At 46.1% G+C, this 70,099-nt stretch overlaps 4 protein-coding genes across 11 annotated transcripts; 1 reads left to right on the forward strand and 3 right to left on the reverse strand.

Annotated features, from left to right (window-relative positions):
• Nucleotides 1-200: 200 nt before the first annotated feature.
• On the reverse strand, nucleotides 201-17,239 carry srrm1 (serine/arginine repetitive matrix 1). 4 transcript variants are annotated; one of them, XM_041847500.2, is made up of 16 exons: nucleotides 17,130-17,239; nucleotides 15,965-16,054; nucleotides 15,652-15,774; nucleotides 13,442-13,612; nucleotides 11,429-11,520; nucleotides 11,081-11,320; nucleotides 10,649-10,957; nucleotides 10,274-10,518; nucleotides 9,764-9,844; nucleotides 9,570-9,638; nucleotides 9,239-9,380; nucleotides 9,048-9,125; nucleotides 8,435-8,923; nucleotides 8,119-8,311; nucleotides 7,680-7,865; nucleotides 201-1,151 (listed from the first exon to the last, which is right to left on the reverse strand). In XM_041847500.2, exons 1-16 carry the CDS (start codon nucleotides 17,148-17,150, stop codon nucleotides 1,041-1,043), a joined length of 2,640 nt encoding a protein of 879 aa, XP_041703434.2. In that variant the 5' UTR covers nucleotides 17,151-17,239; the 3' UTR covers nucleotides 201-1,040. The 4 variants fall into 4 exon arrangements, with proteins under 4 accessions (XP_041703434.2, XP_041703437.2, XP_041703436.2 ...); XM_041847501.2 differs by having other exon boundaries at nucleotides 1,070-1,144; XM_041847503.2 differs by lacking the exons at nucleotides 15,652-15,774; nucleotides 15,965-16,054; nucleotides 17,130-17,239 and adding an exon at nucleotides 15,270-15,637.
• A 2,247-nt stretch (nucleotides 17,240-19,486) lies between these two features.
• On the reverse strand, nucleotides 19,487-24,830 carry LOC121539186 (L-threonine 3-dehydrogenase, mitochondrial). 2 transcript variants are annotated; one of them, XM_041847498.2, is made up of 9 exons: nucleotides 24,211-24,830; nucleotides 23,686-23,893; nucleotides 22,867-22,909; nucleotides 22,601-22,671; nucleotides 22,046-22,195; nucleotides 21,763-21,935; nucleotides 21,352-21,442; nucleotides 20,977-21,246; nucleotides 19,487-20,689 (listed from the first exon to the last, which is right to left on the reverse strand). In XM_041847498.2, exons 2-9 carry the CDS (start codon nucleotides 23,876-23,878, stop codon nucleotides 20,544-20,546), a joined length of 1,137 nt encoding a protein of 378 aa, XP_041703432.1. In that variant the 5' UTR covers nucleotides 23,879-23,893; nucleotides 24,211-24,830; the 3' UTR covers nucleotides 19,487-20,543. The 2 variants fall into 2 exon arrangements, with proteins under 2 accessions (XP_041703432.1, XP_041703433.1); XM_041847499.2 differs by having other exon boundaries at nucleotides 23,686-24,830.
• Nucleotides 24,831-24,971: 141 nt separating this feature from the next.
• Nucleotides 24,972-44,770, reverse strand: zgc:154055 (uncharacterized protein LOC556036 homolog). Of its 4 annotated transcripts, none has more exons than XM_041847495.2 (11): nucleotides 44,158-44,770; nucleotides 43,788-43,844; nucleotides 43,170-43,278; nucleotides 41,232-41,357; nucleotides 29,937-30,107; nucleotides 29,565-29,782; nucleotides 29,181-29,342; nucleotides 26,351-26,492; nucleotides 25,906-26,126; nucleotides 25,571-25,722; nucleotides 24,972-25,354 (listed from the first exon to the last, which is right to left on the reverse strand). In XM_041847495.2, the coding sequence occupies exons 1-11, from the start codon at nucleotides 44,340-44,342 to the stop codon at nucleotides 25,260-25,262; spliced, it is 1,638 nt and encodes a 545-aa protein (XP_041703429.1). In that variant the 5' UTR covers nucleotides 44,343-44,770; the 3' UTR covers nucleotides 24,972-25,259. The 4 variants fall into 4 exon arrangements, with proteins under 4 accessions (XP_041703429.1, XP_041703427.1, XP_041703431.1 ...); XM_041847493.2 differs by having other exon boundaries at nucleotides 29,937-30,110; XM_041847497.2 differs by lacking the exon at nucleotides 43,788-43,844.
• Nucleotides 44,771-46,443: 1,673 nt separating this feature from the next.
• fam167b (family with sequence similarity 167 member B) lies at nucleotides 46,444-49,417 on the forward strand. Its single transcript, XM_041846945.2, has 2 exons — nucleotides 46,444-46,901; nucleotides 47,536-49,417. The coding sequence occupies exons 1-2, from the start codon at nucleotides 46,581-46,583 to the stop codon at nucleotides 47,797-47,799; spliced, it is 585 nt and encodes a 194-aa protein (XP_041702879.1). The 5' UTR covers nucleotides 46,444-46,580; the 3' UTR covers nucleotides 47,800-49,417.
• Nucleotides 49,418-70,099: the final 20,682 nt, after the last annotated feature.

Below are 70,099 nucleotides of genomic sequence, written 5' to 3' on the forward strand. Positions count from 1 at the left end.
AATAAGGCTGTAACGTAACAAAATGTGGAAAAAGTGAAGGAGTCTGAATACTTTCCAAATGCACTGTACATACTATTGTCTTAGTGTGGTGCAGGACTATTTTCAAAGAACACCCTTTTACAAGTTTCATGCTGCACAATTATAAACCGGTTTCATAATGCCCAATTAACTTTCATGTGAACAATTCACAAAATAATGAATTAGTTTTTATATAAAACATTTTAATTTTGAAAGGATGACAAGAGCAGGAGTTTTTCAATACAAGTCAAATAGCACTCCCACAGAAATGAATGGCTTAATGCAAAAGAGTGGACCACCGTGAACTCAAAGTATGACTGCATATCAACCCATGTGGGAAATCAAACCCGTGCTCTCTGGTGAGGTCAGAGACCACTAGAATCCTCATGAAAAGTCTAGTTCTTTTTAAAATGTGACTTTTTCAAAGCCAGAATTTACTGCAAGGTCAAACACCTTTATTACATAACAAAAGGGAAAAACAAACATTTTACAGAGCAAACACCATTACAGCACCAATCAATGCCCGCTGACAGAAGAGAAAAGTGACAGCTTTAATCTGTGTATTTGCTTTTGTTTACAGTCCGATTCATGCACATCAGAGGAGAGACTCCCTGGCTGTACATGAAATCCTAAATTCCAAAAGTTGAATATTTTGTATGTTGTAGAATGAGAGACTTAGAAGCTTGTACAATGCAAGCTTCATAATTAAACGATTTCCCTCTGATCCTATCTTGAAAATTGAGGGGTCAAACAAAGATAATTCTACAGTTTGGATATAAGCAATAACACATTTTGGGTCAAAGACAGGGGAAAAAATTATATTAATTGGGAGATCGGGTGTGACAATTAAAGCGCTTGATAAAAAACATCCTTCAATTGATGACCAAACCTGTAAAAACAAAACAAAAACTAAAGAATAAACAATTTGTACATTCTAAAGCTGAACCAGGTTAACGACAAATCAAAATCAAAAAGAGAATGGAAGATTTGGAGAGGAAGGAGGAGGGGTGTGACCGGGCTTCTCAGGACAGTGGCGGGGACAGCTTTCCAGCTTTCCTCATGGAACGCAGTGCCTTCTCTCTCAGGTGCTTCTCTAGGTCGTCGAGACGCTCTTCTACTTCACTGTCTGATTCCTTAAAGAAAGGTAGCATTAATTATATCATATTTCAGTTACGTTGCAAGGTAGGTGGTATCATGCTGCAGCATGCTTCATCATAGTATTTGAATAAATAAATACATCAGCTGACGACATGCAATAAATGACAGCGGTGCACCATTTAACTTCTACAACCATGTCTAATTTGTTTATTTTGAATGAAATAGATGTGATGCTTACATGCTGGGCGGTAAACCTTATTTTAGTATATACACTGGTATTGATGGACTGACCGGTTTGGATTTTTACTTTACCTTTCTATAAAATTGTATATTAATGTTTGGTTTGTTAAAAGTAATAACCAAAGATTAAACTGGTGAAAACAATAAAAATTATGGCAATCGTCAATTTTTACTGCCAGTAAGAGACTAACAGCTGAGAACGACCAACTTGCTAGCAAGAGCTTCGAGTGCAGTCAGACTTTTTTTCCGTGAATGCTTGCTCCGCGAACCGCTTCTTCTCATGCATTTTTAGTCTAGTCTCCCTCACTCCTCTGTATGTGCACATTCCCACTAACTCACACACCCCCTCCCTACTGCCACTCACAACAGAGCCCACCTCTGACAAGCAGTTCCAAATCAATCTTTTGGTGTGGTCCAACAGAATCAGTTATATGGACATAAAAAAAAAAAATACATTGTATTACTGTAATAAATACATTAATCTTTCTAATGATACCCTGTTTATGTATCAACTCCCCAAACTATGCACAGGGAAGACACTACTAATAACGGGAGTATTACATTTACATTTTAGTCATTTAGCAGACGCTCTTATCCAGCGCGACTTACAGTTAGTGAATACATTTTTTTTATTTTTATACTGGCCCCCCGTGGGAATCGAACCCACAACCCTGGCGTTGCAAACGCCATGCTCGATCAACTGAGCTACATCCCTGCCGGCCATTCCCTCCCCTACCCTGGACGACGCTGGGCCAATTGTGCGCCACCCATGAGTCTCCCGGTCGCGGCCGGCTGCGACAGAGCCTGGATTCGAACCACTGCGCCACTCAGGAGTACGATGAACATTGATACTGGAAGATTGTTCAGTTTGTCAGCGCGTGGCATGAAGGTACCGCTAGCAGCATTTTAGCCACAGTGTTATGTGCTAGCTGTTTAGTCCATTTGAAATCAGCATAAAAAGCATTTATGTAAGGATTTGGCAACTCGTTCTCATTCTGTGAAATAAGCATATTCTTATCCAGCTAGGACACTTGATTTCAACATCTGAACAACGTGAGCAGGTTAGCATGCTGTTCAAACAGGTGGAGATGGACAGGAAAGTGTTTAACAGTTCAACTGTTCTACCTTGTTAGCTAGCTAATAGATCCAAGTTGGCTAGAATTTAAATACACTGCTCAAAAAAATAAAGGGAACACTTAAACAACACATCCTAGATCTGAATGAATAAAATAATCTTATTAAATACTTTTTTCTTTACATAGTTGAATGTGCTGACAACAAAATCACAACATTTATCAATGGAAATCAAATTTATCAACGCATGGAGGTCTGGATTTGGAGTCACCCTCACAATTAAAGTGGAAAACCACACTACAGGCTGATCCAACTTTGATGTAATGTCCTTAAAACAAATCAAAAATTAGGCTCAGTAGTGTGTGTGGCCTCCACATGCCTGTATGACCTCCCTACAACGCCTGGGCATGCTCCTGATGAGGTGGCGGATGGTCTCCTGAGGGATCTCCTCCCAGACCTGGACTAAAGCATCCGCCAACTCCTGGACAGTCTGTGGTGCAACGTGGCGTTGGTGGATGGAGCAAGACATGATGTCCCAGATGTGCTCAATTGGATTCAGGTCTGGGGAACGGGCGGGCCAGTCCATAACATCAATGCCTTCCTCTTGCAGGAACTGCTGACACTCCAGCCACATGAGGTCTAGCATTGTCTTGCATTAGGAGGAACCCAGGGCCAACCGTACCAGCATATGGTCTCACAAGGGGTCTGAGGATCTCATCTCGGTACCTAATGGCAGTCAGGCTACCTCTGGCGAGCACATGGAGGGCTGTGCGGCCCCCCAAAGAAATGCCACCCCACACCATGACTGACCCACCGCCAAACCGGTCATGCTGGAGGATCTTGCAGGCAGCAGAACGTTCTCCACGGCGTCTCCAGACTCTGTCACGTGCTCAGTGTGAACCTGCTTTCATCTGTGAAGAGCACAGGGCGCCAGTGGCGAATTTGCCAATCTTGGTGTTCTCTGGCAAATGCCAAACGTCCTGCACGGTGTTGGGCTGTAAGCACAACCCCCACCTGTGGACGTTGGGCCCTCATACCACCCTCATGGAGTCTGTTTCTGACCGTTTGAGCAGACACATGCACATTTGTGGCCTGCTGGAGGTCATTTTGCAGGGCTCTGGCAGTGCTCCTCCTGCTCCTCCTTGCACAAAGGCGGAGGTAGCGGTCTTGCTGCTGGGTTGTTGCCCTCCTACGGCCTCCTCCACATCTCCTGATGTACTGGCCTGTCTCCTGGTAGCGCCTCCATGCTCTGGACACTACACTGACAGACACAGCAAACCTTCTTGCCACAGCTCGCATTGATGTGCCATCCTGGATGAGCTGCACTACCTGAGCCACTTGTGTGGGTTGTAGACTCCGTCTCATGCTACCACTAGAGTGAAAGCACCCCCAGCATTCAAAAGTGACCAAAACATCAGCCAGGAAGCATAGGAACTGAGAAGTGGTCTGTGGTCACCACCTGCAGAACCACTTCTTTATTGGGGGTGTCTTGCTAATTGCCTATAATTTCCACCTGTTGTCTATTCCATTTGCACAACAGCATGTGAAATGTATTGTCAATCAGTGTTGCTTCCTAAGTGGACAGTTTGATTTCACAGAAGTGTGATTGACTTGGAGTTACATTGTGTTGTTTAAGTGTTCCCTTTATTTTTTTGAGCAGTGTATAAAGATTAGCTGGCTTCTCACCAACACATGGGCTTGTGCTTGAGAGATCGTTTGAGACCTGTGTTAATTTTCTGTAATGCACTCACCTGCTACAAGAGCTTGGTCATTATTAGTGGATGTGAAATGTGCATTGTTCTGGCTAAATAAGTAACACAAGGGGCAGAAAGAAAGACTTGACAGCCAGATCAGTGAATACTGCAAAATGGCAGGTTCAACTATTTTGATAAAATCATTTATTAGTGGGTCCTATGGTTGTGGAAGGCTGATATTTAGCCCAGGTATAAATTTCACAAACCCTGATTATCGCTGACTGTTTGAAATGTAGTGTATTGACCTTTAAATTGCACAACAAAGCTTATTTTCAGAAAACATCTAGATATAAGTTAGAAAAAGAATGTAGATTTTATTTTTAGGCCTTATCGCGCCACCCTAATTGAAGTTTGAACAGTATCAAATCAAACTTTATTTGTCAAATGAGCCGAATGCCATGAAATGCTTACTTACAAGCCCTTAACCAGCAATGCAGTTCAAAAAATGTAAAGAAAGAGTTAAGAAAATATTTACCAAATAAACTAAAAAGTTAAAAATAATTAAAAACAATAACGAGGCTATATAAAGAGGGTACCGGTACCGAGTCAATGTGCAGGGGTACAGGTTAGTCGAGGTAATTTGTAGGGGTAAAGTGACTGCATAGATAGACAGCGGGTAGCAGTGGCGTAAAAAACAAATGGAGGGGGGGGGGGGAGCATTTGATTAATTGTTCAACAGTCTTATGGCTTGGGGGGGGGTAGAAGCTGTTAAGGAGCCTTTTGGTCCTAGACTTGACGCTCCGGTACCGCTTACCGTGCGGTAGCAGAGAGAACAGTCTATGACTTGGGTGACTGGAGTCTGACACATTTTTGGGCTTTCCTCTGACACCGCCTAGTATATAGGTCCTGGATGGCAGGAAGCTCTTTTCAGTCTCCTTAGGGGGAAAAGGTGTTGTCTTGCCATCTTTTCGACTGTCTTGGTGATGTGGAGTTTGTTAGTGATGTGGACACCAAGGAACTTGAAACTCTCGACCCGCTCCACTACACCCCTGTCAAGGTTAATGGGGGCCTGTTCGGCCAGCCTTTTCCTGTGGTCCACGACCAGCTCCTTTATCTTGCTCACATTGGAGGAAGAGGTTGTGGTCCTGAAACCACACTGCCAGGTCTCTGACGACCTCCCTATAGGCTGTCTCCTCGTTGTCTGTGATCAGGCCTACCACTCGTGTCGTCAGCAAACTTGATGGTGTTGGCCATGCAGTCGTGGGTGAACAGGGAGTACAGGAGGGGACTAAGCACACACCCCTGAGGGGCCCCAGTGTTGAGGATCAACGTGGCAGACGTATTGTTGCCTACCCTTACCACTTGGGGGCGGCCCGTCAGGAAGTCCAGGATCCAGTTGCAGAGGGAGGTGTTCAGTCCCAGGGTCCTTAGCTTAGTGATGAGCTTTGTGGGCACTATGGTTTTGAACGCTGAGCTGTAGTCAATGAACAGCATTCTCACATAAGTGTTCCTTTTGTCCAGGTGGGAAAGGGCAATGTGGAGTGCGATTGAGATTGCATCATCTGTGGATCTGTTGGGGCAGTATGCAAAAAGTGGGTCTAGGGTTTCTGGGATAATGGTGTTGATGTGAGCCATGACCAGCCTTTCAAAGCACTTCATGGCTACCAACGTGAGTGCCATGGGGCGGTAATCATTTAGGCAGGTTACCTTCGCTTCCTTGGGCACAGGGACTATGGTGGTCTGCTTGAAACATGTAGGTATTACAGACTGTCAGGGAGAGGCTGAAAATGGCCCCGCGGCTTTGTGAATGTTAAACTGTTTAAAGGTCTTGCTCACACCGGCTACCGAGAGAGCGTTATCACACAGTCGTCCGGAACAGCTTGTGCTCTCATGCATGCTTCAGTGTTGCTTGCCTCGAAGCGAGCATAAAAAGGCATTTAGCTCGTCTGGGAAGCTCGCGGCTGGGTTTCCCTTTGTAGTCTGTAATAGTTTTCAAGCCCTGCCACATCCGACGAGCCGGTAGAGTAGGATTCAATCTTAGTCCTGTATTAATGCTTTGCCTGTTTGATGGTTCGTCAGAGGGTGTAGCGGGATTTCTTATAAATGTCCAGATTAGTGTCCCGCTCCTTGAAAGCGGCAGCTCTAGCCTTTAGCTCGATGTGGATGTTGCCTGTAATCAATGGCTTCTGGCTGGGATATGTACGTACGGTCACTGTGGGGACGACATCGTCGATGCACTTAATGATGAAGCCGATGACTGAGGTGGTATAATCCTCAATGCCATTAGATGAATCCCGGAACATATTCCAGTCTGTGCTAGCAAAACAGTCCTGTAGCATAGCATCCTGACCATTTCCATATTGAGCGAGTCACTGGTACTTCCTGTTTTGAATCAGGAGGATAGAATTATGGTTAGATTTGCCAAATGGAGGTTTGTATGAGTCTCTGTGTGTGGAGTAAAGGTGGTCTAGTTTTTTTTCCTCTGGTTGCACGTGACATGCTGGTAGAAATTAGGTAAAACTAATATAAGTTTGCTTGCATTAAAGTCCCCGACCACTAGGAGCGTCGCTTCTGGATGACCATTTTCTTGTTTGCTTATGGCCTTATACAGCTTGTTGAGTGCAGTCTTAGTGCCAGCATCGGTTTGTGGTGGTAAATAGACGGCTACGAATAATATAGATGAGAACTCTCTTGGTAGATAGTGTGGTCTACAGCTTATCATGAGGTACTCAATACCTTGAGACTTCTTTAATATTAGACATCGCGCACCAGCTGTTATTGACAAATAGACACGCCCCTCGTCTTACCAGACGTAGCTTCTCTGTCCTGCCGATGCATGGAAAATCCCACCAGCTCTATATTATCCGTGTCATCGTTCAGCCACGACTCAGTGAAACATAAGTTTTACAGTCATTAATGTCCCGTTGGTAGGATATTCTTGATCGTAGATCATCCATTTTGTTTTCTAATGATTGCACGTTGGCCAATAGAACGGATGGTAGTGGAGGTTTACTCACTCGCCTACGAATTCCCAGAAGGCAGCCCGACCTCCGCCCCCCTTTTCTTCTCGCAAATGACGGGTATTTGGGCCGTTCCCGAGAAAGCAGTATATCCTTCGCGTCAGACTCGTTAAAGAAAGAATCTTCATCCAGTGCGAGTTGAGTAATCGCTGTTCTGATGTCCAGAAGTTATTTTCGGTCATAAGAGACGGTTGCAGCAACATTATGTACACAATAAGTTTAAAAATAAGTTACAAACAACGCAAAAAAATTAATAAAAAAATAGCACAGTTGGTTAGGAGCCTGTAAAACAGCAGCCATCACCTCCGGCACCATTATATCAAACAATCAGAATGGAGAAAGCCCCATTAAAACCACTTATAATTTATTAGTTGCCGCCCTAGTGTCATTATTATTGAAAAACTAAATAGTCTTAAATTAGAAAAAATTGTGATATGATATTTTGTCCTCATTGCCCAGTCCTACTTAGATGCTAGTGGAGCTGATACGTGAAGCAGGCTAAACCCCCTCAGTAAATCAGAAGAGTAGACTTCACCTTTTTGGGGTCGGAATCCGCATCCCCCTCCATCCCCAGGTTCTCCTGGCCATCCCCAGCAGCCGCCGGCACACCACTCTTCTCCTTCTTGTGTTTCTTGTGCTTCTTGTGTTTCTTCTCCTTCTTGTGTTTCTTCTCCTTCTTCTTCTTCTTGTTTTTCTTTCCTCCAGCCTCAGTGTCTGAATTCTGAGATGGAGAGGACAAAGCAGAGTGACTATAAGTGACTAAGTATTTCATTAGCAACCCTCATTTAGTCAGTTGGGCCAAGAAGAGGGCATGATGATGCACTTCATTGGTTAAACTATTTTACAGTCGACCACCAAGTGAAGTCATGGTACTAGTGCCCAGAAACATGAGAATGCTTCCCCAACTAGCCACTTAGTTGAGTCAAACATTTATCTCACGTCGTACTATTAACAGACAGCAGCTATAAACTCACCTTGTTTGGAGAAGGGCTGCCAGAGCCATTGCTGGCCTTTTTGGCCAGGGTGGCTGATGGCGACCCACTGGCCGAGCGGCCTGGTGAGGGGAAGCCCGAGGCTGGGGCCGGCTGCTTCAGGGCTCCTGGTTTAGGGGAACCAGACGGTGACCTTGACGACACTCTCCTCATAGGCTGGGGGCTCTGAGAGGCTCTGATAGGGACAGACAAAATAAAAATGTGTGATATCTGGAACATACATCTAAAAATAGCGGTGTGACTTGTCAATGTGCAGCACACGCTTTGGCTTCAATAAGGCCAATTAGAAGCTGCTTACCTCTGGTTCTTGCGGGGCTCTGGTGTCCGGGACACCCTGCGGATTGCCCTGTTGCCGTGTGAGGGGGACGCCTGGCGCCTCTGGCCAGGTGGAGAGGTGCCGGAGGTATCAAAGCACCCCTGAGGACTAGCGGACCCCCGCATGGCTCGCCCACGGTTGGCAGGGGAGGGGGAGAGGCGCTTACTGTGAGCAGCAGGGGGGGATCGAGTGTCCCGGCCCGGCCGGTTGGATGGGAGCATGGGGCTCCTCCTGTGTCGGAGGGGAGAGGTGGGGAGGGGAGGCGTGCGTCTCTTTTGGGGAGGGGGACTCCTGCGCTTCGGGGACCTGGAGGGACGGCGCTTGGGCATCGGGGATAGGCGTTTGGGAGGGGGAGACCCCGATAGCCTTCTCTTCTGAGGGCCCAGGGGAGTGGGGCTGTAGCGCCGCTGGATGGGGGGAGAGAACCGTCTGGGTGAGGGGGAGCGTCTGCGAGGAGGTGGAGAGGGAGACCTGGGGAAACAGAGGAGGACATATGAGCAGAGTTATTCTTTGATTCTCAGGTGTGGTGCACAATTTTGAAACAATGCTCAGTACTGAGGAAATCAAAGAAAAAAAAGTAGCAAAAGGTTTTTACCTGCGTCTAGGAGGAGAGGGAGATCTGCGACGTCGTGGGGGAGATCTGCGTCCTCCAGGGGAGGGGGAACGTCTTTTTCTGTAGCGGGAAAACAAACATTTAAATGAGGAATGCTTGATGTGGGCAAAACGTCTAAACTTGAATCATGACAGTAAGAGAGAAAGGGATAGGAGTAACCGTCTATAGCTGACCTGGGGGAGCTGTCCCTGTGTCGTCTCCTGGGGGAGGAGGGGGAGCGACTGCGCCGCCTCCTGACATCCCCGTTCCTCGCTGCTGGTCCCCCGGCCGGCCTCTTGGACCCATCGTCCTCTGATGAGGATGATGATCCAGTATCTGTTACCAATCGAAAAGTAGACAGCACATGTCATTTCCCAGTAGCAACATAAGGTGGCTGTTTAAAAGGAGAAACACCTAGATGTGGTTTTGGGCACAGCTTCAAGACCCACGAGACCAGGGTGCAACACGAGACTGACTGGGCTAGCAAAAAAGATGGGGTGAGGGACAAATAAAAACGCTTATAACCTGAAGATGTCTCCCGATTCTGCCTGCGATACTGACGTCGCTGCTGCACAGGATCTGCGGTAGCCCCCTCTGAAACGCAAAGCAGTTAGTCTCTATTCGGTGATAGGGAAAACAGCTAAACACAAACACACAACAATTCACCCACACCCATGGTGCATCACACCACACAGACAAACACTAAAAGGCAGACCCACCTGACTCCGATGCTTCAGAATGCCTGGGTTTTGGAACAGGAGACTGTGAATCATTCCTTGATGCTGGTTTCTTCTTTGAACCTGAAAATCAATAAGACGTTTTAGGGGCCCAAAGTCTTTCCAGCAAGATTCATTCACAAATACACTTGCTTGTATAACACCAATGGTTGAACTGATACAGGGATTTGAGATCATGAAAAATAAGTTTCCAGGTCACTGAGTTCAACAGGCAGAGTATCTTCTGGCTGTATAGACACAGCCATCCCTGGATGATTGTGTAGAGGAAAGGTATATGTGTATCACACACACAGATCATGTGACACAAGAAGTCACTGACGAGGTGAGGGAGTTCCACGTTTGAGATGGTGAGGAAGTTTGATAGGGATGATGGGGCAAGTTCATCACAGCCCTTCGCAAACTCTGATAGTACTTAATGTACATTAGGGCAGGGATGAGAGGGTGGCATGTAGCTATATATAGAATGGAGAGAATTAAGAAAAGCCAACATACCAGCTGATCTGGGTGGGGAGGCTGAGGACCGGCCCTTTCTGGCCCGAGGGGAGGCAGAGCGTCGGGCCTTCCCAGAGGGGCTGCCATTGGGGGCTCTTCTCCTGGAGGGGCTGAGGGAGGGATCAGCTGCGTGGCCGCGGGGCTGTTTCCTGGGAGGTGTGGTTGACGTTCTCTTCATGGCCTTCTGAGACGAGCGAGACGTGGAGGAGTTGCTCCCAGAGGATGATTGGGAGCGAGAGCGCCGCCTATGGGACAAACAGAGCACAATCAACCACAACGCAGGTTTACATGCTGTTTGGTAAGGTGGCTAGTTAATGACAGCTTCAGTGATAGACACTTCTGCACTCTGCTACACTTGCATGGCCCTCCACTCACCTGCGGACAGGGGAGCGACTGCGCCTGTGTCTGGGGCCTGGGGGGCCACGTCTGGGGGGGCTCCTACGACGAGGGGACATCCGTCTCCTGGGGCTCGGCCTCCGGCGTGGGGAGTAAGATCTGGAGCGTGATTTGGGTCGTCTACGGGAGCGGGAATGGGAGCGAGAGTGGTGGCGGGGCCTGTCCCTCCTGCTGTCCTTCTCCCTGGGCTTGGGCCTCTCCTCCTTTTTAGAAGCCTTATCTGGGGAGGGTTCTTTAACCTTCATCACCGAGTCAGGTACCACAACCACAGTGCCCGGCTTCAAGTCACTGGAAAATGAAAACATACCACAAATTTGATTAAATTATGTAGAAAATCTGGAATTACCAATCAGGAAAAATCACATTCCTGCATATTGCCAGATATAGTCGGTGCCCAAACCATCATCTTACCTGGTGGAGGAGGCCTCTTGAACGACTGGCTCAGGTACGGCGCTCTCAGAGGTGTCTGGCTCAGGCTGGGGCTCCTCAGTGCTCTGGGGTAGGGTAACACTGACCAGGGTGACGGCTGGGGCTGGTGGTGGAGGGGAGCTGCTGGGACTGGGCTTACGCCTCGGGGAGCGGGAGTGACTGCGCTTTCTCTCCCTCTTCACTGGAGACCGTCGCCGTGGAGACTGTGACCTTGACTTCCTCCTGTACGACAACAAACAATGTGATAAGAACCAATGCCATATGAACCATCTTTAAACATTTCGATTGAGGTTGACTGCAAGGGATTTTATTGAATGTGATTTCTCTCACCTTCTGGGGCTCTCCCTTTCTCTGTTCTCTTTGTTTTCCTTTTCCTTCTTCTCATCAATCTTCTTCAGAGAGGCGAGCTTCTCCTGCTCAATCTGCAACAAAGCAAAATCTTATTGGTGGCATACACATACAGTGGGGAGAACAAGTACTTGATACACTGCCAATTTTGCAGGTTTTCCTACTTACAAAGCATGTAGGTCTGTAATTTTTATCATAGGTACACTTCAACTGTGAGAGTCCAGAAAATCACATTGTATGATTTTTAAGTAATTAATTTGCATTTTATTGCATGACATAAGTATTTGATCACCTACCAACCAGTAAGAATTCCGGCTCTCACAGACCTGTTAGTTTTTCTTTAAGAAGCCCTCCTGTTCTCCACTCATTACCTGCATTAACTGCACCTGTTTGAACTCGTTACCTGTATAAAAGACACCTGTCCACACACTCAATCAAACAGACTCCAACCTCTCCACAATGGCCAAGACCAGAGAGCTGTGTAAGGACATCAGGGATAAAAGTGTAGACCTGCACAAGGCTGGGATGGGCTACAGGACAATAGACAAGCAGCTTGGTGAGAAGGCAACAACTGTTGGCGCAATTATTAGAAAATGGAAGAAGTTCAAGATGACGGTCAATCACCCTCGGTCTGGGGCACCATGCAAGATCTCACCTCGTGGGGCATCAATGATCATGAGGAAGGTGAGGGATCAGCCCAGAACTACACGGCAGGACCTGGTCAATGACCTGAAGAGAGCTGGGACCACAGTCTCAAAGAAAACCATTAGTAACACACTACGCCGTCATGGATTAAAATCCTGCAGCGCACGCAAGGTCCCCCTGCTCAAGCCAGCGTATGTCCAGGCCCGTCTGAAGTTTGCCAATGACCATCTGGATGATCCAGAGGAGGAATGGGAGAAGGTAATGTGGTCTGATGAGACAAAAATAGAGGTTTTTGGTCTAAACTCCACTCGCCGTGTTTGGAGGAAGAAGGATGCGTACAACCCCAAGAACACCATCCCAACCGTGAAGCATGGAGGTGGAAACATCATTCTTTGGGGATGCTTTTCTGCAAAGGGGACAGGACGACTGCACCGTATTGAGGGGAGGATGGATGGGGCCATGTATCACGAGATCTTGGCCAACAACCTCCTTCCCTCAGTAAGAGCATTGAAGATGGGTCGTGGCTGGGTCTTCCAGCATGACAACGACCCGAAACACACAGCCAGGGCAACTAAGGAGTGGCTCCATAAGAAGCATCTCAAGGTCCTGGAGTGGCCTAGCCAGTCTCCAGACCTGAACCCAATAGAAAATCTATTGTCCGTATTGCCCAGCGACAGCCCCGAAACCTGAAGGATCTGGAGAAGGTCTGTATGGAGGAGTGGGCCAAAATCCCTGCTGCAGTGTGTGCAAACCTGGTCAAGACCTACAGGAAACGTATGATCTCTGTAATTGCAAACAAAGGTTTCTGTACCAAATATTAAGTTCTGCTTTTCTGATGTATCAAATACTTATGTCATGCAATAAAATGCAAATTAATTACTTAAAAATCATACAATGTGATTTTCTGGATTTTTGTTTTAGATTCTGTCTCTCACAGTTGAAGTTTACCTATAATAAATATTACAGACCTCTACATGCTTTGTAAGTAGGAAAACCTGCAAAATCGGCAGTGTATCAAATACTTGTTCTCCCCACTATATTTAGCAGATGTTATTGCGGGTGTAGCGAAATGCTTGTGTTCCTAGCGCCAACAGTGCAGTAGTATCTAACAATTCACACAAATCTAAAAGTAAAATAATGGAATATTAGTACGAGCAATGTCGGAATGGCATTGACTAGAATACAGTATACACATATGAAATAAATGATGACATATGAAGTAAAACAGTATGTAAATATTATTAAAGTGACCAGTGTTCCACAGACAAGTACATGCGAGGCCAAAGTAGTAAAACACTGTACAAATACATGTGCCTGACAACAATGTGGTGATTGTGTCTGGTTGCTCACCTGTCTCTGTTTGATCTCCTCTTTCTTCTGCTCTAGGAAGGCGGAGGGGATACCGGCGATGTTGTCCTGAGCACTGAGCAGCAGAGGCCACAGGTCCCTCATAAACTCTCTGGCATTCTTCCCATTCAGGAAGCCGGTCAAGTTGATCTGCATCATCTTACTGTCCGGGTGCTGCAACACACACACCAAGGGGGAGAGAAAGACAACAGACCAATTTAACATGGAGGGAGAACTCGCAAGAGCGAGGGGGGGGGCGACTGCCTTCCCTTTGTTTCCTCACTAAGCTACACCTGCCTGCTAAATAACAGCCATCTTCATAACAAAAGACAATAGCTACAGTATATGACCCCTGGGCCCCAAAGCACACTGATTCATTGCAACCTAACAAACTTTTGTTGACTTGAGGCTGTGATTCCTTATCTCCACCCCATTAGTTATGTCATTGAAACCCGAAACTGAGAATAGCTGAGGGGAGACAAAAGTACTACATCATCCATGTAAAGGACCCCCACTGCATGCATCAAGGCTTACTTACCCTTCATAAAATATCCTCTAATAAAATCAATAAATATCCCACCCATCACCATTATTGTCATTAATCTTGATAAAAAATAACTAGTCTTCCTGTCCTGTTGTTCTCGGTCTCCCCACAGTCTATTCTTTGAGAGATTAACAGATATCCACAAAACAGAGTGCATCAAAACCCAACACTGCAAGTACAGTCCCGGTGTCTTCAGTGTGTCCCGCGGGATCAGTGGGTATGGAGTGCCCGAGTCTCCTGCAGAAAGAGACGCTCCCTTGGCTTGCTTCCGCCTCCCTACTGCTTGAGACTCAACCACCTTGAGTTTATTGTTATATCATTTATCTAAATTGCAAGAGACGAACAAGCAATAATGAGTGCACAAGACATTTGAAAGGGGTTTTATTTCAACATCTTAAGTCAAGAATGAAAGTTAGATACCCCTTTATCTCACTAATAATGATTAATAAGGCCTTTTATCATTACTGTGTTGTTACAGCATTTAGCTTAAAAAACCCAACCAAACATAATTGTACAGAAATTAAATAAATTGGTAAGACGTAGTTTAATGTATTTTTCCTCCCAGTATTAGGCTAAGTTCACTAAAACAGATAATACCTTTACGAGATTGCAGCAACAACTTAGTATGAATAAAAATCATCCTAGGGTTGCTGTGAGTCATGCACCATTCATAAAAAGAAGTTGTTAATGAACTATAAGGCTATCAATACAGTTAAACATTTCCTTTTTCTATATCCAAGGTTTCATCCAGTGTATTATATCAAATTTCCCCTTGAAGTCATGTTTTATAGGCCAAACGCTACTTATGTGGAAAAAACCTCAAGGCAAGTATAACGCACAAGTATAATTTTAACCATGCGATTGGACTTCCAAAATTGAGGGCAATTTCAAGGAGGGGCAATGAAATCTAACAAACTGGAGGGAAAACCTGGACAACAAGTGCACTGACGCAACTTATCATTTATGCAGAATAGGGTCCATGTGCATTGCAATATTCCAAAAAATCACTTTGTGGGCTTGGTAATAATCTTTAAAGCACTGTTTTTCCCACAGCCCAGAATGAAGATACTACAGGATGTCAGTCTCTACTCCAATAAAATGAGGATCAATAGCCTAACAATTTCATTGTATCCTCTCAACTTTAAATCACCCTCCAAAGACAGGATACAGAGGACATATAAAGCCAAACTAGTGGCGCAATTCAAAGGTATATGGAGAAAATGGCATGGCATTGTCCAAGTGTTTCTATCACTAGCATGTTGATGTTGATCCCTGACCATAACTCACCTCAAACCACACACTGCATCAGGGAGTTGGGCTCAGTGACACTTTGGGCTCAGCAGAGAGCTAATAAGGTGTTGGTGCTATACTTCTGATGCAAGGTATAACATCGATATTGGTTCAGGCCTTTTGAATCATAAATCACATCATCATTAGAAAACTGTGGCACAAAGGCACTTCGTCACATATCACAGCAACAACTTTGTGTTATTCAAAATATGTATTTTTCTTTACACTGGACACCGGTGGTAGCTCTTTCCCCATCTGCATTTATATTGCGTATTTTCTAAGCAATATACTTTGTTACATCAACCTATCTTTTCCTCATTAAGTAAAAACATCTGATGTATGTACAAGAACAGGGAGGAATTGGAGTCAATAGAATTACCTTTTCTTCCAGCTGGTTAAATATGAATTCTATGACGACATCATCCTCGAACCCCAGGATCTCCGTCACTCGCTGAGTGATCCAAGGTTTGATGACCTCCAGGTTCACCTTGGTCATATCCACCTAGGGGAGGAAGAATCAGGAAGAAGTTCAAAACAATTACCAACTCAAACCCATTACACACTTAAACCAAAATCAGGCAATACTGACGCTACAGCCAATACCATATATTTAGTTGTGGGGACATTGACACTGAGCATTCAATTAGAAGATGTGCTAAAAGCTGATGTGTTGATGTTGTTGTTTATCATACCTTCTTTTCCAGACATTCTGCAAATTTCAGTTGCTTTAGAAGTTTCTTCTGCTTGTTGCTGAAGCGATTGTCCTGTTCTGCACTTGTGCCCTGTATGAGACAAGTACAAAATGACAGTTTACATAACTACTAGCTATATTAACTATTTCAATGATAAATGTTTGTTCTTTATTCTGTGTACTTGTCCCTTTAGCAGAAACTAGCTACCTACGTCACGAGTCATACCATTGTAAAAAATAACGTTAGCTAGCTGCAACTTTCTAAACAAAACTTACTTGTATAGGTGTCAAACAAAGTATAAAATAAGTATCTAGCTAATCTAAACAGTTGTTATGGAGATAAACGTGGGTTTATGTCGCTAGCTTGCCAACTACACCGAACAAAAATATAAAAGCAACATGTAAAGTGTCGGTCCCATGTTTCATGAGCAGAATTTAAAAAATCCCTGAAATGGTCCATAAGCACAAAAAGCATATTTCGTTCAAATATTTGTTTACATCTGTTAGTGAGCATTTCTCCTTTGCCAAGATAATCCATCCACCTGACAGGTGGGGCATATCAAGATGCTGAGAAGTATTTCTGTCTGTAACGAAGCCTTTTAGTGTGGAAAAACTCATTCTGATTGGCTGCGCCTATGCCCTCCAAGGCCCACCAATGGCTGCACCCCTGCCCAGTCATGTGAAATCCATAGATAAGGGCCTAATTTATTTAAATTGACTGTTTTCCTTATATGAACTGTAACTCTGTAAAAATTTACAAATTGTTGCGTTTATATTTTTGTTCAGTCTAGGTGTGCAAATCTCGATGTGAGCTGAGGCCAGAGTAGACATGCCCCGCCTCGTCAGCCTAGAATTAGCCCAACCAATTTTGCAAACAACAAGTCTAATACTAGGTAACACATGTAGCTAGTTATCACCATAGCGTCATCAGTAATTAACATAATTTGAACTGGAAACACAACCTACGCAAAAATATAAATATCTCTAGCTAGGCTAACTAACAAGCCAGTTTAATGCAGCCGCCATCTTTACATTAGCTTCTCATTGCAGCGGAATGGCGCACGAGCTCGTCTGTCTACAATGCCACATATTTACAAACCAAAAGGAATGTACTATTCATTTGGAACACCATTCAACGATTTATAGTAAAATAGTAAATATCTTACGCGGAAGAATCCCGCGTCCATGTTATTAGCCGAGAAAGATGTAAAAGCTGGTGATAGTAGAGTCTGGCGAAAGACGTACTACCAAAACCCCAGGATACAATGCGCGACAGAGCTCCTCCTTCACAGCACGACGGAAGAAGGGAATGGGACGATGACGAGTTCAACTATTCTTTGCTGTCATAGTTTTACTTATATTTTTTTGAGCCACTGTTATCAACATACATCGACCTATAATATAAATATAATTAATTTGTTTGTGAATAGTATGTATATGTTGCAGCCTGATACCACAGATAGAACAATGAGCCAGATATTTCACCGAATGTATAAATGTGAGGCATCCGGTTGGCGTTCCACTCACTACCAAATATGGTAATGTGAGGAAGCCCATTGGCCGGCAGTGGGAGAACATCAATCAATCCAATTGTATTTATAAAGCCCTTTTTACATCAGCAGATGTCACAAAGTGCTATACAGAAACCCAGACTAAAACCCCAAACAGCAAGCATTGCAGATGTAGAAGCACGGTGGCTAGGAAAAACTCCCTAGAAAGGCAGAAACCTAGGAAGAAACCTAGAGAGGAACCAGGCTCTGAGGGGTGGCCAGTCCCCTTCTGGCTGTGCCGGGTGGAGATTATAACAGTACATGGCCATTAAGGCCAGATTTTTCTCCAAGATGTTCAAACGTTCATAGATGACCAGCAGGGTCAAATAATAATCACAGGGGTTGTAGAGGTTGCAACAGGTCAGTACATCAGGAGTAAATGTCACTTGGCTTTTCATAGCCGGGCATTTAGAGGTTGAAATAGCTGGTGCGGTAGAGAGAGAGAGAGAGAGATGAAAACAGCAGGTCTGGGACAAGGTAGCACGTCCGATGAACAGGTCAGGGTTCCATAGCCGCAGGCAGAAGAGTGGAAACTGGAGCAGCAGCACGACCAGGTGGACTGGGGACAGCAAGGAGTCATCAGGCCAGGTAGTCCTGAGGCATGGTCCTAGGGCTCAGGTCCTCTGGGATGGGAGGGAGAGAGGGAGAGAGAGAGAATTAGAGGGAGCATACTTAAATTCACACAGGACACTGGATAAGACAGAAGAATAACACCAGATATAACAGACTGACCCTAGCCCCCCGGCTCTGACAGGGGGGGTTGGGAGACACTGTGGCCCTGTCCGACGATACCCCCAGACAGGGCCAACAAGGCAGGATATAACCCCACCCACTTTGCCAAAGCACAGCCCCCACACCACCAGAGGGATCTCAACAGACCACCAACCACCTACCCTGAGACAGGGCCGAATATAGCCCACAAAGATCTCCTCCACTGCACGAGCCCGAGGGAGCGACAAACCGGACAGGAAGATCATGTCAGTGACTCAACCCACTCAAGTGATGCACCCCTCCTAGGGACGGCATGGAAAGCACCAGTAAGCCAGTGACCCAGCCCCCGTAATAGGGTCAGAGGCAGAGAATCCCAATGGAGAGACAGGAACCGGCCAGGCAGAGACAGCAAGGGCAGTGTGTCGCTTTCCATTCACTTTCCTGGGCCAGAGGTACTGAAGAGATGAGTCTTCAGTAAAGACTTAAAGGACGAGACCGAGTCTGCGTCTCTTACATGGATAGGCAGACCATTCCATAAAAATTGAGCTCTATAGGAGAAAGCCCTGCCTCCAGCTGTTTGCTTAGAAATTCTAGGGACAATATGTATCTTCTGCACAAACATGGATCGAGATGGATTTTGGCCAAATTCTGCTAATTTTCTCATCAATTAAACATTTGATCACCATACAGTTTTCTGTTTCCAAAACTAAAATATGTAACAAACAGAGTGGACTGGGTTTTGTAAACTTCACCCTTTGCCAAAGTTTTAAAAAATTGCATTGTTTAGAAGGAATGCAAGGGTGAATTGAGTTATTGCACACGCGCACTTCGCAGAGCAGGCGTTCCCTAACAGAAATGTGCAAATAAATGCTAAAACGTGCCAATATGATCTCACTAGCTCGTGCTTGGCTATGCCTACCCCCTTGCTTGTTCTTCCCACTATGATTAATTTGCTCCCATTGCAAACGACAGGCTCTGGTCTATCTTGAGTTAGTAATAAAAATATTTGCTGATACTGTAGGCAACTTTCTCTCAATGTTACATTGTAACAATCAACTGTAGGCCTATGTATCTTCTGCACAAATTATCTCTAGATTGCAGCCCAACATATTGCTAGATTTATGAAACCCTAATATGTATTTCAAAATGATTGAATGATATAGGCCTAGGTCTGTTCATCAACACACAGTAGGCCTACCGGTTAGCCTACTGCCATAATAAATCACCTAAAAGCAAATAACAAAACAACAGAATGAGGAAATTAAGAGATTTATTCAATTTCTGATCAAAGGTACACTGCAATTTTGTTCATTACTCACAAATATATTTCCAATTAGTTCTCAATTCAAAATAAGGCTTCAATTCTGAATTTATTTGGTACCCATTTGTACCCAAAATCACACTGCCTGTAAAGAAATATGGAGATGTTTAAAAATGTACTGAAGTTGTGTTGTAAAGGCAGGCCTTTTGTAAACATTGTGGATTTTATATTTCTTCTGATAGGTGACCCTATATCTCTCACTGCTCCTGTGTCATTTCACTGTGCCCTCTATAGTACCCTAATGCAGCAGGCCAAGAAGGAAATCACTCTGCCCTCTATAGTACCCTAATGCAGCAGGCCAGGAAGGAAATCACTCTGCCCTCTATACTACCCTAATGCAGCAGGCCAGAAGGGACATTTCCTATTAATACAACATTTGCTGATAACTTCTTTATTAAGGAAAAATCTACTTCCTACGACTGTGATATGTGGTTGTCTCACCTAGCTATCTTAAGATGAATGCCCTAACTGTAAGTCGCTCTGGATAAGCGTGTCTGCTAAATGATGTAAATGTAAATGTATATTAAATTAAACCCCTTGAGATACTGTAAACTGAAGGTAGGGTTATGACTAACTATATGTAAAATAATTTGCCTGAAGCCTATTTCCCCCAGAGGTTTAAGGCCTATGTTAAACCTGCTATGATTTTACAATTAAAACAACAGAAACTGAAGACATTGTTGACAGTATGGTTCCCTGAAAAGAGTAAAGCTGCTATTATGAGAGTGTGTGCTTGTTGCCTGTTGCTTGTGTGTGGTGTGTGTGTGTGTGTGTGTGTTTCTGTGGTGTCAGTGTCCACTGTTGTGGAAAGTTGAGTGGTTCTGGCTGAAGATGACAGGTTTGAAAATAGTCCCTTGTTTATTGGTGTAATATAATCCGAAGAGTCCTGGTTTGGAGATGATGCTAAGGAAAGAGGGTCTGTTGTGATAGGCAGACCCAGGCTGAAGCGGACTTAAGGGAATAGTGATTGGTAGGTCAGTCTCTGTGGGCGGGACCTGCTAGCTGACTGGCAGTCCGGCGTTGGTCCTCTTGTCACGGATGGAGCTCAGCATGTCTGAGACGAGCTCCTCAAGCCCATATGTGGACTTCCAGCCCCAATCTCTCCGTGCGTTGGAGTCATCAAACCTCTCCGGCCAGCTGTCCGCTGCACATCAGGGGACAATCATGCTCAAGAGTTTTTACACATCACAACTTAATAAGACCGAATGATGACATAATTCATGACTGGTGACCGTGTGAAAGACTGACATGCAAGGCTTACAATAGTACTAGAAAAATACAATGTATTTATTTATATCTACTTTAGACACTATGAAGGAGAAAACTTTCCATATACTTCTGCTATGGCTTATTTCAAATCACACATCTTGAGGTTCAATAACACTACACAGAACGTCAGACACACACCAATAGGCTGAACAATGAACATACCAATTGTCTGGCGGACAGAGTCAGGGTTATAGGTGACCTTGAGGTGGGGCAGGTGCTTGCGGATTTCCGTGGCCACTTCCTCAGGGGTGAAGCTCATGGCATCGATGTTGTATGTGCGCAGCGACAGCTGGCATTCCGGGGCCTGCATGAACTCCACAGTCGCACGGTGGCAGTCACCAACGTGCATCATCGGCAGACGTGTGTCAGCGCGTAAATAGCACTCGTGGTGACCCGTGCTGAGGGCATCGTGAAAAATCTGGACAGCATAGTCTATGGGAAAGGAGAGCAAAAATGTACACAAAATGTATTGGAACATATCCCTATAATGGTGGCATTAATACTTTAATAAATGATTAAATGATAAATATGGGTTACCTGTTGTTCCTCCCCCAGGGTGTGTGTTAGCTGAGATGACGCCAGGATAGCGTAGGCAGCGGAAGTCCAGTCCATACTTGTGATGAAGATACTAACAGAGAGAGTTTTAACACAATCAAAGGTACAGCAAATAACCATCAAAAGCATATTTCTGCAGCATACCTCTTAATCTCCCCTATCTTCTGTGTTAATTAATTTACTTTCTCTCTCTGAAAAAGATAAATGGCAAAACGCTCTCGCTTTTCTCTCTAGATTCCTCTGTCTATAAGAGAGGACCGGCAGGTTGTGTGTGTGCGTGCATGCGTGCAGGAGTGTGCATTTGACAGCGATGTGGTTCCATTAGGACTGCATTTATGACTGTTTGTGTGTGCATGTATGTATGTTTGTATGTGTGAACATAACAGATCACACCTCCCCCATCAGTTCGCCGTGCACTTTGGACACCCCATAAATGGTGCGAGGCCTCTGGACACACAGGTCAGGTGCAGGGTCACGGGGAGAAGAAGGGCCAAAGGCTCCGATGGTGCTGGGGACAAAGAGACGTAAACAGCTCTCCAGAGCCAGGTCCAGCACATTATGAAGACCTAGAAAGTACAGCAAAGAGAGAATCTTTAGACAAAAACATACAAAACATACAAAAAAGGGTGGAGCCCTGGATACTGTGGTAGCTTTTGTGTGTGATCCTGGAGCTGACCTGTGATATTGATCTTGCGTGCCAGGGCCACATTGGCCTCTCCCACAACACTGAGTAGAGCGCTGTAATGCACCAGCCAGGTGATGCGGTTATTCACCACCAACTCTCTGAGGTTCTTATAGTCCAACACATCAGCATACACAAACGGGCCTGAGGGAGAAGAGAAGAGAGAGACAAAGAGTTCGATAATACTTTTTGAGCATTAAATAGCATTAGCTGACGCACACCCAAAACATTTTGTAGAGGTGCTCACTAACAGAGAGTAAACTGTATAAAAAGAAAGAAAGTTGTACACTCTATATTTTCTCCCAAAAATGTAATGGGTAAACCAAATCAACATTTCAGGTTTACCCATTAAATTGTTGGGAGTATATATAGAGTGTGCAACTTTCTTTCTTTTTAAGACTTTGTGAGCAGAAATGCTTGGGAAACCTAATGTAGGGGTCATGTTTTTTTAATGCAGAAAATAAGAGGATTTGATAAGCGCACTATGGAGATTTTATGGACATAGAGATTAAGAGATAATTTTTGATCAGTTCAACAAAGAAAACGTACCACTTCTGCACACTTCTGGTGGAGGCTTCTTGATATCCGATAGGATGACGTTTTCTGTTCCGTACTGTTTCCTACACATTGATATTCAATTAATATATTCAATTTCAGTTCATTCCTGAATTGACTGAATGCAACTGGAGTGGACCCCAGAAGCCAAACTATCTATTTGTAGATGTTAAATGAGAATTCTACAATCTGGGGAAGATTCAGGCTATCAACATCTCTTACCCTTTTAAGAAAAGACTGCTCTTTAGTTTTTTTCTCACCTCAGGATTTCCGCAAGTCCAACACCTAACTGTCCAAGTCCACCTTTCCATGAAGATAAAAATAATAATACAATGTGGAATTAATATGAATTTATAAAACAACACATCATCTCAATTGTTCATTTTGTATTTGTTGAAAGGTCTCAAAATAGAGAATATACGGGTGAAAATGTGATTCTTGTGTACAATATCAGAAAAAAATGGTCTGGATGTTTTTTCATATTCTGCTCCAACCAGGCTGTGACCTTTTTTTGTTTTCACCAAAGCTTTATGTAGCCTACAGACAAAAACTGGCCTCAAGCTATTATTCTGCCAGTGGGCACTCGCTGGGGCCTTTTTGTCCCTAGCACAGTCTGCTCACAGCCTATTGTAGTGTGGGAAAATAGGATTGCCACTTACTGAACAGTGAAAACAACTCTAAATGACAAAAACGTGATTGACAACATGCCAATGCTGTTGTTAAAACATTTAAACAGATTTTAATATTTTCATAAACAAATCAAATCAAATGTATTTATAAAGCCCTTTTTACATCAGCAGATGTCACAAAGTGCTTATACAGAAACCCAGCCTAAAACCCCAAACAGCAAGCAATGCAGATGTAGAAGCACGGTGGCTAGGAAAAACTCCCTAGAAAGGCAGGAACCTAAAAAGAAACCTAGAGAGGAACCAGGCTCTGAGGGGTGGCCAGTCCTCTTCTGGCTGTGCCAGGTGGAGATGATAAAAACATATATAAATCGCATATAGCCTATGGTCAATAAAGAGTTATTTGCTATTTGAGATATAAACAAAAATACAATAAAAAAAAATTGTTTCAACCTGTGATGAGAATTCGTGGGTTCTCGGCAGGAGGTAGGTCAATGGAATCCTGACTGTTCCACCGGCTGATCTGTCGGGGCGACCAACTAAAGCCCCGGAATGGCAAACTACGCGGCCGGCTGCGACAGCCATGGCACAACAAGCCGAATAGAGCTGCAGCGGAGGGCACACAGACCCGCATACCCGATAGCATGTCGAGCTGCTGCCCCTGAGGAAAAAGTTCGATAAAAGACAAGAGGCTATATTATCTATTTCATCCGTCAAATCAATCTTGCTCAGTAGGAAACTACACCACTTAGGTCATAGACACTATTCATTCTACGGATTTATGAAAAAAATGGCCATTTGAACAGTGCAATTAAAAACCGTTAGAATGTTTATGTCAGTTGACCATGTTAGGCTAAGGCCTATAGGTTAGTTATGTAACATTGTTGTTTACTTTAAAACATTAACTTTATAGTGTTCGTATTGACTGAAACACCACGCGTTATGTATCTGAAGAATGAATAGAAAATAAAATGTTACCTGTGTGCTGACAAAAACCTGGATTCTGTCTCTGTTGATCGTGCCAACCACTTGTTGACCAAACTGAAGCTTTACAGATCGCACAAGCGCATCCCACACTAGGCTAATAAACTAATTGATGTTAATTGCGATGATAAAACGTTGTTCCTGGTATTTAACTCTTAGAATTAAAAGATTAGGCTACCCTCCGATTGGTCACTGAATAAGCGCACGGACCATTCATTGGGTAACTAAACGGCTGAAGAAAGTCATGCTGGGATACGTGGTTTTCCTCGTTGTGATGTAAGAACGCGAGAAGTCGTGATTCAATTGTAAATTACTACAATATCCAGCCTGCAACACTATAGGACCTGCATGTGGGCAAACATGCTGACCAACTGCTCACAGGGGATTTGTATTGTTGAAATGTTGAATGTTGAACAGGGCTGGAGTGTGGAGGCTTACGTCAGAGTCAGAGAGGGGATTTAAAAAAGTGACAAAAAGCATAATGCTACTAGCAGGCAATGGGGTGGGGGGTAGGCTAAGGTTAAAAGCACATCACATTAGTCCTAGGGTTCTTGGGGTGGATCATCACAATACAAATGGTGGCAAGAAATATGATATGAAATCATTAGAATTCCTCTTAATAAAATGTTTGCATATTGAGTACCTTGACATGTTTCAAATTATTCTAAAAACTGCAAAAATTTGAAGTGTTTGTATGTCAACAATAAAAATACACAATCCATTATTAAAACAAAGAGGATAAAAAATTAATATGGACTTGCAGTGAAAACGCTATAAAAAAGGTAGGTATAAAAAATATGCATGTCACCATGAGAGAAAAGTATTTAACAGTGAGGAACTTTCACAGTATGTGATGCAATTTGATATTCTCTGGGATGGATAAATACCCATCTAATACATGTCCATAGGAGCAGAATTTTTCTCACAATAAAAGTCTTTATTTGTTCTCTTCCTCAACAGTCAATCAACCAGGATGAGTGTCTCTGTGTGTTCCATCAGTCCAGTGTGTCACTGTATTTTTCAACCCCACTTTATCAGTGTTTTCAACTTGCCCCACGGCACTCAATGACAAGGTTCCGCAACTCCACCTGAGCCTCCTCTAGGTGCACAGCATGTTGGGTCCATCGCAGGAACAGACCTGATACACATCCAGACAGAGGAATGTATTTATTTACATTATGTACTATTTCATCGCTTATTACTCATCAAATAAGAAATTGCCTTATTTGATACTTTTAATGTAATAACTATTCAAATTCACCCATCCAACATTTAGCATACTGTATGTCAGAGGGCTGCAGTAGGGGATAGCAGACTCAGATCTGCCTGTGGTACTGTGGCTACTGTAACTCACCTCTCCAGAGCTGCAGGGACTGTGGCTGGACGGAGGGCCAGATGGCCAGCTCAGTGGGCTCATACAGGGGGTTAGAGTAACGCTCCCTCTCACTGGGCCTCAGGAGGGACTGGAACAGACAGTGGGTTCTCTCCTTCACCCCTGCAGCACACCTGATGAGAGAGAGAGAAAGACGAGAGAGAGAGAGAGAGAGAGAGAGAGAGAGAGAGAGAGAGCGAGAGGGATGAAGATTAAGTGGAAAGGTGCAGACAGATGGACAGACGGATGTGGATTTAGTGTGGATACACTATTCTTGGACAATGACTGTGGATATAAGAACAGCCTGAATGACTCACCTCTCCTGGTCGCTGTTGCAGAGGAAGGTGCCGTAGTCTGAGGCGTAGACCTCCATGGCCAGCCGCAGTAGCAGAGGCTCAGAGAAGCCCATGGCCAGCGGGAACTGTCGGGCCAGCTGCCACACACAGTCCAGCAGCAGCACGAACACTGGAGCCTCCAGCCTCAGACGGGCGTGGGAGTATGCCGAGTGGGCACAGCGCTGCTGGAACGGGTGACCTGCCTGCGGAAAGGAAGTACACACACACACAGATCAAAAAACACACATACACAGAGATAAAAACACAGATTAAAAACATACACACAGCTACAGCTAGTATAGCTAGTTAGTCATTGAATGTACACAGGGCTAATGTACACATTCCCAGCTCTCTATCTACAGTATATGACGGTTTGAAAAAAGGTGTGACATAAGGAGGAAGCGTGTGACTATTTTAGGGGTCTCACCTGTAGCCACTCCCTCTCCAGGAGGCCCAGGAAGCCGGCCAGTGTGCGTGTGTTGGGGTCCAGGATGAGCTGGGCCAAAGAGCTCACCAGAAGGGTGGTGTCTGTGCCTTCTGAGCCATGGACTAGAACAGAGTGGCCATCCCTGGCCAGAGCACCATAGAGGGTTACATAACATAGAACAATGTTACACGTAAACAGGATATTACACAATACAGGAAACAAAACATCAGCAATACAAAGCAAAACAACACGCATTATGACTCAGTGTAACACCATGCAGCTCAGTGTTCAAATCAAATGTTATTGGTCGCATACACATACACGGAGTATAGCAAACATTAGGAACACATTCTTAATATTGAGTTTCCCTCAGAACAGCCTTAATTCGTTGGGGGCATGGACTATACAAGGTTTCGAAAGAGATCCACAGGGATGCTGGCCCATGTTGACTCCAATGCTTCCCACAGTTGTGTCAAGTTGGCTGGATGTCTTTTTTGTGTTAAAATCTGAGCTGTAGTCAATGAATAGCATTCTTACATAGGTATTCCTCTTGTCCAGATGGGATAGGGCAGTGTGCAGTGCGATTGCGTCATCCGTGGATCTGTTCGGGCGTTATGCAAATTGTAGTGGGTCTAGGGTGTCTGGTAAGGTGGAGGTGATATGATCCTTAACTAGCCTCTTAAAGCACTTCATGATGATAGAAGTGAGTGCTACAGGGCGATAGTCATTTAGTTCAGTTACCTTTGCTTTCTTGGGTACAGGAACAATGGTGGACATCTTGAAGCAAGTGCGGACAATAAACTGGGTTGGGAGAGATTGAATATGTCCGGAAACACTCCAGCCAGCTGGTCTGCACTAGCACTTGAAAACTCTAGGCGGCATTCTGCCTTCTCCCTACAGTTCTCAACCATTAGCTTCGCCCTCAACTGCCTCATATGAGCTACAATTCCGACGCTGTGTTTTAACATTTAGAAACGTCAATAATCATCGCTTGCGATACTTCTTTTGAAACATGGCCCTGATCGTTCATCAGCTAGAAAGAATCCTTCAAATAAAAAATATACACTTACTGTAGCAGTTTTGCACAGATTCATACAGCTATGGGTGCCTCCATCTGATAAAACTACACTCTTAGAAAAAAGGGTTCCAAAAGGGTTCTTCGGCTGTCCCCACAGGAGAACCCTTTTTGGTTCCAGGTATAACCCTTTCCGGTTCCATATAGAACCCTCTGTAGAAAGGGTTCTACATGGAACCCAAAAGGGTTCTATCTGGAACCAAAAGGGTTCTACCTGCAACCAAAAAGGGCTCTTCAAAGGGTTCTCCTATGGTGACAGCCGAAGAACCCTTTAAGGTTCTAGATAGCCTCATCTAATGACTCTTATGTATAATGTCATGGATGACCGTTCAAAACTATTTTTCCCAGTCAGAGATAATTTTTTCCCATGTTCCCAGTTGTCTTGAATGCACTGAAGTCGGAATTCCTCGTGAGCGGCGGTGGCCCGCGTCGAAGCGTGCGAAGAAGGCTGTTTAGCAAGGCGTTGGTATCGGCGACGTGGCTGGTTTTCCCTTTATAATCCGTGATTGACTGGAGTCCCTGCCACATACGTCTCGTGTCTGAGCCGTTAAATTGCGACTCCACTTTGTCTCTATACTGACGTTATGCCTGTTTGAATGCCTTACGGAGGGCATAGCTGAACTGTTTGTTCTCATCCATGTTCCCAGTCACCTTGCCGTGGTTAAGTGCGGTGTTTCATGCTTTCAGTTTTGCGTGAATGCTGCCATCTATACACGGTTTTTGGTTTGGATAAGTTCTAATTGTCACAGTGGGAACAACATCCTCTACGCACTTCATGATGAACTCAGTCACCGAGTCAGTGTATACGTCAATGTTATTCTCAGAGGCAACCCATAACATATCCCAGTCCGCGTGATCAAATCAATCTTTGAAGCATAGATTCTGATTGGTCAGACCAACGTTGAACAGTCCTTACCACGGGTACTTCCTGTTTAAGTTTCAGCCTATAGGAAGGGAGGAGCAGAACAGAGGCATGATCTGATTTGCGGAAGGGAGAGTGGGGGAGGCCTTGTAGCCATCTCGAAAGGGGGAGTAGCAATGGTCAAGAATTCTTGATGAGTGAGTAGTGCAGGCAATGTGTTGATAAAACTTTGGTAGTGTTTTCCTCAGATTTGCTTTATTAAAGTCCCCAGCTTCAATAAAAGCGGCCTCAGGATATATGGTTTCCAGTTTGCACAAAGTCCAGTGTAGTTCCTTGAGATCCGTCGCGGTGTCGGCTTGAAGGGGAATATACACGGCCGTGAAAGATGACAGAACAGAATTCCCTCAGAATGTAATGCGGTCGGCATTTGATAGTGAGGTATTCCAGATCGGGTGCACAAAATGACTTGAGTTCCTGTATGTTACCACAATCACACCATTTGTAGTTAATCATGAAACATACACAGAGAGCCTTTCTTTTTCCCGGATAGTTCTTTCTTCCTGTCTGCACGAGAACCCCGCTGGCTGTATGGACGGGGACAGTATATCCGGAGAGAGCCATGATTCCGTGAAACAGAGTATATTACAGTCCCTGATGTCTCTCTGGAAGGAGATGCTTGCCCTGAGCCTGTTTACTTTATTGTCCAGGGATTGAACATTAGTGAGTAATATACTCAGAAGCGGTGGATGGTATGCACATCTCCTGAGTCGGACTAAAAGCACACTCCGTATTCCTCTTCTCTGTCGGCGGCGTCTTGGAGAAGCCCGTTACATGATGATGTATGATTATGAAAACATTACATTAAGGGTTATGAGAGTAGAGTGCACATCTACCTCTCCACACACTCTGCCAGTAGGCCTGCTGTGGCCAGGGCAGTGTGGACGTGAGAGAGCCACTTGGAGTTCTCCAGCTTGCTGAGCCAGCGGTCCACACTATGGGAGTCATCCCCACAGGCCTCCACCAACTTTATCAGACTCTCCTGGAGCACCTTCCCCCTTGGGACACATACACAGACACACACACACACACACACACACAAATATAACTATTCAGTCAACAGGCATAGAGCTATTCAGCCAAATAATGTGGCATTGTTTGGCATGACAACAAAAAATGGGTTGGCTAAAGCAGAAACACCCTGGCAACTAGGTTAGACATACGTAGCCACAAACAAATGAAAAAACTCACACACAACAGGCAAACACACAGACAGACACCTTTCCAGTTGGCGGTGCAGTCTCTTCCAGCAACTGTAGCTAGATTTGGATTCAAACCCGCCCCCTGTCATCCTGGCCTGCTGAGCCTGTTGGTTGGAGCGGGTGTCAATGATGTAACCCAGCCCAGAGCCGTCAATCACCGCCTGGAGGAGGAGCTCATCCTCTCTACAGCGCTTCCTATTGGCTCCTGTCAGGGGTTGGCTGCTGCGCATGATGACCTGGGAAACACAATTTTGCTATTTGATACAGTAGATGCCATCTAATGTCAAACAACATTAATTACTGTACATTGTAGTGACATGAAAGTATCTGTGTGTGTGATTGTAAGTGCATGTATGTGCGTGTGCATGTGTGGATTCATGCGTATCTCACCATGCCATTTTTCCTGTGGTAATAACAGAGGACAGGGAAGCGGCCCCCATGTCTGAACTTGGCCACCTTCACCAGTGTCTTATCATCTACGGAGTGAGGGACAATAACAGCAGGAGGGTAGGAGGGACACACAGAGTAGTCCCTGTTCACATGACTCAGTCTCCACCTGTCCTGCTGCGGAGAGGAGAGTAGGAAGACACAACAACAGATCAATAGATGCATATTGTTCACTGTTCTACAGTATATAGAACCTTTTTGAGGGCCCTTTTTGGTTCTAAATCGTATGATTTCTTCTAACGGTGCCCACACCCACTCTCTTGATTCTAATAGGGTCTCTTGACATAGCGATCCCCAGGTTATGTGTTTTAGAACTAGAGTAAATTCACCATGACAAGGGCTCCACAGGAAGCTGACTATATAGATGAGCATGGATTCATGTCGTTTCTCACATGTACTGTTTACACAGTCATAATTCAGTAAGTGGAACCACATGTACAGTGAGGGAAAAAAGTATTTGATCCCCTGCTGATTTTGTACGTTTGCCCACTGACAAAGACATGATCAGTCTATAATTTTAATGGTAGGTTTATTTGAACAGTGAGAGACAGAATAACAACAAAAAAATCCAGAAAAACGCATGTCAAAAATGTTATAAATTGATTTGCATTTTAATGAGGGAAATAAGTATTTGACCCCTCTGCAAAACATGACTTAGTACTTGGTGGCAAAACCCTTGTTGGCAATCACAGAGGTAAGACGTTTCTTGTAGTTGGCCACCAGGTTTGCACACATCTCAGGAGGGATTTTGTCTCACTCCTCTTTGCAGATCTTCTCCAAGTCATTAATGTTTCGAGGCTGACGTTTGGCAACTCGAACCTTCAGCTCCCTCCACAGATTTTCTATGGGATTAAGGTCTGGAGACTGGCTAGGCCACTCCAGCACCTTAATGTGCTTCTTCTTGAGCCACTCCTTTGTTGCCTTGGCTGTGTGTTTTGGGTCATTGTCATGCTGGAATTGTTAGGCCTACTGCTGCTAGGTAGCTCTCTCTCTGCTCTCCTCCTCCCCTCTGTCTGTCCTTGATTGCAGGAGTGAAGTCTGGTGTGCGGGAGTCAGGGTTCCAGCTGCAGCTCATTCACCATAATCACCTCAGCCTTTAAGACCCGGTCAAACTTTCCACTCATCGTCAGATCATAGTCAAGACAACCATGTTAGTCTCGCTGCCGACTCAACCTGTCTGTTTTCGCTCTTGTGTTTTTGGACTGTTTATTTACTTTTTCTCCTGTGCCACAGATATTTGGAACCTGACTCCTGCCTCCGCTTCACTCCTGCCACCACCATCCTGCTCTCCACTATCGGGCCTCTCCTTTGGACTCACCACGGACACTAGGACATTACGGTACCACACCTGCCCTGACCTGGATCTGTACCCTCCCTGTAACCTGGACTTGCTCTTCCCCATTTATTGGAAACCTGGACTATTGAACATTATAATAAACCTGTTAAAACTTCTCTGGCTTGGTGTACTTGTCTGCATTTGGGTTCTATCCAGTTAAATCATAACAGTATGATCTGACCAACATGAACCCAGCAGACAGTAGCTCTGATACCACCCCAGAGTGCACTCAAATTTGGACTGCCATAGCCAATCAGGGCATTCTACTTGGCCAACATGATACCCTGTTTAAGACGATTGCTGAGGACAGTCAGGTGCTGCTTAATCAGGTTCAATTACTCACCAATCAAGTGTCTGTCCTTACTACCCCTTCAGCCCAGATCAGAGAGCCTTTTGTTCCTGCTCCAGAGCGCTATGACGGGAACATGGGAACCTGTGGCGATTTTTTGACTCAATGCTCGTTAGTGTTTGAACAACAGCCCCTCACCTACGCCTCAGAAAGAGCCCGTATTGCCTACCTTATCAACTCTACTAGCGGTTCCGCTCGTGCCTGGGGATCCGCGGTCTGGGAGAGTCAGTCGGACATTTGCAACGCTTACGTGGCCTTCACCACAGAGATGAGGAAGGTTTTTGACCACCCCGTACGAGGCAAGGAGGCTGCGAACGGCTGGTTTTCTCTTCGGCAGGGGGCTCGTTGAGGCGGAGATGGCAGTGGAGTTTCGGACTTTAGCAGGCAGTGAGTGGTTGGAATGACGAGGCATTCAAGGAGTGTTCATCAATGCTTTGTCTGAGACTTTAAAAGATGAATTGGTGTCATATGATGAATCGCCTACGCTGGATAATCTTATTTCACTCACTATCAGGTTGGATAATCGGATTCGGGAGCGCCGCGGAGAGGAGTGTTAGTTCCAAGCAACCTGTCTGTCATCAACAAACTCCTCCCTGCATCGTCCCTACGGAGAGAGCCGTGTCTTCCCGAGTCGATACGAGGAGCACTGAACCCGACGCCATGGAGGTGGGTCGTGCACGGTTGTCCTCAGAGGAGCGTGCACGTCGTATTCAGGCTCTCGGTCTGCCTGTATTGTGGAGAAGCTGGTCATTTCGTTCCTTCCTGCCCAGTTCGTCCGGGAAAAGGGCCGGCTCATCATTTATGGGAGAAGTTTTGGTGAGCCGAGCAGCGGATTCTTCCTCTTCTCCTGCATTCTGCTCCAGGCATCCCTCCAGTGGCAGTCCCAGAATTTCTCTGTTAGTGCGCTGATTGACTCTGGTGCCGACGAAAAGCTTTTTGGATAGAGAGTGGGCTCAACAAATGGATTTGGAGACTGTTCCTATGGACTGTCCGCTGCAGGCTAAGGGTCTAAATGGACAATTGTTGACCCGCATTACCCATCAGACTGTTCCTGTTTGTCTTAGAGTGTCGGGAAATCATCAGGAGAACATTCAATTCCATATTATCGACTGCCCACAGACTCCCCTGGTCCTTGGTATCCCCTGGCTCATAAAAACACAATCCACACATTGATTGGGTGACAGGTAGCATTGTTTCATGGAGCACATTTTGTCATGTGAATTGTTTGTGTTCTGCTCAGACTCCTGCCAGTACTGTGCCTCAACCTCCACTGGAGTCCATGGATCTTTCTGCTGTTCCTGACGTGTATCATGACCTGGCATCCGTTTTCTGCAAACACAGAGCTACTTCTCTTCCTCCTCACCGGCCTTACGACTGGCCGCATTGACCTCCAGCCAGGAGCCCCGCTCCCCCAGCAGTCGCCTGTACAATCTCTCCGGCCGGAGACGGAGGCTATGGAGAACTACATTCGGGACTCCTTGGCGGCAGGTATTATGCGTCCTTCCTCGTCACCTGTAGGAGCGGGATTCTTTTTTTGTTGCTAAGAAGGATAAGACCCTCAGACCCTGTATTGATTACCGTGGACTTAACAACATCACCATTAAGAACAAGTATTCTCTGCCTTTGATTAATTCTGCTTTTCCCCTCCTTCATGGTGCTACCATCTTTACGAAACTGGATCTACGAAATGCGTATCACCTGGTGCGCATTCGTAAGGGTGATGAATGGAAGACTGCCTTCAACACACCCTTGGGACATTTTGAGTATCGGGTTATGCCTTTTGGGTTGTCTAATGCCCCTGCTGTTTTTCAGGCACTAGTCAATGATGTCCTTCGGGACATGTTGAATCGGTTTGTTTTTGTCTATCTGGATGATATCTTGATTTTCTCAGAGTCCTCCCAGGAACATGAACTGCATGTGCGCCAGGTGTTGCAAAGGTTGTTGGAGAACAAACTGTTTGTGAAGATGGAGAAATGTGAATTTCATGTGTCTGAGACCTCTTTTTGGGTTACATCATAGCTCAGGGGGAGCTGCGGATGGACCCAGCTAAGATCTCTGCTGTCACGGACTGGCCAGCTCCCTCTACCCGCAAACAACTTCAACGATTCCTGGGGTTTGCGAACTTCTATAGGAGGTTCATCAAGGACTACAGCCGCATTGCGGCGCCACTCACCGCTCTCACCTCCATCTCACGACCGTTCGCTTGGAATGAAGGGGCCGAATCAGCGTTCGAAGAACTGAAACATCGCTTCGCCTCGGCTCCCATTCTGATGCAGCCGGACCCCGACCGCCAGTTTGTCGTGGAGGTGGATGCATCCGACACTGGGGTAGGTGCAGTGTTGTCGCAACGTTCTCCTGAAGATAACAAACTGCATCCCTGTGCTTTTCTCTCAAGGAAACTTTCTCAGGCAGAGAGGAATTATGATGTTGGAAATCGTGAACTGCTCGCCGTTAAGCTGGCTCTCGAGGAGTGGCGACATTGGTTGGAGGGGGCGGAACAACCCTTCATCGTTTGGACGGATCATAAGAATCTGGCTTACCTCCAGTCAGCGAAGCAGCTCAACCCCGTCAAGCCAGGTGGGCACTATTTTTTGGGAGATTCAATTTTTCTCTGTCTTACCGTCCTGGGTCACGCAACGTCAAGCCTGACGCCCTGTCTCGTGTTCATTCGGCTGTTGATACTGGTAGTAACCCGAACCCATTTTGCCTCCTACCTGCAGTATTGCAGTCATCACATGTGACATCGAGGGGATTGTTAGACAGGCTCAACATCAAGCTGACCCTGGGAGGGGTCCTCCTAACCGGATGTTTGTCCCTGAGTCTGCTCGCTCCCAGGTACTTCAGTGGGCTCACTCGTCTCCCCTTACCTGTCACCCTGGAGTTTCGCGGACCCTTGACTTTGTGCGACGGAAGTTCTGGTGGGCCACGATGGAGGCGGACACTCGAGCCTTCATTGCTGCTTGCACGGTATGTGCACGAAGTAAAAACTCCACCCAGGCCAGCGCTGGTAATCTACGACCTCTACCTATACCCAGCCGGCCCTGGTCGCATATCGCTATGGATTTTGTCACTGGACTTCCCCCTCATCTGGTAAGACTGTCATTCTTACGGTGATTGATCGTTTTTCTAAGTTCGCTCATTTTTGGCCCTACCTAAACTGCCCACTGCCAGAGAGACGGCTGATATTTTGGTTGAACATGTGTTCCGCTCTCATGGTCTACCCACGGATATTGTCTCTGACAGGGGTCCCCAGTTTGTCTCCCAGGTGTGGAAAGCTTTCTGTAAAGCTTTGGGCATTCATCCAGCCTGTCCTCTGGATATCACCCCCAGACCAACGGGCAAGCCGAGAGAGCGAACCAGGAGATGGAGACCGCACTTCGCTGTGTCACTGGGTCTAACCCTGGGTCATGGAGCTCCATGCTCCCCTGGGTGGAATATGCTCATAACACCTTGACTAACGCTTCCTCTGGTTTGTCTCCTTTTCTGTGTGCTCTGGGTTATCAACCTCCCCTGTTCCCTTCCCAAGAGAGGGAACTTGGTGTACCCTCGGTGCAGTCCCACATGCGCCGCTGCTGCAAGGTCTGGAGGAAGGCCAGGGTAGCTCTGTCCCGAGCTTCGGGCGTACATGCAGAGGCAAGCCAACCGTCACCGGTCCCAGGCTCCCGGTTACTCTCCTGGTCAAGAGGTATGGCTGAAGTCACGGGACCTTCCATTGAAGGTGGAGTCGAAGAAGATGGCGCCTCGTTTTATAGGACCGTTCAAGATACTGTCTATTGTTAACCCCCTGCGCGGTTAAGTTACAGCTTCCTGCCTCCCTCACGGGTTCATTCCACCTTTCATGTTTCCCAGATTAAGCCTGTGTCGGTTAGCCCTTTGTGCCCGCCCTCTCGTCCCCTCCTCCGCCCAAGATCGTGGGTGGGGTCCGGTCTACACTGTCCGGCGACTTCTGGATGTTCGCCGCCGGGTCGTGGTTTCCAGTTCCTGGTGGATTGGGAGGGTTATGGTCCTGAGGAACGTTCCTGGGTGCCCAGGAGCTTCATTGTGGATCCTGCTCTTGGTTCGTGAGTTTCATAGGTTACATCCTGATAAACCCTGTCGGCCGCCAGGTGGCGTCCGTAGAGGGGGGTACTGTTAGGCCTACTGCTGCTAGGTAGCTCTCTCTCTGCTCTCCTCCTCCCCTCTGTCTGTCCTTGATTGCAGGAGTGAAGTCTGGTGTGCGGGAGTCAGGGTTCCAGCTGCAGCTCATTCACCATAATCACCTCAGCCTTTAAGACCCGGTCAAACTTTCCACTCATCGTCAGATCATAGTCAAGACAACCATGTTAGTCTCGCTGCCGACTCAACCTGTCTGTTTTCGCTCTTGTGTTTTTTTGGACTGTTTATTTACTTTTTCTCCTGTGCCACAGATATTTGGAACCTGACTCCTGCCTCCGCTTCACTCCTGCCACCACCATCCTGCTCTCCACTATCGGGCCTCTCCTTTGGACTCACCACGGACACTAGGACATTACGGTACCACACCTGCCCTGACCTGGATCTGTACCCTCCCTGTAACCTGGACTTGCTCTTCCCCATTTATTGGAAACCTGGACTATTGAACATTATAATAAACCTGTTAAAACTTCTCTGGCTTGGTGTACTTGTCTGCATTTGGGTTCTATCCAGTTAAATCATAACAGGAATACCCATCCACAACCCATTTTCAACGCCCTGGCTGAGGGAAGGAGGTTCTCACCCAAGATTTGACGGTACGTGGCCCTGTCCATCGTCCCTTTGATGCGGTGAAGTTGTCCTGTCCCCTTAGTAGAAAAACACCCCCAAAGCATAATGTTTCCACCTCCATGTTTGACGGTGGGGATGGTGTTCTTGGGGTCATAGGCAGCATTCCTCCTCCTCCAAACACGGCGAGTTGAGTTGATGACAAAGAGCTCCATTTTGGTCTCATCTGACCACAACACTTTCACCCAGTTCTCCTCTGAATCATTCAGATGTTCATTGGCAAACTTCAGACGGGCCTGTATATGTGCTTTCTTGAGCAGGGGGAGCTTGCGGGCGCTGCAGGATTTCAGGCCTTCACGGCGTAGTGTGTTACCAATTGTTTTCTTGGTGACTATGGTCCCAGCTGCCTTGAGATCATTGACAAGATCCTCCCGTGTAGTTCTGGGCTGATTCCTCACCGTTCTCATGATCATTGCAACTCCACGAGGTGAGATATTGCATGGAGCCCCAGGCCGAGGGAGATTGACAGTTATTTTGTGTTTCTTCCATTTGTGAATAATTGCACCAACTGTTGTCACCTTCTCACCAAGCTGCTTGGCGATGGTCTTGTAGCCCATTCCAGCCTTGTGTAGGTCTACAATCTTGTCCCTGACATCCTTGGAGAGCTCTTTGGTCTTGGCCATGGTGGAGAGTTTGGAATCTGATTGATTGATTGCTTCTGTGGACAGGTGTCTTTTATACAGGTAACAAACTGAGATTAGGAGCACTCCCTTTAAGAGTGTGCTCCTAATCTCAGCTCGTTACCTGTATAAAAGACACCTGGGAGCCAGAAATCTTTCTGATTGCAAATCAATTTATATCATTTTTGACATCGTTTTCTGGATTTTGTTGTTGTTATTCTAATCAGAATGGCGCCGTTTTACAGCCCTCTAACCAATTGTACTATTATGTGTGTTTTTCCACGTTATTTGTAATTTATTTTGTACATAATGTTTCTGCCATCGTCTCTTATAACCAAAAAGAGCTTCTGGATATCAGGACAGCGATTACTCACCTCGTATTGGACAAATAATTTTTCTACAACGAGGCGGCCGCGAAGGATATCCTACAGACACCCGACAAGGCCCAAATCCCTGTCATTCGCATGAGGAAGAGACGGAGATATCGTGGACGTAGGTCGGGGTGCCTTGTAAGGATCCGACGGCGAGCGAGTAAACTGCCGCTCCCATCAATCCTATTAGCCAATCTTCAATCATTGGAAAATAAATTGGATGACCTAAGATTACGGTTATCCTACCAACGGGACATAAAAAACTGTAATATCTTATGTTTCACCGAGTTGTGGCTGAACGACGACATGGATAACATACAGCTAGCGGGCTATACGCTACATCGGCAGGATAGAACGGCTGACTCCGGTAAGACAAGGGGTGGCGGTCTGTGTATATTTGTAAACAACAGCTGGTGCACAAAATCAAATACTAAGGAAGTCTCGAGGTTTTGCTCGCCTGAGGTAGAGTATCTTATGATAAGCTGTAGACCACACTATTTACCAAGAGAGTTTTCATCTATATTTTTCATAGCCGTCTATTTACCACCACAAACCAATGCTGCCATTAAGATTGCACTGAATGAGCTGTATAAGGCCATAAGTCAACAGGAAAATGCTCATCCAGAGGCAGCGCTCCTAGTGGCCGGGGACTTTAATGCAGGGAAACTTAAATCCGTTCTACCTAATTTCTACCAGCATGTTAAATGTGCAACCAGAGGAAAAAAAACTCTAGACCACCTTTACTCCACATACAGAGACGCATACAAAGCTCTCCCTCGCCCTCCATTTGGCAAATCTGACCATAACTCTATCCTCCTGATTCCTGCTTATAAGCAAAAACTAAAGCAGGAAGCACCAGTGACTCGGTTAATAAAAAAGTGGTCAGATGACGCATATGCTAAGCTACAGGACTGTTTTGCTAGCACAGACTGGAACATGTTCCGGGATTCTTCAGATAGCATTGAGGAGTACACCACATCAGTCACTGGCTTCATCAATAAGTGCATCGATGATGTCGTCCCCACAGTGACCGTACGTACATTCCCCAACCAGAAGCCATGGATTACAGGAAACATCCGCACTGAGCTAAAGGGTAGAGCTGCCGCTTTCAAGGAGCGGGACTCTAACCCGGACGCTTATAAGAAATCCCGCTATGCCCTCCGACGAACCATCAAACAGGCAAAGAGTCAATACAGGACTAAAATTGAATCGTACTACACAGGCTCTGACGCTCGTCGGATGTGGCAGGGCTTGAAAACTATTACAGACTACAAAGGGAAGCACAGCCGCGAGCTTCCCAGTGACACAAGCCTACCAGACGAGCTAAACCACTTCTATGCTCGCTTCGAGGCAAGCAACACTGAAGCATGCATGAGAGCACCAGCTGTTCCGGATGACTATGTGATCACGCTCTCCATAGCCGATGTGAGTAAGACTTTTAAGCAGGTCAACATTCACAAGGCCGCAGGGCCAGACGGATTACCAGGACGTGTACTCCGAGCATGTGCTGACCAACTGGCAAGTGTCTTCACCAACATTTTCAACATGTCCTTGACTGAGTCTGTAATACCAACATGTTTCAAGCAGACCACCATAGTCCCCGTGCCCAAGGACACTAAGGTAACCTGCCTAAATGACTACCGACCCGTAGCACTGACGTCTGTAGCCATGAAGTGCTTTGAAAGGCTGGTCATGGCTCACATCAACACCATTATCCCAGAAACCCTAGACCCACTTTTTGCATACCGCCCCAACAGATCCACAGATGATGCAATCTCTATTGCACTCCACACTGCCCTTTCCCACCTGGACAAGAGGAACACCTACGTGAGAATGCTATTCATTGACTACAGCTCAGCATTCAACACCATAGTGCCCTCAAAGCTCATCACTAAGCTAAGGATCCTGGGACTAAACACCTCCCTCTGCAACTGGATCCTGGACTTCCTGACGGGCCGCCCCCAGGTGGTAAGGGTAGGTAACAACACATCTGCCACACTGATCCTCAACACGGGGGCCCCTCAGGGGTGCATGCTCAGTCCCCTCCTGTACTCCCTGTTCACCCATGACTGCATGGCCAGGCACGCACTCCAACACCATCATTAAGTTTGCCGACGACACAACAGTGGTAGGCCTGATCACCGACAATGATGAGACAGCCTATAGGGAGGAGGTCAGAGACCTGGCCGTGTGGTGCCAGGATAACAACCTCTCCCTCAACGTGACCAAGACAAAGGAGATGATTGTAGACTACAGGAAAAAAAAGAGGACTGAGCACGCCCCCATTCTCATCGACGGGGCTGTAGTTGAACAGGTTGAGAGCTTCAAGTTCCTTGGTGTCCACATCACCAACAAACTATCATGGTCCAAACACATCAAGACAGTCGTGAAGAGGGCACGACAAAGCCTATTCCCCCTCAGGAGACTGAAAAGATTCGGCATGGGTCCTCAGATCCTCAAAAAAGTATACAGCTGCACCATCGAGAGCATCCTGACTGGTTGCTTCACCGCCTGGTATGGCAACTGCTTGGCCTCCGACCGCAAGGCACTACAGAGGGTAGTGCGTACGGCCCAGTACATCACTGGGGCCAAGCTTCCTGCCATCCAGGACCTCTATACCAGGCGGTGTCAGAGGAAGGCCCTCAAAATTGTCAAAGACTCCAGCCACCCTAGTCATAGACTGTTCTCTCTGCTACTGCACGGCAAGCGGTACCGGTGTGCCAAGTCTAGGTCAAAAAGACTTCTCAACAGCTTCTACCCCCAAGCCATAAATGCACTGTTGGTTAAGGGCTGTAAGTAAGCATTTCACTGTAATGTCTGCTCCTGTTGTATTCGGCGCATGTGGCCAATACAATTTGATTTGATTTGATATCTCTCACTGTTCAAATAAACCTACCATTAAAATTATAGACTGACCATTTCTTTGTCAGTGGGCAAACTTACAAAATCAGCAGGGGATCAAATACTTTTTTCCCTTACTGTAATAGGCTACAGGGCTGGTATTGTGGCCTCAGCAGGATGAGTTTATCTGAATCTTAACCCCTCCATTTGGTCTCCCCAGTGACACATGAGCATGTTGCTCCATTCCCAACCCCCTCTGTGGACTTCCTGATCTGGACTTCCTGATCCCAGCACTCTGTTTTCCTGTCACATGTGAAGACCTGGATTATACACTGAGTATACCAAACATTAGGAACACCTTCCTAATATTGAGTTGCACCCCCCGCTGTTGCCCTCAGAACAGCATTCGTTGGGGTATGGTGTCGAAAGTGTTCCACAGGGTGTCAAAAATGTTCCACAGGGATGCTGGCCCATGTTGACTCCAATGCTTCCCACAGTGTTAAGTTGGCTGGATGTTCTTTTGGTGGTGGACCATTCTTGATACACACGGGAAACTGTTGAGCGTGAAAAAGCGAACAGTGTTGCAGTTCTTGACACAAACAGGTGCGCCTGGCACCTACTACCAAAGCCTGTTCAAACGCACTTAAATGTTTTGTCTTGCCCATTCACCCTCTTGAATGGCACACATACACAATCCATGTCTCAATTGTCTCAAGGCTTAAAAATCCTTAATAACCTGTCTCCTCCCCTTCATCTACACTGATTGAAGTGGATTTAACAAGTGACATCAATAAGGGATCATAGCTTTCATCTGGATTCACCTGGTCAGTCAATGCCATGGATGTTTTGTATACTCTTAATGTTTGTGATGATTGGGTCTGATTGTTGCATTTACTCTAAAACGACAGGATATCTATGTGTGTGTGTTTGTGTTGCACTCACTAGTTCCTCCATTTGAGCGTAGTCCTGTTCAGGCGATGAGAGGCCCCACTGGTCCTGCAGACTGAGTTTAAGCGGTCTGTAGAAGAATGGATACATATCGGACACACTGTCCAGAGAAGAGAGAGACTAGAGAGAGAGAGAGAGAAGGAGAGTGTGGGGAGGGGGGACAAAAAGTTATGAGTGTCACAAAAAGTTACTGACTAGTCAAAACAAAAAGCAAAACACAATTTGTAATGTTGTAAAACCTTTATGACTATAATACTAGTTTTTACATGCTGGGTATGTACAGTGGGGGAAAAAAGTATTTAGTCAGCCACCAATTGTGCAAGTTCTCCCACTTAAAAAGATGAGAGAGGCCTGTAATTTTCATCATAGGTACACGTCAACTATGACAGACAAAATGAGATTTTTTTTCCAGAAAATCACATTGTAGGATTTTTTATGAATTTATTTGCAAATTATGGTGGAAAATAAGTATTTGGTCAATAACAAAAGTTTCTCAATACTTTGTTATATACCCTTTGTTGGCAATGACACAGGTCAAACGTTTTCTGTAAGTCTTCACAAGGTTTTCACACACTGTTGCTGGTATTTTGGCCCATTCCTCCATGCAGATCTCCTCTAGAGCAGTTATGTTTTGGGGCTGTCGCTGGGCAACACGGACTTACACGGACTTTCAACTCCCTCCAAAGATTTTCTATGGGGTTGAGATCTGGAGACTGGCTAGGCCACTCCAGGACCTTGAAATGCTTCTTACGAAGCCACTCCTTCGTTGCCCGGGCGGTGTGTTTGGGATCATTGTCATGCTGAAAGACCCAGCCACGTTTCATCTTCAATGCCCTTGCTGATGGAAGGAGGTTTTCACTCAAAATCTCACGATACATGGCCTCATTCATTCTTTCCTTTACACGGATCAGTCGTCCTGGTCCCTTTGCAGAAAAACAGCCCCAAAGCATGATGTTTCCACCCCCATGCTTCACAGTAGATATGGTGTTCTTTGGATGCAACTCAGCATTCTTTGTCCTCCAAACACGACGAGTTGAGTTTTTACCAAAAAGTTATATTTTGGTTTCATCTGACCATATGACATTCTCCCAATCCTCTTCTGGATCATCCAAATGCACTCTAGCAAACTTCAGACGGGCCTGGACATGTACTGGCTTAAACAGGGGGACACGTCTGGCACTGCAGGATTTGAGTCCCTGGCGGCGTAGTGTGTTACTGATGGTAGGCTTTGTTACTTTGGTCCCAGCTCTCTGCAGGTCATTCACTAGGTCCCCCCGTGTGGTTCTGGGATTTTTGCTCACCGTTCTTGTGATCATTTTGACCCCGGGGGTGAGATCTTGCGTGGAGCCCCAGATCGAGGGAGATTATCAGTGGTCTTGTATGTCTTCCATTTCCTAATAATTGCTCCCACAGTTGATTTCTTCAAACCAAGCTGCTTACCTATTGCAGATTCAGTCTTCCCAGCCTGGTGCAGGTCTACAATTTTGTTTCTGGTGTCCTTTGACAGCTCTTTGGTCTTGGCCATAGTGGAGTTTGGAGTGTGACTGTTTGAGGTTGTGGACAGGTGTCTTTTATACTGATAACAAGTTCAAACAGGTGCCATTAATACAGGTAACGAGTGGAGGACAGAGGAGCCTCTTAAAGAAGAAGTTACAGGTCTGTGAGAGCCAGAAATCTTGCTTGTTTGTAGGTGACCAAATACTTATTTTCCACCATAATTTGCAAATAAATTCATTAAAAATCCTACAATGTGATTTTCTGGATTTTTTTCTCTCAATTTGTCTGTCATAGTTGACGTGTACCTATGATGAAAATTATAGGCCTCTCTCATCTTTTTAAGTGGGTGAACTTGCACAATTGGTGGCTGACTAAATACTTTTTTCCCCCACTGTATGTACAGCCTGTGTGTATTCTACCACCCTGCTACTGTACCTCAATGGAACGGGCAATGTTCAGGCACTCCTCCATGCCTGGAATGTCCAGCTGGAGAACACACAGGTCCTTACACTTGAGGGTGATTGTTCCAGAGGACCCCGAAGGCCTTTATATGAAACACACACACACATCATTATAGGGCTTCTGTCTAACCCTACTTATTACACTCAACACTCCCCCTCAGGGTTCCATGATCTGGGCTGCCTCCCCTCCAACAAAAGCATTTAAAAAAGCAGCAAGTCCAACCCAACCAGCTGGTGGGACGGGAGTTTCTCTCAGTGACAGCATGTGAGGCCCACATTTCCCCTCCATATCAACTCTTTGTCTGCACTACACCTCCAAATGTACTGTCTGAACCAGATTCATAACTGCAGCAAATGAGCACTGAAATTCCTACCCTTGGTTCTTTGCAGTTCATGACAAAAAGCATATGGAGAGGATTCAAAGAGAGGGCGTGTGAGACAGAGATTGAGCGAAGGTGGGATTGGTTATTATTCCTGCAGCATCAGAATCCTCTGCTATTTTCGCACAGTGCTGCGGACATGGATAGCAGCACACTGCAAAACGCACAAACACACACAGACTCACACACAAGGTGTCACACTTATGTCAAACCTTTGACTCTGGCCTGTACTAGAGAACAGGCTGGAATAGCCCAACAGGTTTTCCACACTGGGCATGGAGGGAGAGACAGTGAGAAGGGGGCTGAGGTTAATGAGACATGTTTATCATACAGGCTACACAGGCACCCTGGCCCAACATTCAGACTGATGTAGGCTAGGAAAATGTTAACATGTTAAACACTTTATTAGTAACTATTAGTATCCCCAATGTGACAATTGGCTGTCAGCACATTGAAATATGGGGTTCAAGCAACATGGCTGCAGTTCTGAATTAGGCTATAAGGTCCATCATTACGCCTTTGAATATGGCATTGGTATACTTTCATGAACACGCGGTCACCTATTGGCCCCACCCCACTTACCTTTTCTCTATGGCATCGATGTTTCTGAGAAGTAACAAGACTAGCCGCGAGCTGTCTCCATCTCTGTTTGAGAAGAGGAGGTGGTGGCCGGTGACACATAACGTTCCTTTCATCGGTGGATGAAACGGGCGTCTCAGAACGACATCTTCAACGTTAGCAGTCTTTATATGCTCTGAAAACTCCATCGCATCAGCGCAAGATGACAAGAAGGTCACGGAGATCCAAGTCGCGCGCGTCAGAAAAAGTCTTCACAGCTTCTTTTCCGCTTCTGAATCTTGTTTAGGCTACTTATCTGAATTATTTAAATTAAACCACTTGTTCTTGTCTCATGGAAAAGGGGCGTGACACGGTCCAGATGTTGACTGTAGCTTGCTGTAGCCTACAGCGAGGCGAGCCGTTTGTTTGAAGATAATAACCTCTTCATAGCAGTTCTTTCCTTTCCTTTCCTTTCGTTTTCTCATTAACCCACCCTGCCTGTGGGGACACCTCTCTAAGCCATTCTTGGCTGCTTTCCAACCAGCCCCTAAAATGTGAAAACATCTTGTGGTTACAAAAGAAGGAAGTGAGCGTTTCCTGAAAGCAGTTGTGAGAGGACACAAAGTCTAATATCCTATCTATACAAGGGCAATTCATTTCAAAATGCCTATTAGTGTGTAGCCTAATATGGGGTTTGCATTTTGTAGATAATCTTTCAAGCTGTTGTTGAACCATCCCAGACTAGTTAGTTTACATTACTCATGTAGTAGCCTCAGCTTCCAGCCAGGTAGAGGCTACTCCTCTAGTAACTTCAGGTCACTAACCTAAAGCAAGACACTGTATTGGTCAATGTTTGTCAATACCCTTCTCATTTCATGTGTGTGACCTAGTCTTTGATTTAAATATATATACACTACCGTTCATAAATTTGGGGTCACTTAGAAATGTCCTTGTTTTCGAAAGAAAAGCAAAAAAAATGTGTCCATTAAAATAACATCAAATTGATCAGAAATACAGTGTAGACATTGTTAATGTTGTAAATGGATATTGTAACTGGAAACGGCAGATTTATTTATGGAATACAGTGGGGGAAAAAAGTATTTAGTCAGCCACCAATTGTGCAAGTTCTCCCACTTAAAAAGATGAGAGAGGCCTGTAATTTTCATCATAGGTACACGTCAACTATGACAGACAAATTGAGGAAAAAAAATCCAGAAAATCACATTGTAGGATTTTTTATGAATTTATTTGCAAATTATGGTGGAAAATAAGTATTTGGTCAATAACAAAAGTTGTTTGAAAATTACCACTAGATGGAGACATTGCCTCAAATTAAGACATGCCAATCCTATTTCTAAGGTGTTTGTCAGCTGTTCATCTGTCAGGAAGACCATGAACTGATTACATTATGTTTGTGTATAGCTACCTGTACCTGCCCTATTAAACATGATTTGGAATGGCTACACCACAATATTATCTGATCAAATGTAATCAAATAACATTTTAATTACAAACATTCCATATAAAACCAAAATGTATCAAGGAGTCATCTTAAAGAGATTCTCAGGTACTTTTGTATACTTTTTAGCCAGTAGTTCTGAAAGTAGCACTCAGGAGCCAGAAGTAGTCCCGAAAATGGCATACTATGTCACATATGTGCAGATATGTGCACCAGGTCATTGCTCTCTCTCTTTCTCTCTCTGCTGTGTCCACTGAGCCATTGGGCCCGCACTGCAACCTTATTGGATAATGCTGGACAGGCCTCTTGCTAGCTTTCACTCAAATAGGCTAGAATTGGAATTGCTAGGGGCTGGCCCAGGTGGTGGGAAATGTAGGTAAAACAGGTTCAAGAAAACAGGGGGTTTTGTGGCTAATTGAGGTAAGACAGTAAATCCGCTCATAGATTATGCATTTATGAACTACACATCCAGCCCAAAGCGGGAGGTTTAAAAAATACTTTCTAGTCACCAAAGTACAGGAGCATGTCTTTAACATAATACGTTTAAGAGATATGGCTAAATCAATTTCACTTTTATCCCATTGCCACTTTAGTGTTTGTGGAATTTAGGGGGGGAATTATACAAAACCTTTTAACCATTGCCATGTCAAATCATTGCATTCCAATGTTAAAAGTTGCACCTGAGTGCTGCCATAAGTGGACACAGCTAACTATTTATTTCACCTTGGTGTGGTCAGATGGATAACTTGACGGAGGCTACTTGCATGAATGACACCCCTTCTCCATAATGGATATGGGCGGCCACTTCTGCTTCTCCTTATTACTCTATAAATAAAGAATCACCAGTTCACTCCAATCTAGAACTGGCAAGCCCACTGACAGAACACTTAATATGCTTCAAGAGACATATCGTGCTCTGTGAATAACTAATTCAAACGTTTCTGCAGCCTTTTAAGCATATCCTTTTCAAACGTCTAGTGCACTTGCAATGGATTTTAAAGAGCTGGGAGGTGAGGACAACTCCGACGGAGATACTGAGGGAGAAGCTGAGGATTTAAACAATGTGAAAGCACTTACCGAAAAACTAAAGTTACAAACCCGCAGACCATCCTACAATGAATGGCAGGAGCGCTTGCAGAGCCGACCGTGGAAGGAAAACCCAAGTGGTTCAGAAATTGGCCAAGAGACTGCAGAGAAATATGTGTACTTGCCTGAAATTATGCGGGATGAGAACTCAGATCTAACCATCCGCAACATCTGTGGCTTCGATACCATTGATGATGCGTTGGAATTTCTTAGGAAAGAGCTGGTGAGTGCACTTTTTTTGAATGCCGAAATTCAACATACCTACCCTTTTTTTTCTTCAATTCTGACACGGTTATTTGTACATTGACATGTTAGAAATGAATTAGGCTACACTATTTCTGCATGTCCTAGATATGTAGAATGAAACGAAAATATTATAGTACGAATGAATAAGACGCAGTGCAACTATTTGGTAAACGTACTTACCAGGTAGTTACACTGGTTTGGTTCGGCGGTCTTGTGCGTCCTCATGACGCACGTGCCAGAGCGTAGAGTGTCTGTGCCAGCCGCCACTGTTGTGTGACGGGGAGATTTATGGGAAATAATCGTGCTTTCACTGCTGAATTTTGCTTGAATGCCTGTCTGATTAGAGCATGACTTTGTGCTATCTTTGCATCCAAAATAATGTAAACATGCTAAAACAATAGGGACCTTCTGTTAATTTCAGAGCAGAAAAATCGCAAAATAGAAAGGCAAAATATTTTTCGCATAGATCATGTGTCAGTGTCATTACACATCAATGGCACCCACAAAATGCAAAAACCTAATCCAAGGGTCTGATTGCTAGAATTGTATATTTGATTACGGATTTCTCCCCATTCTCTCTCATCGCTCTCCTTTGTGCCTGTCATCCTCAGAGGGAGATGCGGTTCCAGGACAACTGTCTGGCTCGGCAGCTGATCCGTCTGCGTGTGGAGATCCACCGGCTGAAGGTGGAGCAGGTGTGTCACTGTCACAAGGAGATGCTGGACAACGCCACCTACGAGCTGGAGGAGTGTGGTGAGGAGTCTGACCTGCTCTGTGACATCCCCATGAAGGCTGCCTTTGCCCTCTCCACCCCCCTCAAACACCTTGGCCTCACCAAGATGAACATCAACTTCCGACGCTTCTCCCTCTGTTAAAACATATTCCACCCTGTGAGGATGGATTTACTGTATTAACACCTCTGTCTAATCTACGCAGGGTAATCAGGGGTGTTTCCACTGCAAATGTTTATGTTATGACACGAGAGGGAAGACGAATGGCTGGAAGAGTGTGCAGACAGTAATTAGCCAAGTGGGAGGAAATGGAAATGACTCCTTTGATCCGTGCCCCAGCCCTGACTTGAGATAGATAGATACAGGCCTCCATAGTAGAGCCCTGTAGGGGCACGACACAACCCCATTGCATAGCAGCACCTTTCTACTGTACCTCATGGAAGGTGCTGACTGATAGGTCAGAGTAGATAGACAGGGAAGATAGTGATGAGGTGTGGATCTGGGGTGGAGGTGGTGTGAGTCTGGATCACCATGCTGTCAGATCAATTGCACTGTACAAAAGCAATAGTTAAGATGACCTTCTGATAGAATGAAGAAGACTGCCATGATGGTGAACCCTACTGTAACTAGAGATGTCTCTTGAGAGTTGCACAGGGGAATTGTCTTTCTTCAGATGAAGAAACATCTATCACAGCGCTAACACTCACTAACATGAGTTCCATACTGTAATCCCAGTCCAGGAGGAAGTATGTATCAGACACTAGTCACATCACAAGGGACATGTTCCCAAACCCTGTTGACAGCCCAGGCCCTCCCCTCTGTGTTGGCAGAGTCCCAGACAGCAGTACACAGGAAGCTGGAGGTCACATTCCAGCATTCTGTTACCTCTTCTTCAGAGACCAAAAATAACAAGGTCCTCCATGTGGTCATGGCTTCAAGGATATGACATAATTAGAACCTATGCCCTATGTACTCCATGCATTTTATTTTCCATTAGATGATACAGATGTTGTAGGCCCAAAGTGACAGTGTTGTGTCAGATTATCAGGGTTGAGTTTAGATGTATTTAAAGATATCGTTCTCAGGAAGAGAGAAAGCAGGAGAAACTGAAAGTATCTTTGGGGAAATTTTGAACAGAATTTGGTGGGTTTTTATCGATATTTGCTGAAAAGTACCCAACAAAGTTTAAAACTTTGTTACAAAGTTGTAATACATCAAAATATAGATTTGTAAGTGCCTTATGTACAGAGTTTTCTCCTATATAATACAGGAATATGTTATGGTTATCATTTAATGTATGAGGGAAATATAAATGACTGGAGACAGAGCTGTTCTTTGAAGATGCTTGTTACATTTACATTTACGTCATTTAGCAGATGCTCTTATCCAGAGCAACTTACAAATGGGCTTGTTGTTAAAAGTTTTTTTGTTTGTTATTAACTCACATGTAAAAAGGCAACAAACTTGAAATTGAAAATAATGTTGTTTTTTGTTGTCTGCATGTCTGTCTATCCATTAGAGAACTGGGTAAATGACCTCCGTCATCACCTGAGACCTCCCTGAGTGCTCAGTTAGCTGTAACCTTTCACATCCTGAAATCCGATTAATGCACAGTTTCATCTTTCAACTGCATCAGCTATTTATATTTTTTAAATGATGTGGTGTAGGCTTAACTTATCAGAAAACACCTTAAAGGTCCAATGCAGCTGTTTTCTTTATCTCAATATCAAATAATTTTTGGGTAACAATTAAGTACCTTATGATGATTGTTTTAAATTAAAATGGTCAAAAAGAAACAAAAATACCTTAGCAAAGAGCAATTTCTCAAGCAATACTTTTGCTAGGACTGTCTGGAAGTGGTCTGAGTGGGGAGGGAAAACTGAAAACTCGCTGTTGTGGCAGAGAGGTTTGGAACTCTCTTTCTTATTGGTCTATTAACTAATTTATGGCCAGGTGATGTCACCAGGCAGGCCAAATCTCCATCCCACCAAAACAGGCTTACATTTCAGGAGGTCTTTTCAAACAGCTGTTACACTAAGAGGGCATTATCATAATTTTCACAATTTCACAGTATTATTCCAACCTCATAGTGTGAAAACATACATAAAACACAGGAAAATCACGTTTTTGACTGCAGTGGGCCTTTAAGGGGTACAAGCATAAATTGATGAATTCATAACCATGTCAAGTTGTCACCAATTATTGTACAAAATGGGTACATATAAAGGATGTGTGAAGTAGACGTGATATACTAGTTTATGAGATGACCTCATGTATGATGTGAGAGAAAGAGAGAACCAGGTCAATTGGAACCATTGTAATGAATGACATGATAAATAGAGGGTGCACAGGGCCTCAGGTAGTACCTTAAGGCCTGATCTTTCATTGGATATCCTCATGTAATGTCCTTTGTAGTGTGGCTTCTATTTCTAGTGTCTCTCACCTATGCTGTCACCAGTTTTCATAAAGTTCAACTGTCCTGCAGTTAAGATGGTTTTCTCTGACCTCACTCCCCTCATATGTACTGTTAATCAACTAATAAACTGATAGCCCTAAGTACGGTATATCGTGACTGTTTCATCATTTTTGAAAATCCTCCAGGCTAGGGTAGGCCTACTCAAGTTCATTTATTTTGTCTGTAATCAAATGACTGCAGTATTAACGCCCTCAAGTAACTATTGTGACACTGCATTGTGTGTCTGTAGGGAAGACAAATGTATTTTTTTGTCTATGTCTGTAGATTAGTTACGATACATAGAATAAATCTCACAGTGCAGCTTATGAAATATTGTAGTGTTTACTGACTTTATTGTAGTGTTTACTGACTGTCCCCTTAGGGAAATTATGTTTGCGGCATTATCTACACGTGATGGTTGTGTGCAATAAAATGCAAACACCACACAACTTAATGTAAAGTTTAATATTGCAAACTGCAGGCCAGCCCACTGGTCTTACTGACAAATAATACACTGGTCTTATTGACAAATAATACATAAGACTATTTAATATCACTATTTTAACCAAACATTCAAAAAATTATACATACTGTACATTTTCAGTTAAACAAAGATAGGGTGACAGTATCTTACCACTCTGATTTAATGCAGTAGACCATGATGCTTACGGAAAATAAAAAAAACTTAGCACAAAGCATTGTTTGGTTTTGAGAATACTGGTAAGCTCATCCACTCATCAGCAGCCAGATAACACCTGCATCATAGAGGATAGCACTAAAGTGACGGGGTTGGAAAATGTGTTTTACTGCACCTAGATACAGTGGCATTTTTCCTATTTTGTTGCCTTACAACCTGGAATTTAAATTGATTTTTGAGGGGTTTGTATCATTTGATTTACGCAACATGCCTACCACTTTGAAGATGCAAAATGGGGATGGTGTTCTCGGGGTGATGAGGGGTGTTGGGTTTGCGCCAGACATAGCGTTTTCCTTGATGGCCAAAAAGCTCAATTTTAGTCTCTTCTGACCAGAGTACCTTCTTCCATATGTTTAGGGAGTCTCCCACATGCCTTTTGGCGAACACCAAATGTGTTTGCTTATTTTTTTCTTTAAGCAATGGCTTTTTTTCTGGCCACTCTTCCGTAAAGCCCAGCTCTGTGGAGTGTACGGCTTAAAGTGGTCCTATGGACAGATACTCCAATCTCCGCTGTGGAGCTTTGCAGCTCCTTCAGGGTTATCTTTGGTCTCTTTGTTGCCTCTCTGATTAATGCCCTCCTTGCCTGGTCCGTGAGTTTTGGTGGGTGGCCCTCTCTTGGCAGGTTTGTTGTGGTGCCATGTTCTTTCCATTTTTTTATTATGGATTTAATGGTGCTCTGTGGGATATTTTTGTATAACCCAACCCTGATCTGTACTTCTCCACAACTTTGTCCCTGACCTGTTTGGAGAGCTCCTTGGTCTTCATGGTGCCGCTTGCTTGGTGGTGCCCCTTACGTAGTGGTGTTGCAGACTCTGGGGCCTTTCAGAACAGGTGTATATATACTGATATCATGTGACTGATCATGTGACACTTAGATTGCACACAGGTGGACTTTATTTAACTAATTATGTGACTTCTGAAGGTAATTGGTTGCACCAGATCTTATTTAGGGGCTTCATAGCAAAGGGGGTGAATACATATTGTCACGATCGTCTGGGTAAGGAGTAGTAGACCAAGGCGCAGCGTGTGAAATAAACATGACTTTATTTAATTAAAGCACGAAAACCAAAACAAAACACGACTCGTGAAGTCCACGGTAAAACATACCGACACGGAACAAAAACCCACAAACACAAGGTGAAAACACACAGTTTAAATATGGCTCCCAATCAGAGCTAACGAGCCAACAGCTGACACTCGTTACCTCTGATTGGGAGTCACTCAATACAAACAAGGAAAACAACCACATAGACAACCCAACCAAACAGAACACAACGAAACGAACACACCCTGGCTCAACATACAAAGTCCCGGAGCCAGAGCGTGATAGTACCCCCCCCTAAAGGCGCGGACTGCGACCGCGCCTCAAAACCCCAAACAGGGAGGGCTGGGTGGGCATTACTCCTCGGAGGCGGCTCCGGCTCCGGGCTTGACCACCACCCTTCTTCAATCCCCCCGTAGCGCCCCCGGTCCGATCTGACCCAGCTGGTAGGATCTGGACTGACGACACGCACCCCTGGCTTGGCGCGTGAGGCAGGAACGGACCGGACCTGGCCGACGATACGCACCCTAGGCTTGATGCGTGGATTCGGAACGGGCCTCACCAGGCTGACGACTCGCATCCCTGGCTTGGTGCGAGTAGCAGGAATGGGCTGGATCAGGCTGACGGCTCGCACCCTTGGCTTGGTGCGAGTAGCAGGGACGAGCTGAACCAGGCTGACAACTCGCACCCTTGGCTTGGTGCGAGTAGCAGGAACGGGCTGGACCAGGCCGACGACTCGTACCCCTGGCTTGGTGCGAGTAGCAGGAACGGGCTGAACCAGGCTGACGACTCGCACCCTTGGCTTGGTGCGAGTAGCAGGAACGGGCTGGACCAGGCTGACGACTCGCACCCTTGGCTTGGTGCGAGTAGCAGGAACAGGCTGGACCAGGCTGACGACTCGCACCCTTGGCTTGGTGCGAGTAGCAGGAACAGGCCGGGCTGGGCTGGCGACGCACACCGTAGGCTCTTTGCGTGGAGCAGGAACAGGCTGGACCAGGCTGACGACTCGCACCCTTGGCTTGGTGCGAGTAGCAGGAACAGGCCGGGCTGGGCTGGCGACGCACACCGTAGGCTCTGTGCGTGGAGCAGGAACAGGCCGGGCTGGGCTGGCGACGCACACCGTAGGCCTTGTGCGTGGAGCAGGAACAGGCCGGGCTGGGCTGGCGACGCACACCGTAGGCTTTGTGCGTAGAGCAGGGACAGGCCGGGCTGGGCTGGCAACGCACACCGTAGGCTTTGTGCGTAGAGCAGGAACAGGCCGGGCTGGGCTGGCGACGCACACCGTAGGCTTTGTGCGTAGAGCAGGGACAGGCCGGGCTGGGCTGGCAACGCACCCCGTAGGCTTGGTGCGTGGAGCAGGGTAGGCCGGGCTGGGCTGGCAGTGGAGCAGGGATCCGGCTGGGCGACGCGCACCATTAACTTAGTGCGTGGAGCAGGGACAGGCCTCACCGGACTGTGGAGACGGATAGGAGACCTGGAATGAAGAGCGGCCACAACCCGTCCCGGCTGAATGCCTACCCTCACACACTCTGTGTGAGGCATCCGCATAGGACGTACAGGGCTGTGTACCCGTACCGACATGACAGCACGTGATACTGGAGCAGGATATCCGGGACCGCGGAGAGGCACAGGAGACCACGAGCGTTGAGCCGGCACACTCCGTCCTGGCTGCATACCCCCCTTCGCACGACACGTGCGGGGTGCTCGCACAGGACGTACAGGACTGTGCCGGACCACTCGTGGCACCGTACGCTGCTCCGCATACCGCGGAACCTGCCCCGTCCCATGCTGCCATGCCTGAGTACGGGAAGTTGGTTCCGCTCTCCATCCCGGCCTCGCCAACCTGCCTTCTGGCCCCCAAAACCCGGTGGCCTCCTCTCCAAATTGCCCTGTGGCAGCCTCCTGCTGCCCAGCCGCCCGCCATGTGCCCCCCCAAAAAATTTTATTGGGGTTGCCTCTCGATCCTTCCGACGATGGCCCTGCTGACGCCGTTGCTCCTCTCTCGCCAGGGCCTTGATCCTACCCCAAGGTCCCTTGCCCCCGAGCATGTCCTCCCAGGACCACGATTTGCCCACCTGGGCCATCGCCAGCCTCTCTATCTCCTTACCCGGCGCTTCCTCCCATGTCCAGTCTCCTTGCTCCTGGACACGCTGCTTGGTCCTTTTTTGGTGGGTTTTTCTGTCACGATCGTCTGGGTAAGGAGTAGTAGACCAAGGCGCAGCGTGTGAAATAAACATGACTTTATTTAATTAAAGCACGAAAACCAAAACAAAACACGACTCGTGAAGTCCACGGTAAAACATACCGACACGGAACAAAAACCCACAAACACAAGGTGAAAACACACAGTTTAAATATGGCTCCCAATCAGAGCTAACGAGCCAACAGCTGACACTCGTTACCTCTGATTGGGAGTCACTCAATACAAACAAGGAAAACAACCACATAGACAACCCAACCAAACAGAACACAACGAAACGAACACACCCTGGCTCAACATACAAAGTCCCGGAGCCAGAGCGTGACACATATGCACGCACCACTTTTCCGTTATTTATTTTGTATAATGTTTTGAAAAAAGTATTTATTTTCATTCCACTTCACCAATTTGGACTATTTTGTGTATGTCCATTACATGAAATCCAAATAAAAATCAATTTAAATTACAGGTTGTAATGCAACAAAATAGGATAACCGCCAAGAGGGATGAATACTTTGGCAAGGAACTGTAGTTATCTCAATGAGCCTACATAAGTGACAATGATCTGTAGCAGAAGAGCGAAGAGGAATACCCCAGAATTTTTATATTTTTATTTAAATTAAAAAAATATATATATATCCCTTTATTACTTTCCAACCCCACCACCCCTTCCCTAATTGGAGTAAACTAGTGAACAACAACGCTTAGGCCTCTACTTCCAGCTTATACATACTATATACATTTTTACATACTATATACATTTATTATTTTTTTATTTTTACTCCTGAACTTCCTCTACCCTCAACCTCTCTAATAATAATAATTTTCATGATTTTCATGATGACCTTCCATTTTGCTTCTATATGCCATATCTTTCTAACTGTGCTCTTTCACAAAAGCTCTCAACCTATAACCTATTTACTTATTATGGACACATTATGCTTTACATTAGTTATCTTGTTGTTATTAGTTGTTGTTAGTTGTTATTAGTCCCATCCTTCAACTCCATTCAACACCACCCATCTATCTCTTAACACCATCCATATTGTATTGCCATATATTTTCCAACTGTACTGTGATGTTTTACAAAGGTTCTGAACCTTTCTATTCTCATTGTTTCTACAGATTGTAAATTGAAAATAAACATTTTTAAATTTTAGTCATTTAGCAGACACTCTTATCCAGAGCGACTTACAGTTAGTGAGTGCATACATTTTTCATACTGGCCCCCCGTGGGAATCGAACCCACAACCCTGGCGTTGCAAGCGCCATGCTCTACCAACTGAGCTACAGGAGGCCATATAAACACTTTTGCTAAAGGTATTATTATATTATTGATCGATTGACTATGACTTTTCAGATCACCCAGTAGTGCTATCTGCAGGGTTAGCTCCAGGTAAATATTGCAATCCTTTAGCCATTCATGGACCTGTGTCCAAAAACAAGATACAAATGGACAGTACCAAAACAAATGATCTAATAATTCTGTCTCTTCGCAGGTAAATCTGCAGAGCTGGGAAGATTGTATCCCCCCATATACAGTGGGGAAAAAAACGTATTTAGTCAGCCACCAATTGTGCAAGTTCTCCCACTTAAAAAGAAGAGAGATGCCTGTAATTTTCATCATAGGTACACGTCAACTATGACAGACAAAATGAGGAAAACAAATCCAGAAAATCACATTGTAGGATTTTTAATGAATTTATTTGTAAATTATGGTGGAAAATAAGTATTTAGTCAATAACAAAAGTTTCTCAATACGTTGTTATATACCCTTTGTTGGCAATGACACAGGTCAAACGTTTTCTGTAAGTCTTCACAAGGTTTTCACACACTGTTGCTGGTATTTTGGCCCATTCCTCCATGCAGATCTCCTCTAGAGCAGTGATGTTTTGGGGCTGTCGCTGGGCAACACGGACTTTCAACTCCCTCCAAAGATGTTCTATGGGGTTGAGATCTGGAGACTGGCTAGGCCACTCCAGGACCTTGAAATGCTTCTTACGAAGCCACTCCTTCGTTGCCCGGGCGGTGTGTTTGGGATCACTGTCATGCTGAAAGACCCAGCCACGTTTCATCTTCAATGCCCTTGCTGATGGAAGGAGGTTTTCACTCAAAATCTCACGATACATGGCCCCATTCATTATTTCCTTTACACGGATCAGTCGTCCTGGTCCCTTTGCAGAAAAACAGCCCCAAAGCATGATGTTTAAACCCCCATGCTTCACAGTAGGTATGGTGTTCTTTGGATGCAACTCAGCATTCTTTGTCCTCCAAACACGACGAGTTGAGTTTTTACCAAAAAGTTATATTTTGGTTTCATCTGACCATATGACATTCTCCCAATCCTCTTCTGGATCATCCAAATGCACTCTAGCAAACTTCAGACGGGCCTGGACATGTACTGGCTTAAGCAGGGGGACACGTCTGGCACTGCAGGATTTGAGTCCCTGGCGGCGTAGTGTGTTACTGATGGTAGGCTTTGTTACTTTGGTCCCAGCTCTCTGCAGGTCATTCACTAGGTCCCCCCGTGTGGTTCTGGGATTTTTGCTCACCGTTCTTGTGATCATTTTGACCCACGGGGTGAGATCTTGCGTGGAGCCCCAGATCGAGAGAGATTATCAGTGGTCTTGTATGTCTTCCATTTCCTAATAATTGCTCCCACAGTTGATTTCTTCAAACCAAGCTGCTTACCTATTGCAGATTCAGTCCTCCCAGCCTGGTGCAGGTCTACAATTTTGTTTCTGGTGTCCTTTGACAGCTCTTTGGTCTTGGCCATAGTGGAGTTTGGAGTGTGACTGTTTGAGGTTGTGGACAGGTGTCTTTTATACTGATAACAAGTTCAAACAGGTGCCATTAATACAGGTAACGAGTGGAGGACAGAGGAGCCTCTTAAAGAAGAAGTTACAGGTCTGTGAGAGCCAGAAATCTTGCTTGTTTGTAGGTGACCAAATACTTATTTTCCACCATAATTTGCAAATAAATTCATTAAAAATCCTACAATGTGATTTTCTGGATTTTCTTTTCTCAATTTGTCTATCATAGTTGACGTGTACCTATGATGAAAATTAGAGGCCTCTCTCATCTTTTTAAGTGGGAGAACTTGCACAATTGGTGGCTGACTAAATACTTTTTTCCCCCACTGTAAATAACATTCTATTGGTAGCAAGAATTTTATATAATAATTTTAATTGAAAAATTATAAGTTTTGAATCCGGCTTCGTTTTGCATATCAGTTCATAAACACTATGCCATGGAATCGGTACGTCAAAAATCTCTTCCCAACTATTTTGCAATCTATATGGGACGGCTGTCAATCCTTTGGTCCTTAAATGAAACTGGTATACTTTTTTATTTATCACAATTTTCTTTAACCAATTATGTTCTTTAATGCAGGGGCGACAGACAAGTTCCTTACTTTTTTCCCCTTCCACTTTCCTCTTCCATTTTTGCGGTAATGCTGCAATTATTTGGTTGTAATTTTGGGTAGAGCAGACATTTCCATATGTTTTTGTTAGCTCTATGTGCGACATAACTCCACCAGTTCTACCTATGATATAATTTACAAAGATTATAGCTTTTTTTACAATTTGGTTAAAAAATAATGTTTTTTTTATCAATTAGTATATTTGAGTTTAACCACAATATTTGTTGCATTATTTGTTCTGTCATTTCTGGAGGATTAAATTGAAATTGCAACCAACTTTCTATGGCTTGTTTTAGAAATAGTGATATTTGGGAGATTATTTCCTTTTCAAATAACTGAAAGTGAGAGGTTGTAATCTGAATAAAGGAAAAAAGGCCATTCTTGAACATTGGGTGAGACAATCTTACTAATTTGCTTGAGAACCAGTTCGGATTTAAGTATAACTTTTGTATGACTGAAGCTTTTAGTGATAGGTCTAATGCTTTAATATTTAATCATTTCTGTCCTCAGAATTCATATTAATTATATAAATAGGCCCATTTAATTTTGTCTGGCTTGCCGTTCCAAATAAAATTGAATCTTTTTTTCTCATATAATTTAAAAAACTGTTCGCTAGGCGTAGGCAAGACCATAAGCAAATAGGTAAACTGGGATAATACTAAAGAGTTAATCAGGGTGATTTTTCCACAAATTGACAGGTATTTACCTATCCATGGTAGCAAGATCTTATCTATTTTTGCTAACTTTCTATTAAAATGTATTGGAGTGAGATCATTTATTTCCTTTGGGATATGTATTCCGAGTATATCCACATCACCACCAATACCCCTGACTTAGGCAGATGCTAATTGCTGATTAGATTTGAAATTTCCGTCAATAGTTTTCACTCATTGTAGCTGCAGTCATTGTGAATGTCATGACATTTGAGCCACAGAATCACTTCACCATGGTGAGGCCCTTACAATAGATTATGTGCCTGCAGAAGTGTATTTATATGGGGATAGTTGTGACATAAATATAGAAATGCGTGGCATGTGCTTCTCCTAAACAGGTTCCCTCAGAGTTCTGAGTAAGGGTTAATCAGTTCACTTAAAATGCACTTCAAAAAAAATTCTATAAAACCTTAGACTACCTGCAGGTATTGGATTATGTTTGTGACACCAACATTACTTATCTGATTAGACATGTTTACACTGAATTAGCCTCGTCGCGAACCAGCCTTCCTGAAAATGGGAAGCCTAGGGAAGATCCTTTTTCTTCTTCTTCTTCTTTGGAGTTTAACGGAGGTTGTCATCCTATATGTTTCATTACCGCCCCCAACTGGACTATAATATAAACTATTATACTTTGTGATACAAAATGGGGGAAAAAATAAAACACCCTTCCAACTAACCCTACACTCATTAAAAACCCACTACACCATTCCACTACTTTGACCCTATCTGCTCCTGCACCATGCCAACGACCTGGGAGGACGGGACACCGCCACTCAATACACCCTATAACTATTCTGAAGTCAAATCTCTTACACCCAAATACTTCTATGCAGATGCCACCACAACATCTATTTTCTGTGATTGACCTTCCATTTCTGCAGTACAGTTGATAACCATTGCTATGAACGCTAAGAAGCCAGCCTTACTGAAGCATACATCACTCGTTGGCCTATCCCTCTGTGCTGGCACAGATCTACTACTCACAGGGATCCTCTTAGAATCCCTCCCCCTTGACCCATCCTCCTCTACTTTCTTCACTGCCTCAACATACGACACCTTCTGCACAACTCTGACTCTAGCCACCTCAACCTGCCTCTCTCGCGCCTGACACTTCTGATCCTGTGGTGAGTGATTTGAAAGGAGTCAGGCACAGGAGGGTAAATCACAGAATAAAAGGGTTTATTCCGAAGGCACAGCGGTATGCAGCAATGCGTAATCAGGCGCACTGGGAAACAACAAGGCACACGGGTGAAATATCCAAGCGATACAAAATACAAGGAGCTCCACCGAGCTAAACTAACCTCCACAATAAACAATCACACACAAAGACAAGGTGGCAGAGGGAACACTTATACAGGTACTGATGAAAAAATAAATAATTATGCACTCACTAACTGTAAGTCGCTCTGGATAAGAGCGTCTGCTAAATGACTAAAATGTAAATGTAAAATGATGAGGGGATATGAACCAGGTGCATGTAATAAACAAGACAAAACCCCTCCCACTCCACGAGGTACTGAAGGCCCCCCACCCGACGCCTCGAATCCAGGATGGAACGGACGGAGTACACCGGGGCCCCCTCGATGTCCAGAGGGGGCGGAGGGACCTCCCGCACCTCAGACTCTTGGACCGGACCAGCCAACACCGGCCTGAGGAGAGACGCAAGGAACGAGGGGTTAATACGATAATCTGCCGGGAGTAGTAACCTATAGGTAACCTTGTTGATTCTCCTCAGGACTTTGAACGGCCCCACAAACCGCGGGCTCAGCTTCCGGCAGGGCAGGCGGAGGGGCAGATTCCGGGTCGAGAGCCAGACCCAATCACCCGGTACAAAGAGCGGGGCCTCACTGCGGTGGCGGTCAGCGTTGGCCTTCTGGCGCGCCGAAACCAGTCATCCACTGCAGGAGCTTTGGTCTGGCTCTGATGCCATGGTGCCAGAACTGGCTGATAACCTAAAACACATTGAAATGGCGTTAGGTTAGTGGAGGAGTGGCGGAGAGAGTTCTTGGCATATTCGGCCCATAGCAAGAACACCGACCACTCCCCCGGCCCGTCCTGGCAGTAGTACCGTAGGAACCTACCCACATCTTGATTCACCCGTTCCACCTGCTCATTAGACTCGGGGTGAAACCCAGAGGTCAGGCTGACCGAGACCCCCAGACGTTCCATGAACGCCTTCCAGACTCTGGATGTAAACTGGGGACACCGGTCAGACACTATGTCCTCTGGCACCCCTTAGTGCCAGAAGACGTGAGTAAACAGGGCCTCCGCAGTCTGCAGGGCTGTGGGGAGACGGGGCAGAGGAAGGAGGTGGCAGGCTTTAGAAAAGCGGTCCACAATGACCAGGATGGTGGTGTTACCCTGAGAGAGGGGAAGATCAGTAAGAAAGTCAATACACAAGTGGGACCATGGCCGTTGTGGAACTGGTAAGGGATGTAACTTACCCGCTGGGAGGTGCCTAGGTGCCTTACTCTGGGGGCAAACCGAGCAGGAGGAGGCATACACTCTCACGTCCTTAGCCAAGGTAGGCCACCAGTACTTTCCGGTCAGGCAGCGCACTGTATGGTCGATACCTGGGTGACCAGAGGAGGGGGACGTGTGTTCCCAATAGATCAGACGGACACGGACAAGAGACGGCACATACTGCAGCCCAGCTGGGCACTGAGGTGGAGATGGCTCTGTGCGTAACGCCCACTCTATGTCCGCGTCCATCGCCCACACTACCGGTGCCACAATGCAGGAGGTAATCAATGCAAGGGCGCAGACCTCCGTCTTTCTTCTTCACATAAAAGAAACTTGAGGAAGCGGGTGAAGTGGAGGGACATATGAACCCCTGGCGCAGGGACTCAGAGACGTATGTCTCCATCACCTCCATTTCAGTCTGCGACAGGGGATATACATGACACCTGGGAGGCACAGCGTCTACCAGGAGGTTTATCGCGCAATCCCCCGCCCGATGAGGTGGTAATTTGGTCGCCTGCATTTTGGAAAACACCTGCACCAAATCGAGGTATTCGGGGGGAATGCGCACGGTGGAGGTAGTGTCTGGACTTTCCACCGTGGTTGCACCAACAGAAACAGCTAGACACCAACCCTGACACTCTCTCGACCACCCCGTGAGAACCCTCTGTGGCCAGGAAAAGGTGGGGTTGTGTAGTGCTAACCAGGGATGACCCAACACAACAGGGAAATCAGGGGACAAAATAATAAAAAAGGTGACTTGCTCTCTATGGGTCTCGTGCGTAACCATCGTGACTGGTGCTGTAACTTCCCTAAAGAACCCTGACCCTAATGGTCGACTGTCAAGTGCTTTGATGGGCAGTGGAATGGATAGGGGAACCAATGGAATACCTAGACTATGCGTTAACGACCTGTCCATAAAGTTCCCAGCTGCGCCTGAATCGACCCTTTGTAATCAGGGAAGGTGACGTGTATGGTGCAGTGCGCAGCAGAGGGCTCTGAACGAGTGTGGGTTCGCGCTACCTGGGGTGACTCGAGAGTGCCCTGCCTTCCGCCTCCAGACCCGGAAGAACCCTGTCGACAGCGTGCAGCCGAATGTCCTCTCCTGCCACAAGAGTGACACTGAAGCTGTCATCCTCCGTTCTCCCGGATCGCTGCACCACCCAGCTCCATCGGAACTGAATTCGGATTGAGGGGGGGCAGGGGGGACAGGCAGGCCCCCTCCAGGACGTCCTCTTGCAGCTAGCAGGTTGTCCAAACGGATGGCCATGTCCACCAGCTGGTCGAAAGTCAACATGGTATCCCGGCAGGCTAGCTCCCTTCGGGCGTCCTCTCGCAGGCTGCACTGGAAACGGTATATGAGGGCCCGCTCGTTCCACCCGGACCCAGTCGCTAGAGTACGAAACTCCAGGGCAAAGTTCTGCGTGGTCCTCGTCCCCTGCCTCAGTTGGACCAGCCGCAGCGAACTCCCCGCAGTTGTCCAACGCGGCTCCTCCTTCACTCCAGACCGATGGAGCCGGGCTGATGGACGAGAAGTAGATCTCCAGCTGCAGGAGGAATCCCTGGCAGCGGGCAGCTGTCCCGTCATAATCCCTCGGTCGGGAGAGATGAATCCCTCTGGGTGCTGGGGTGTGGGTGGCTGGATCCAGTCGCTCAGCTGGTCCCAACGGGTCGGGTCCTCTCCTCTCCAGGCATTGGACGACCTGGAGAACCCGATCCATCGCTTCTCCCAAGCTGGCTAACATTGTAGAATGCTCCCAGACCCGTGCCACGACTCCAGGCATGTGCTCTTCTCCTGCTGACTCCATGTTCGGGTATGTGATTCTGTGGCGAGTGATTTGAAAGGAGTCAGGCGCAGGAGGGTAAATCACAGAATGAAATGGTTTATTCCAAAGGCACAGCAGTACGCAGCAATGCATCCAACACTCCAGTGCGTAATCAGGTGCACTGGGAAACAACAAGGCACACGGGTGAAATATCCCGGCAATACACAATACAAGGAGCTCCACCGAGCTAAACTAACCTCCACAATAAACAATCACATACAAAGACAAGGGGGCAGAGGGAACACTTATACAGGTACTGATGAGGGGATATGAACCAGGTGTGTGTAATAGACAAGACAAAACAAATGGAATGATGAGATGAGGAGCGGCAGTGGCTAGAAGGCCGGTGATGACGAACGCCGAAGTCTGCCTAAACAAGGAGAGGAGGCAGCTTCGGAGGAAGTTGTGACAGATCCCCAGCAACATGGGCATCCCAACAGATCACACACACAACTTTATCCACCGAAACGACACAATCCTCAATCCCATGCCCTGCTGCACACTTCCTACATCTTGGAATCTCCCTCCTACAAACTTCTGCGACATGACCATAAATGTTGCACCTGAAACAGCGCAGTGGATTCAGCACCAAAGCTCTAACAGGATAACTGATATATCCTAACATGACTTTGTCGGGTAAAGATTCTAAGGACTGACAGTGACTCCTCTGTTTCACCACTCTCTCCACCGGGTCTGCGTTGCACCAAACAAATTCCAGGAATCTTCAACTTCTATTGTTCCACCTCCACACTTAATACTACCCCAGAAATCACTCCTTTCAATGGTGCCCTGTTCCTAAGAGCAAAGCAGATAACAGATCTTGACCCAAGTTCCGTGACACGGAGCGCCCGCTCCCTTTGGTCAGAAGAAACACAAACAAATATCACAAGTCCACTACAAGGTTACCTTCACTGATTCAACTGCACCCAACTCCTTTCCCAACCACAAAATGGATCCGCCAAAAGGAAAGGATCCACTTTCTCCAAAAATGTCACTCCTACTGGACCAGATTCTTCTTTATCATGTCCATTGATGCCAGCTCGGTTCCGTGCTCTTCACCACACCTTCCACCTCACTTAACTAACCCTCATTCACTTCCATTTCCCCTCCAGAACTCGGTCTGACGCACAGCTCACTCTGTTTTGCACTTGACACCAATCTTCTTCAACACCACATCTCCATTTTTATCGCCATCTTCCTCAAATTCTAATCCAACCTTTGCTTTCCTCATTCTGTTCGACCTCTTCTTCCTCTTTTTCCCCCTCCATTCCTTCTCAGAAATCCACCTTTCTGTGTCCCTGTCCCAATATTTCTCTTCTCCCGACTTTGCTTCCGGCCCGGTAGCATCCCGACGTAACTCCATCTCATAATCGTCCTGCTCACCTTGGAAACGTGTATTCTCCGGCCGCCAACATTTTAAGAGTATGAGCAGTGGCCACACACAGAAAAACGACCCCCAAACTCAACTGTGTTCTGCTCCTATCGTGCTGGGAAAACCTTCAACTCTCTCTTAGTATATAGCTCAACCACAGTTCAACACCAGATCTCCAAATGCAGGATCCCGTGAAAAGTGTGACATATTAATCCTAGGGAAGTTCCATCGCAGAAATCAGCTAAAGTGGGGTCGGAACCTGGTGTAAATTAGTGACGCCTCGCAACACGTCAAACCAATCACATGCCTTGCTTGGGCGGAGCTCCAAAGGTGCTCATTAGATGAGTGTCGTAGGTGTAACAGTGTGTGAGGATGGCCTGGAAGTCGCTGATCAAAATCCCATCAAAATCTGTTGATATATGTCGATTTTGTGTATAGCGCACACTTATGGCAAAACAGGATTACGTTTTTCGTCCAGGTTTTCTTCCATGTTGGAAACTAGCATACGGAACAACTCAAAATGTGTCTTTCCCGGTCTAAAAAAAGTGACGAACATAACACATAGCACCAACGGGGCATGTGGGGGAAGGTTCTTGAAATGTAACATCCAATCAAAATCTTGCAGACCATTCAAACCGTTTTTGCAATACAAAATTCTCCATACCTCCAAGGGAGGTGGGGCAGCGATATGATTTTGGAGGTATGACAACGCCAGACTAACACTGAGTCAATGACTACTTTGTTATGTATGGTACGGCGTGCTGTACGTCGTACTGTACGATGTTATGGTTTACGACAGTGTGCTGCTTTACGGATGAATGGGTTGTCAGAATGAGTGGCACATGTCATTAAAGGACAGAGTGATGTACAATGTGAAACTGTGCAGATGTGCGTTCTTCTACAGCTAGGCTAGATATAACATTGGCGACGAAGATGGCTGAATTCAGCTTACCACCGCCAGCACCATTCCTCGCCGTGCCTGGTGAACCTCCAGTCCCGTGGAATAACTGGCTTGAAGGTTTTAACACTTATCTCGAAGCTATGGACCTTTCTACAATCTCCGACAAGCGGAGGACAGCACTGCTCCGTCACTGCCTCGGTACAGAGGGACAGAGGATTTTTTCAGAGCGCTTGGATTGGCTCCTACATTCACCGCTGCAGTCAGCCTCCTATGGAACCACTTCGCCGGGAAAGAGCGAGTGCTCCTCCGAAGCTACCGGCTATGGAAAAGACACCAACGGCCAGGTGAGTCCATTCAATGCTACGTGGCTAATCTGAGGGATTTGGCTAGCTCTTGTAACTACAGGACACTTCAGGACGAGATCATCAGGGATCAGTTGATAGAGGGGACGTTATGTGAAAAGACAAGGGAGAAACTGCTTTTGGAATCGGATAATTTACAACGATGGAGCTATTAAAATAGCACTCCAGGTTGAAGCGGCTTTGGAATGCTCTACTATGCTAACAGACAGCTCTGCAGCATACACTCGGCCCCCAGCCATTCTCACACAGCAGCTTCAGCCCGAGCAGGTGCACTACAACGATCACGCGCTGCGCACGCCCTCCCACGTCGATAGCTGCATGGACACAGACACCTGCATGCCCGTGCAGCAGGCACACAGACAAACAAACAGAAGTAGCTGTGGCAACTGTGGGGCTAGCTCTCACAATTCAAGGGCTTCAAACTGCCCAGCCCGTGGGAAAATATGCAAGAACTGTTCAAAATACAATCACTTTGCGAAAGTGTGTCGTTCTGCCCCAGCTACTAGCTCCCCCCAGAACAGGCCCTTATTTTCATCTCACTCTCAACATGAACACACTGAAATCCGAACCGTCTCCACCAACCATGTGTCATTCAGGACATGCACTGTGCAGCTGGGCAAGGTGGGTTTGCATTTGCTACTGGATACTGGCGCTGCGGTGTCGTTGCTCAACCTTGCCACTTACTACAAGTTTTTCAGTCACCTACCACTCCAACATCCCTCCACTGCCCTGTGTGGGTATGGTAGATCCAAGATAGACATTGTAGGCACCCTCCAGGTCCCAGTACACTACGGCACCAAGCATCTGCCATCATTCATATTTCACGTTGCAAAGCGGGGTGCCAACCTCCTGGGTCTCGACCTCTTCACAGGCTTGGGATTCACACTGAGCGATGACAGTGGGTCAGCTATCCACCAAGTTACCTGCACATGGCAACAGAACTGGCCAACTCTGTTTGTTGGACTGGGCTGCCTCACAGCCTTCACTCACAGGCCCCTAGTGAACCCGGACGTGACCCCAGTCATGCAGCCCCTGCGGCGCATTCCCTTTGCACTGCGTGATGACGTCATAAAAGATCTCCAGTCACAGTTGGAGGCAGGCATCATTGAGCCAGTCAATGCTGCCCCCTGGATTTCAAACTTGGTCATTGCAACCAAAAAGATAGGTGGAATCCGGACCTGTGTGGATCTCCGTGCTGTGAACAAGGCTGTTGTCCCAGATAAGGACCCCTTGCCTACAGCTGAGGAGCTGGCCGCACAATTTCATGGCTCCACGATCTTCACAAAGCTCGACCTGCATCAGGGTTATCTTCAGGTACCGCTCCATGCAGCTAGCAGAGACCTCACAGCCTTTGTCACACATGCTGGCGTGTTCAGATATACACGCATGCCTTTTGGACTTAGCTCTGTCCCCAGCTGCTTCCAGAAGGTGATGAGCACCATCCTCGCTGGAATACCTGGTGTGGCGGTCTATCTGGACGACAATGTGGTCCACGGCCCTGACCTCCACATCCATGATTATCGACTCCACAGAGTATTCAGTGCTCCACTGCAGAACAACCTGACCTTGAACGGTGGAAAGTGCACCTTTGCAGCTCCAGCCGTCGAGTTTGTGGGGTTCCGCCTGTCGGCCAAAGGCATTGCCCCACTCATGTCGAACACTGAAGCCGTCCACCGGATCCCGGAACCGACCTCAGCCTCTCAGGTGGCCTCATTCTTGACAGCCTACTACCTCCGGTTTCTGCCCCACTACTCTCAGACCACAGCGCCCCTTCGCCAGCTCCTCAAGAAGGATGAGCCATGGGCCTGGACGGCAGCCTGCTCAGATGCAGTCCGCTCACCGAAGAGCCAGCTCACCACAGCCCCAGTCTTGGCTCACTTTGACCCGTCTGCCCCACCATTGTCACGTGTGACGCCTCAGCTGGAGCACTAGGAGCTGTCCTCTCACAGCTGCAGAATGGCATTGAGAGGCCCGTCGCCTTCGCCTCAAGGGCCCTGAGCCCCACTGAACAACGGTACTCTGTGGGCGAACCAGAAGCACTGGCCTGTGTCTGGGCGTGCGAAAGGTGGCACCTCTACCTATATGGCCGGCTGTTCACGCTCCGAACCGACCACCAGTCCCTCACGACGTTACTGTCGGCATCAGGAACTGGCCACAAGCCACTTCGGCTGCACAGATGGGCCGACCGCCTCAGACAGTATGACTATCAGCTGAAGTTCACTCCGGGGAGGGATAACGTGGTGGCAGACCTCCTCTCACGCTCCTTTGATGCTCCTACTCCGACCGTCTTGCCAGACGACAACGAAACAGAGCTCGTACAAATGCTCTACGCACCCCTTCAGTCAGTTGTCTCACTGGAGGAGCTGAAGCAAGCATTGGAACAGGATCCCACACTGTCTACCCTGCGCACCTACATACGCACTGGATGGCCAGCACAAGTGCCGGAAGAGCTGGCGACTTTCGCCAGGGTGAAGCACAAACTTTCTTGCTGGGAAGAAGTCTGTGTCTCTCTGGAGTTTTGCACTGTGGTCCCGAGTGGCCTGCGTGCGCGTGTTCTATCCACGGCGCACGAAGGTCACTTGGGCATAGTGAAGGTCAAACAGTGATGTCGAGCCCTTGTGTGGTGGCCAGGTATCGACCACAACATTGAAGCCCTGGTCAGGGATTGTGCTGCATGCCTCCTCAGTGGGAAAACAGGACAGTCCGCCCCACCCTTCCTGCAGCCTCTCTCATGGCAGCACATCCAGCTGGACATCTGTGGCGAAATCCATGGACACGCAGTACATCACCATCAGCGCTTCCTGGTGGTGGCGTATGACCTCCACTCTAAGTGGCCAGAAGTGGTTCCTGTCGGAACTGTCACAACACAGGCCATCGTGGACATCCTAGACAGCCTGTTCACAAGGTGGGGCCTACCCCTCACCCTCACCACGGACAATGGGCCCCAGCTAACCTCTGCCGAGTTCTCCTCATATCTCAGCAACAAGGGAATCAAACACATCCGCACGGCCTACTACAACCCACAAGCTAACGGAGGGGTGGAACGCTTCAACCAAACGCTGAAGAACGGCATCAGAGCGCACCTGGTCCAGGGGTGCACGTTCCAAACTGCTTTAAATCAAATGCTAATGCACTACAGAGCAAGCAAACACACAACAACACAGGTCTCCCCGGCATCTCTCATGCTAGGTTGTGAGATGGAACTGCCACTGGACAGAGTCAGAACACAGAGAGTAGCAGAACCGGCGACTAGGCGCAACCAAGAAAAGCAGGCAGTGACCAGGCACCAAAGAGCAATGAAACAGCGTTTCGACAAGGCATACAGGGTGAAGAAGTCAATCATCCAAGTGTCAGACTGGGTCCGAGCCCGACGGCCTCAGCGGTGCAACAAAATGCCTCATTCTGGTCGGACCCCTTGCAGGTCAGTCGACAACTGAGGCCTGCCACCTTCATGATGAGCAATGGATCACGCTGGCACGCCAGCCGCCTCAGGAAAGTCCCTGCCCCTCAAGGAATACGAATGACCACAAAACAAACATACAGGCCAGAGACGCCACCTGATGGACCTCCTCCACCACTACCACCTGAGCCCCAGCCTCTGTGGGTTCCCCAAGGGCCAGAGCCACAAGCGGTGGCGGTTGAACAAAGGCCTATGCGGGCACGAACTCGCCCTGCTCATCTGGGGGACTACTTAACCTCTTTTGATTCTTAGGCTCCGTTAGGTGTCTTAGTCAACCTCCAGGTTAATGGACTGAACTGGCTAGTTTGGAGAGTCCTTCCGTTTAAGGGTTAATGTTTATTTCTTACAGGTATCACTCTAGGTTCTTGCACTATGGACATTTTTATATATGGTCCCAGTCCCTGATTTTGGAAAGGGGGGAGAAATGTTATGTATGGTACGACGTGCTGACAGTGTGCTGCTTTACAGATGAATGGGTTGTCAGAATGAGTGGCACATGTCATTAAAGGACAGAGTGATGTACAATGTGAAACTGTGCAGATGTGCGTTCTTCTACAGCTAGGCTAGATATAACATACTTCTCTTCTGAAAACTCCTACTCTTAACTTCTCCTCTTCTGAAAACATACAAGATGTGTCTATATGACCACAAGTCTGTCTCTCTTTTTGTTAAACCGCAAACAAAGGAGAGACCATATTGTCATGTTAGAACTTCAAAGTAAATTAAAAAGCCTGAACTGGCACACACCCAGAGAAAACTATATTGTGTAGAGGTGCTGACTAACAGTGAATAAACTGTAAGCTATAAAAATAAATAAAGAGAGTCGCACACTCTATGTATAAACTCCCAGTAATTTATTGGGTAAAACACCAACGTTTCAGCATCACTGTGCCTTCTACAATGTAAAACTATAAAACATTGTTTCCTGGATACAGAATACAATTTCTGAGACACACTCATGCTTCTTATTAATGGGAAATGTCTTGAATTGAGTGGTTTGGTATGTGAGAATCACCTGTGGCAGTCACAGTTGCACATATTTCAGTGCACTTCCTGTACATGTTTGGGCTGACTTCTGTACATGCTCTAGAGTCTAAAGCTGCAGCCTGCCACTACGTGGTCCGCAGCGTTGACAACGTTCCCTGACAGAGACACAGAAGTGAGACCAGAGAGATGAACTGGGGAACAATGACTCATTTGGTAATTACAACTAAATGTTGATGACACAGATTTTCCCATAATAACGGTCTCATTGCGATACACAGAAGATCTGAATCAAAATGGAGTCTATAGACTGCTTGAGACTCTCCTTTACCAAGATCCTACCCAATGTTTTTACAGCTTTTTCTTTTGTTGTTACATGTCAATTCTACACACATTTTACATACATGCCACTTTTTTTTATTATTTTTTTACAGTAGTTACATAGCAAGAATAAAGTAAAGTTTGATATACATTACATCTAGATAGATAGTACTTTATACATCGTGTTTTCAGTCATAACTATTATAGAACATTCACAAGTAATC

Source organism: Coregonus clupeaformis, chromosome 25, assembly GCF_020615455.1.
Source record: "Coregonus clupeaformis isolate EN_2021a chromosome 25, ASM2061545v1, whole genome shotgun sequence".
In the NCBI taxonomy this organism is placed as follows: domain Eukaryota; kingdom Metazoa; phylum Chordata; class Actinopteri; order Salmoniformes; family Salmonidae; genus Coregonus; species Coregonus clupeaformis.

Excerpts from the sequence above, each read along its gene's own strand:
- fam167b (XM_041846945.2), top strand. The coding sequence starts at position 46,581 with ATGGATTTTAAAGAGCTGGGAGGTGAGGACAACTCCGACGGAGATACT. Across the intron at positions 46,902-47,535 it reads AATTTCTTAGGAAAGAGCTG|AGGGAGATGCGGTTCCAGGA; the intron begins GTGAGTGCACTT and ends TGTCATCCTCAG.
- srrm1 (XM_041847500.2), bottom strand. The coding sequence starts at position 17,150 with ATGGACGCGGGATTCTTCCGC. Across the intron at positions 10,958-11,080 it reads CAAGAGGCCTCCTCCACCAG|TGACTTGAAGCCGGGCACTG; the intron begins GTAAGATGATGG and ends TTCATTTTCCAG. Across the intron at positions 9,381-9,569 it reads GAATCGGGAGACATCTTCAG|ATACTGGATCATCATCCTCA; the intron begins GTTATAAGCGTT and ends GATTGGTAACAG.
- zgc:154055 (XM_041847493.2), bottom strand. The coding sequence starts at position 44,342 with ATGGAGTTTTCAGAGCATATAAAGACTGCTAACGTTGAAGATGTCGTT. Across the intron at positions 41,358-43,169 it reads ACATTGCCCGTTCCATTGAG|TCTCTCTCTTCTCTGGACAG; the intron begins GTACAGTAGCAG and ends CTCTCTCTCTAG. Across the intron at positions 26,127-26,350 it reads TGGAGAGGGAGTGGCTACAG|GCAGGTCACCCGTTCCAGCA; the intron begins GTGAGACCCCTA and ends TCCTTTCCGCAG.
- LOC121539186 (XM_041847498.2), bottom strand. The coding sequence starts at position 23,878 with ATGCTATCGGGTATGCGGGTCTGTGTGCCCTCCGCTGCAGCTCTATTC. Across the intron at positions 22,196-22,600 it reads ACCAGAAGTGTGCAGAAGTG|GCCCGTTTGTGTATGCTGAT; the intron begins GTACGTTTTCTT and ends CTTCTCCCTCAG. Across the intron at positions 21,443-21,762 it reads ACGGCGAACTGATGGGGGAG|TATCTTCATCACAAGTATGG; the intron begins GTGTGATCTGTT and ends TCTCTCTGTTAG.